The sequence below is a fragment of the Oncorhynchus gorbuscha genome, linkage group LG03, assembly GCF_021184085.1.
Source record: "Oncorhynchus gorbuscha isolate QuinsamMale2020 ecotype Even-year linkage group LG03, OgorEven_v1.0, whole genome shotgun sequence".
Classification (NCBI taxonomy): Eukaryota; Metazoa; Chordata; class Actinopteri; order Salmoniformes; family Salmonidae; genus Oncorhynchus; species Oncorhynchus gorbuscha.
In genome coordinates, this window is record NC_060175.1 from 75179255 (window position 1) to 75235746 (window position 56492).

At 42.7% G+C, this 56492-nt stretch overlaps 2 protein-coding genes across 2 annotated transcripts; both read left to right on the forward strand.

Annotated features, from left to right (window-relative positions):
- Nucleotides 1-29550: 29550 nt before the first annotated feature.
- Nucleotides 29551-37808, forward strand: LOC124031904 (uncharacterized protein KIAA2013 homolog). Its single transcript, XM_046343708.1, has 3 exons — nucleotides 29551-31508; nucleotides 33603-34489; nucleotides 36800-37808. Exons 1-3 carry the CDS (start codon nucleotides 30545-30547, stop codon nucleotides 36830-36832), a joined length of 1884 nt encoding a protein of 627 aa, XP_046199664.1. The 5' UTR covers nucleotides 29551-30544; the 3' UTR covers nucleotides 36833-37808.
- A 435-nt stretch (nucleotides 37809-38243) lies between these two features.
- Nucleotides 38244-50908, forward strand: LOC124031905 (guanylate cyclase D-like). Its single transcript, XM_046343709.1, has 6 exons — nucleotides 38244-40768; nucleotides 41345-41629; nucleotides 42623-43255; nucleotides 48165-48318; nucleotides 48675-48943; nucleotides 49662-50908. The coding sequence occupies exons 3-6, from the start codon at nucleotides 43232-43234 to the stop codon at nucleotides 49683-49685; spliced, it is 471 nt and encodes a 156-aa protein (XP_046199665.1). The 5' UTR covers nucleotides 38244-40768; nucleotides 41345-41629; nucleotides 42623-43231; the 3' UTR covers nucleotides 49686-50908.
- The last annotated feature ends 5584 nt before the right edge of the window (nucleotides 50909-56492 follow it).

A 56492-nucleotide genomic window follows, 5' to 3' on the forward strand; every position in this document is an offset into this window, starting at 1 on the left:
CCGTGGCTGAGATCTTTGTGGGCTATAATCGGCCTTGTCTCAGGATGGTAAGTTGGTGATTGAAGATATCCCTCTAGTGGTGTGGGGGCTGTGCTTCAGCAAAGTGGGTGGGGTTATATCATTTCTGTTTGGCAATGTCTGTGGGTATCATCGGATACACAGTGTGGGGTTTTAGGCTGGGTTTCTGTACAGCACTTTGAGATATCAGCTGATGTACGAAGGGCTATATAAATACATTTTATTTGATTTGATTACTCTGAAGGAACCTTCCCAGCTCCTGGTTGGTCCTCTCCGGCATCCAGATGTGAGGCTGGCCATAGCCCCCAGCTTCTCCAAGAAGGCTCTCCATACTCGAGACGTGAAATGGGGGCCACGGTCGAGACGATGTCTTTCGGAAGGCCATAGTGCCAGAAGTCCTGCTGGAACAGTGCCTCAGCAACCTGGAGAGCAGTAGGGAGACCAGAGAGAGGGATAAAATGGCAGGATTTGTAGAATCTGTCCACAACAACCATAACAGTGGTGAAACCATCAGACAGGTGAAGATCATTGATGAAATCTATAGACAGATGGGACCAAGGCCGCTGAGGCATGGAAAGGGGAAGGTTTTCCTGTTGGAGTGTGGCGGGGAGATTTGGTTTGGGGCACATACGGAGCAGGAGTTGATGCAGCGAACAAAGTCCTGTGCAAAGGTGCCCACCAGCACTTTGCGGAGATGGAATGGAAGGTCAACAGCCGATCCCTTGCCTCCGTGGGGACGTTCGGGTGGAATGATGGGGGCACTCAGGACAGGAACCTGTCCTGAATCGTGGAGACGGGACAGGGCATTGGCTTTGATGTACTTTGAACCTGGGTGATATGACAGGGTGAAGTTGAATCGAGTGAAGAAAAGGGCCCACTTTGCTTGGGGCGGGTTCAGCCGTCTCACAGTCCATATGTACTCTAGGTTCCGATGGTCAGTAAGGATGAGAAATGGGTCCTTGGCGCCCTCCAGCTCTCCACTCCTCTAATGCCAACTTCACCGCCAGGAGCACCAGGTCACCGACATCATAGTTCCTCTCTGCAGGAGAGAGTTTCTTAGAGTAGTATGCACATGGATACAATTTCTGTTGGTTACCTTGGTGTTGGGTCAGGACGGAACCCATGCCCCCTTTTTAAGGCATCCACCTCCACCACAAAGGGCAGCGTAGCATCTGGGTGTTTCAGCAACGGGGCCGATGTAAAATACTCCTTCAGTAGGCGGAAGGTCTCATCTGGTGCAGGACTCCACACCAATTTATGGCACAGGACTTGAATAGAGAGGTAAGAGGAAAGGCAATGGAGCTGAAGTTTTTAATAAAGTGGCAGTAGAGGTTGGCAAACCCCTAAAACCATTGTTGTCCATTTATGGTAGTTAGGACTGGCCATGACCTGACTGCCCTGACTTTCCTCTCATCCATCACCTCCCTGATTACTTGCACTGCTCTCTCTTAGTATTGCGGTTGATTTCCGCTCACAGTCCCGTTAGGAGTGCTCTCATTGGTCATGGTCTTACTGGCCTGGAGGTGATGGCAGATAACTGACACCACTGACTGTCTGCCTGCTAGCTTGCCTGCCTGTCAATCACGACAGCTTACTGTGTGCTGTATAGCTATGCACAACTTCAAAATGCGTATCAGTCAGTGTTTTTATCCCCAAATAATTAATTTGTCCTCAGTTCTATTCAATGACACCAGACACAGCAAGAGCTGAAAGCAGATGTTGAGATGCATCTTGGATTAGTCCCGTTATTCCTGGGAGAATGTTCTTGGAATTCTAAAGAAAAACATCCTGTCCTCCCTATTGGCATGGGTCCTGAGATCCTCAAAAGGTTCTACAGCTGCACCATCGAGAACATCCTGACTGGTTGCATCACTGCCTGGTATTGCAACTCCTCCGCCCCCAACCACAAGGCACTATAGAGGGTAGTGCGTACGGCCCAGTGCATCACTGGGGCCAAGCTTCCTGCCATCCAGGTCCTCTATACCAGGCGGTGTCAGAGGAAGGCCCTAAAAATTGTCAAAGACTCTAGCCACCCTAGTCATAGACTGTTCTCTCTGCTCCATCACGGCAAGCAGTACCGGAGTGCCAAGTCTAGGTCCAAGAGGCTTCTACCCCCCGGAGTGCCAAGTCTACCGACATGTACATATTACCTCAACTAACCGGTGCCCCCGCACATTGACTCCGGCACCCCCCTGTATATAGTCTCGTATATAGTCTCGTTATTGTTATTTTAATGCCGCTCTACAAATACTTGTTACTTTTATTTCTTATTCATATATTTTTTAACTGCATTGTTGATTAGGGGCTCGTAAATAAGCATTTCACTCTAAGCTCACACCTGTTGTATTCGGTGCACGTGACTAATTCAATTTGATTTGATTCAAATAATCAACATATCAAGCCCTTGATTAGTTGAATACATTTTGCTAGTGTTTGGGATTAACAAAAATGTGGACTGCTGAGGGTCGGGTTGGTCTCCAAGGACCGGTTTGGGAAACACTGGAGTAACTTGATCAAAACGGTCATCTAAGGTCAGTGACCACTGCTGAACAGAGTGATGGAACACATTCCCCAAATACACACACATACACCCACCCCCCATTCTGCTGAGGACTTGCAGCTGTGGAAGAAGTGGACGTCTCACGGCCCCCGTGACACCTCATATAAAAGTGTGGCACTTAAAAAGGCAGAGCGCTAGCTAGGCTAGCTGCCTCCTCAGACCCTGGCTTCATACTGGAACCTCTTTCTCACAGTGCTGTACTTTCATAGAGAGAGACCACCAGGGAAAACACGGACCCGCATCGTCTGAGGAAAAGGACCATTATCATCCTGTTAAAACCCATCCAGAGTACTAACAAAGACTGTTACAGGGGAACACTACAGAACATCTCTGGTACACATTTGTTCACTTTGCTTTTACACTGAGTGTTTCAATATGGGGCTGCAATCCATATTTTCTAGAGTTATATATACGGTATTTGTGACCAACCATCTCTTTTCAGTCTTATGTTCCAACATTTGAAATGGCGTTTTTTACATTGGATTTTAGCAAAGACTCAGAGCTTCAAAATGGTGTATCATACATACACTGTAGTTGGAGGAAACATGGGGAAGTAATGCTGGTTTAAATGTTGATAAATGTATAATCACATTTTGGGAAAAAAAGACAGTCAAACATTTTGCTGTGATTTTCTCACTTGCTCTACATTAATCTTTAGGAAACATATATTTCGAAAAGGAATACTTTCACCAAATTGCTAAAAATAGATTCTCTGAAAAGCATTTCACCAAGTTACCCATGTAGGCAAACCATTTACAGTATTACATTTGCCTATTGCTGTATAATAAAGATAACCTTTCACATTGAACAGCTACAGTGCTGTTCTTTGTTTACGCCCATTTAGCATAGTTCACACCCTCTAAAGCCTTAGACCCGCCCATCTCTTAAAATAATTCACATTGGAACACATGCGACTGTGGCCATGTACTAAAGCAGTGAGGTAGTGCTTAAAAAACAATAAACTATTTGAACTTCAAGTATTAAAGGTAATAGCCTACAATGAGGAAAACATTTAAACATACAAACACATGAAGGCTTAGGTAAAAACACTATCTACACGTAGGCCTAAATCAAAAGATCCTTGGAGTAATTTTGGTTCAGGTCATGTTATGAACAAAGGAATCTAGCCTGAGAGCATATTTCTGTCCTGCTCTTTGGCCTTTTCATTGCAAAAGTCCTGATCTTCTAAAAAAATATATATGTTTACCGGGGTTGTATCCAGTCCAGGGGATGCTTTGGCATCTCTGGGAGGAAGGATGTCAGCATTGCACAGCAGCTGAAAATGGCTCTGAGTGAAAGCTCCTTGCCACAACAAACCTTTTCACGTGTGAGTTCCAAATATCTCTGACGGTCACCCCAGCATGAGTTGTTTTATACACCTGCTATCAGAATGCACTCACTGTTCCAAAATGGGATTGTTACGCAAAAGGATAGTTAACCCACGCTGCCTGCTAGTTAACTATAGGCTATGTTTATTTTCTAACCAGTTTTATTTTCTAACAACATTTTGAATTGAGGTGTGTTCCGCCTCATTAATTCACATAGAAGTAGCCCATTTCACCATTGCGAGATCAAGTATGCCGACATTTGCACGGTCTTTCACAAACCTTCTCCCCCTGGCACTTTTTCTGGCTGGCACTCACATTGCCTTCATTGTTGTTTGTGAGTTCCTACCATAATAAGTGCCTTATTTTCTGTATATCGTGTTATCGTTTTTACTGTAGCATATAGTATGTATGTATGTATGTAGCATAATGTAGTTACACTTTTATTCAAATGTTAAGAAATACTGGTGACAAATCATACCTTATGATTATTGCATAGATTTTAATGGACATTTACGTGTGTAAAATACTTTTTGAAGGTTGCACTGATTATGAGCTAATGATAAGCTATTTGCCAGATATGCGTGGTGCCATGTTTGTTGACATTATACATTGCATTCTGGGTGCCACGTAAATGTCTGTCAGACCAAAGATGTTATAACAAAATGAGGCAAAGGAATGGTTCATAAACTTCCGGAGGTAAATGAAGGGAAGTGAATGATCGTAGACTACACACCCCCTTCAACATGCATGCTGCAAACAGACCAAATTCATCTTGTCTCCTCTTCTTATCTTTGGTTTATGTGAAAAAACAAACATGGTGGCGCGCACAATCAATCAATCAAATGTATTTACATAGCCCTTCTTACATCAGCTGATATCTCAAAGTGTTGTACAGAAACCCGGCCTAAAACCCCAAACAGCAAGCAATGCAGGTGTAGAAGCACGGTGGCTAGTAAAAACTCCCTAGAAAGGCCAAAACCTAGGAAGAACCTAGAGAGGAACCAGGCTATGAGGGGTGGCCAGTCCTCTTCTGGCTGTGCTGGCTGGAGAGTATAACAGAACATGGCCAAGATGTTCAAATGTTCATAAATGACCAGCATGGCACAAATTATCCATCATCGGATTACTTTCAATTCTTAGAAAGTGTTTTACTCAATTGTTTTGATCAATGGTGAGCTCACCCGTGATGTGATGAAATGTAAATAGTAGTTGCTATTAGCCAATTCATATTGTCGTTTCTGTCATTCAAGAGTTAGCTAAATATGACCGCTTGTGTTACTTCAATCTTTCTTCAGTTAGCGCTAGGACTAATGTAGCCTACATTTTCTGGTTTGTATGATTGTGTAATGCTGTCGCTACTTCTGTGAATGTTTGAACATTGCATTCATAAATAAATGGGTTTAGGACATAACTTTGTAAGGACTTTGTTTGTGCAAAATGTTTCTGTGAAAAAACAGTGTGGCCATCTCAAACACTGACTGTTGCGTCAGTCGAAAATGGACGTTCTAAATAAGCATTCCAATCACACCGGTTTGAGCCCCTGTAGAATGAACCCCTGTAGAAACCCCTGTAGAATGATCTCACCCATTTGTTGGTACGTGGCAAAGGGTTAAAGCTGTAAAAGAGGAAAGCAGACAAAAATAGACAAGACATAAAAAATGTGCATACCAGCAATAACAGTCATTGACCCCCAAGTTAAAGCAATAGCTAACTAGCTATATAGCGAGCAATGAAAACAACTTTTTTATACAGTTGAGACAATAACTTAGGTATCTTGGCATTTTAACTGTAGATTATCTTGGATTATGATGATTCATGGCAGACTGAAGCACTTTACTTTCAAAATGATCCTTCCCACTCGGCTTCAACCAGTCCAGACTGCTTTAGTCACAGAAGACAGAGCTGTGTCGATGCCAGCAGCTTTATTCAGGACAACACTGGTACTGAAAGCTGTAGCTACACAGAACATCCAATGGATCTTTCAAATATCCGCAGTAGCAGAGAGCAGGATGTGACATTTGACACAGAAGCCTTGAGTGACAGAATGGACTCGCATTCTCTTGAATGTCTCAGCCCTGTCTAAACAGCTTCGTAATTTCAAATTGTATTTGTATTTACAGATTACACACAAGTTTGTTCTTAAGGCACATGAAAGTTCACAAGAAGGCATTTATTTAAAAAATATATTTTAAAAATTACGAAAACACTTCATTTTTAATTTTATTCAAATGCCTCTCCTGTGAAATAATGACAAACGTTATACACCTTGTTTTCTGTAACAGGTCACATGTATTATGTCTTCGACTCCTGACTGCGCAACGAATTTCCCTGTGGGGACAATAATATTTGAATTGAATTGCTTCCAGATTCCATGAAATGCTAGCCTTCTAACATCTCTCACTAATCCTGATTGGTTGAGAGGCCAGAGTACCCAGTTAGCACATAACGTTCTGAGAAACATATGTTTCTTAGAGCTTAGTTGTCCTAAGGTTATTTTGCATACAACCTTCCCATAACGTTTCCTAACGTTTTCTGCAGGTTTCCTCATGGTTCTATTTAAAGTTATGTTCTTAGAACATTAAGAAAATGTTCCATAAAAAAACACAAGAAAACATTAGTAACATTCAAAGAACATTCTAAGAATGTTATTTAAAAACATATACATTCTGTTCTCAGCATCAATACAACTCTCTCAATACTTTATCTTGTTAAGAGGTGTGGTGCATGGACAAGCACCTCAGCCCTTGCCATCTTCCCCCTGCCCATGCCTACAAGGCAGGTTGAGCTGTGCAGCATTGGTCAGATAAAGCAAACTCTGACCAGACTGAGCCCATGTAAAGCGTGTAGGCCTGATGGCATTCCAACCTGGCTACTAAAACGCATGCAGAACATCTAGCCCCTGTCATCACACACACAACTTCTACTGGCAAGGGACTGTTCCTGCTGCCTAGAAGATTGCTAGTGTGTGCCCCATACCTAAAGTGTCAAAACCTTGTACGAGTGACTGGAGGCTGTCTAATTTCATGTTTTGGAAAAATCCAGGAAAGCTTCATAAAATAAAAACTCATGCAAACAGTTTTATCTGAGTGCACAAATCTGTATGCCTAACTACCAAAGTACAGCACTACTACCGCCCTTGTGAAAGCCACACACTCCTGGTTGACAGCTACAGACTCCAAAAAAAACATCAATGGTGCGGGTGTTACTTGCTGATATGTCCAAAGCCTTTGATCGAGTAGATCATGCAAAGCTCCTGCAACATCTTTCTGACATTGATCTGTGTCCAAGGTTACTAGCCTGGCTCCACAGCTACACCACCGGAAGAAGGCAGAGGGTGATGGAAAATGGCACTTTTAGCCCTTGGTCAGAGGTCACCTCTGGTGTGCCACAAGGGGGCGTGGTTTCACCATATCTGTTTCTCTTTCACATGTCCACCCGAAAAGTTGTCTTCGGTGACACTCTGGACACTGGGTATGCAGACGATGTAGGGCTGTCGCGAGCCATACCATTAACCAGCATCAAAGAGGACACTTCCATGGGCTTGGAGGCTAAGTAGCTGGAAGAGTGGGCCACATCCAACAACATGCTTCTGAATGGTAACAAGCCTGTGGAAATTCAGATATGTTTTTCTAGAGACCATCGACAACCTGCACCACTAGGAGGACAGGAAGTACCAGTGGTAACAACAACTAAGTATCTTGGTTTTCATCTTGACTCTAACCTCAGCGGTGACACACATGTCTGTAATACCAACATTTTTCAAGCAGACCACCATAGTCCCTTGGCCAAGAACACTAAGGTAACATGCCTAAATGACTACTGACCCGTAGCACTCATGTCTATAGCCATAAAATTATTTGGCTGGTCATGGCTCACATCAACACCATTATCCCAAAAACCCTAGACCCACTCCAATGTGTGTACCGCACCAACAGATCCACAGATGATGCAATCCCTATTGCACTCCACACCTGGACAAAAGGAACACCTATGTGAGAATGCTGTTCATTGACTACAGCTTAGTGATCAACACCATAGTGTCCTCAAAGCTCATCACTAAGCTAAGGACCCTGGGACTAAACACCTCCCTCTGCAACTGGATTCTGGACTTCCTGAACGGGCCGCCCCCAGGTGGTAAGGGTAGGTAACAACACATTCGCCACGCTGAACCTAAACACGGGGGCCCCTCAGGGGTGCGTTCTCAGTCCCCTTCTGTACTCCCTGTTCACTCATGACTGCACTGCCAGGCATGCTTCCAACAACATCATTAAGTTCTTTGGTGTCCACATCACCAACAAACTAACATGGTCCAAACACAGCAAGACAGTCTGGATGAGGGCACAACAAAACCTATTCCCCTTCAGGAGACTGAAAAGATTTAGCATGGGTTCTTAGATCCTCAAAAGGTTTTATAGCTGCACCATCGAGAGCGTCCCGACAGGTTGCATCGCTGCCTGGTATGGCAACTCGGCAGTTGCAGTTACTTTTTAAAACCTTTTTTTTTAGGTATTATCTTAACTGCATTGTTGGTTAAGTGCTTGTAGGTAAGCAATTCACTGTAAGGTCTACACCTTTTGTATTCTGTGCATCTGACACATCAAATTTGATTTGATTTGATGTGGAGCAGTCAGTGAGGAAGGCCTCAAAACGACTGCACTTTTTGACTGTTCTTGCCAGAAATGGCCCACCCACTGAAGATCTGGTCATAGTCTATAATGCACTGGTCAGGCCTTGTCTGGAATATGGTGGAGTGCTGTTAGTTGGATACAGTAAAAAGCAGCAGGCCCCACTAGACAGGGTGCAGAGGAGGGCCTTGAGGATCATCTCCAGAGGTGGAGCAGTCCAGCCAGAAGCTAGCCAGAAGCTAGCCAGTAAACTGGCGTTAGTATTCAGCTAACCACGGTTGGTGGTCATCAGCTATCCTTTAGCTCGAAAAGCTATCACCAGTTTTGTACAACGCTACTCAGACCAGAACATACCGGACCTATTTTTCTCTCCATATCCCCGGATTTCTACCGCAAGCTCTGGAAATTTACACCTGGATCTTGCAGCTAGCTAGCTGCTATCCGAGTGACTATTGGCTTACATCGGTCCTGGAGCAAACATAAATTATTCCGGAGCTAGCCAACTGAAGAGTTCCATCAGCCACTCCTGGGCTACAATCACCTATCCGGACCCGTTTTACTGCCGATGCGGAGCACCACCGGGCCTTCATAACTGGACTACCGATGTTATCTGCCCGAGGGAGTTATCCAACTGGCCCCTCCATCGCGACGTTACCTGAACGCCCATCTTCGGCCCACTAATCGTTAGCTGTCTTACCAGGCTGCTATCTGAATAGGTCTATCGGACAATTTTCTTGGGTCACTAGAACTATATCTATTTTGTCAATTGGATTGGTCCCCTCTACCACATGGAACCCCACTAATCTACCGACGGAAACTTACGAGGTGGCTAAAAACAGACCTCCATCTTCTACTAGCTTGCTACCCATGGCTCGGCTAGCTGTCTGAATCGCCATGACCCCAACCACTCACTGGACCCTTATGATTACTCGACTAAGCATGCCTCTCCTTAATGTCAATATGCCTTGTCCATTGCTGTTCTGGTCAGTGTTTATTGGCTTATTTCACTGTAGAGCCTCTAGCCCTGCTCATTATACCTTATCCAACCTTTCAGTTCCACCACCCACACATGCGATGACACCACCTGGTTTCAATGATGTTTCTAGAGACAATATCTCTCTCATCATCACTCAATGCCTAGGTTTATCTCCACTGTATTCACATCCAACCATACCTTTGTCTGTACATTATACCTTGAAGCTATTTTATCGCCCCCAGAAACCTCCTTTTACTCTCTGTTCCGGACGTTCTAGACGACCAATTCTCATAGCTTTTAGCCGTACCCTTATCCTACTCCTCCTCTGTTCCTCTGGTGATGTAGAGGTGAATCCAGGCCCTGCAGTGCCTTGCTCCACTCCTATTCCCCAGGTGCTCTCTTTTGATGACTTCTGTAACCGTAATAGCCTTGGTTTCATGCATGTTAATATTAGAAGCCCCCTCCCTAAGTTTGTTTTATTCACTGCTTTAGCACACTCTACCAATCTGGATGTTCTAGCCATGTCTGGATCCTGGCTTAGGAAGACCATCAAAAACTCTGAAATCTCCATTCCTAACTACAACATTTTCAGACAAGATAGAACGGCCAAAGGGGGCGGTGTTGCAATCTACTGCAGAGATAGCCTGCAGTGTTCTGTCCTACATCTACTTTTAAAAATCCACCTCACTAAAAAAAGTCTCTCACCGTTGCCGCCTGCTATAGACCACCCTCTGCCCCCAGCTGTGCTCTGGACACCATATGTGAACTGATTGCCCCCCATCTATCTTCAGAGCTCGTGCTGCTAGGTGACCTAAACTGGAACATGCTTAACACCCCAGCCATCCTACAATTTAAGATTGATGCCCTCAATCTCACACAAATTATCAATGAATTTACCAGGTACCACACTGTAGCCGTAAACATGGGCACCCTCATAGATATCATCCAAACCAACTTGCCCTCCAAATACACCTCTGCTGATTTCAACCAAGATCTCAGCGATCACTGCCTCATTGCCTCCACTCATCACTGTCAAACGCTCCCTGAAACACTTCAGCGAGCAGGCCTTTCTAATCGACCTGGCCCGGGTATCCTGGAAGGATATTGACCTCATCCCGTCAGTAGAGGATGCCTGTTTTTTTAAATGCCTTCCTCACCATCTTAAATAAGCATGCCCCATTCAATAAATGTAGAACCAGGAACAGATATAGCCCTTGGTTCTCTCCAGACCTGACTGCCCTTAACCAACACAAAAACATCCTATGGCGTTCTGCATTAGCATCGAACAGCCCCCGTGATATGCAACTTTTCAGGGAAGCTAGAAACCAATATACACAGGCAGTTAGAAAAACCAAGGCTAGCTTTTTCAAGCAGAAATTTGCTTCCTGCAACACAAACTCAAAAACGTTCTGGGACACTGTAAAGTCCATGGAGAATAAAAACACCTCCTCCCAGCTGCCCACTGCACTGAGGATAGGAAACACTGTCACTACCGATAAATCCACTATAATTGAGAATTTCAACAAGCATTTTTCTACGGATGGCCATGCTTTCCACCTGGCTACCCCTACCCCGGTCAACAGCACTGCACCCCCCACAGCAACTCGCCCAAGCCTTCCCCATTTCTCCTTCTCCCAAATCCAGTCAGCTGATTTTCTGAAAGACATCTGAGATTCCCAAAGATTGGAAAGCAGCTACGGTCATCCCCCTTTGACACTCTTGACTCAAACTGCTATAGACCTATATCTATCCTGCTCTGCCTTTCTAAGGTCATCGAAAGCCAAGTCAACAAACAGATTACCGACCATTTTGAATCCCACCGCACCTTCTCCGCTATGCAATCTGGTTTCAGAGCTGGTCATGGGTGCACCTCAGCCACGCTCAAGGTCCTAAACGATATCTTAACCGCCATCGATAAGAAACAATACTGTGCAGCCATATTCATCGACCTGGCCAAGGCTTTTGACTCTGTCAATCACCACATCCTCATCGGCAGACTCGATAGCCTTGGTTTCTCAAATGATTGCCTCGCCTGGTTCACCAACTACTTCTCTGATAGAGTTCAGTGTGTCAAATCGGAGGGGCTGTTGTCCAGGCCTCTGACAGTCTCTATGGGGGTGCCACAGTGTTCAATTCTTGGGCCGACTCTCTTCTCTGTATACATCAACGATGTCGCTCTTGCTGCTGGTGAATCTCTGATCCACCTCTACGTAGACGACACCATTCTGTATATATCTGGCCCTTCTTTGGACACTGTGTTAACAACCCTCCAGACGAGCTTCAATGGCATACAACTCTCCTTCCGTGGCCTCCAACTGCTCTTAAATACAAGTAAAACTAAATGCATGCTCTTCAACTGATCGGTGCCTGCACCTGCCCGCCCGTCCAACATCACTACTCTGGACGGTTCTGACTGAATATGTGGACAACTACAAATACCTAGGTGTCTGGTTAGACTGTAACCTCTCCTTCCAGATTCGCATCAACCATCTCCAATCCAAAGTTAAATCTAGAATTGGCTTCCTATTTCGCAAACAAAGCGTCCTTCACTCATGCTGCCAAACATACCCTCGTAAAACTGACCATCCTACCGATCCTCGATTTCGGCGATGTCATTTACAAAATAGCCTCCAATACCCTACTCAATAAATTGGATGCAGTCTATCACAGTGCCATCCGTTTTGTCACCAAAGCCCCATATACAGTGCCTTGCGAAAGTATTCGGCCCCCTTGAACTTTGCGACCTTTTGCCACATTTCAGGCTTCAAACATAAAGATATAAAACTGTATTTTTTTGTGAAGAATCAACAACAAGTGGGACACAATCATGAAGTGGAACGACATTTATTGGATTTTTCAAACTTTTTTAACAAATCAAAAACTGAAGAATTGGGCATGCAAAATTATTCAGCCCCCTTAAGTTAATACTTTGTAGCGCCACCTTTTGCTGCGATTACAGCTGTAAGTCGCTTGGGGTATGTCTCTATCAGTTTTGCACATCGAGAGACTGAAATTTTATCCCATTCCTCCTTGCAAAACAGCTCGAGCTCAGTGAGTTTGGATGGAGAGCATTTGTGAACAGCAGTTTTCAGTTTTTTCCACAGATTCTCGATTTTGGTTTCATCTGACCAGAGCACCTTCTTCCACATGTTTGGTGTGTCTCCCAGGTGGCTTGTGGCAAACTTTAAATGACACTTTCTATGGATATCTTTTAAGAAATGGCTTTCTTCTTGCCACTCTTCCAAAAAGGCCAGATTTGTGCAATATACGACTGATTGTTGTCCTATGGACAGAGTCTCCCACCTCAGCTGTAGATCTCTGCAGTTCATCCAGAGTGATCATGGGCCTCTTGGCTGCATCTCTGATCATTCTTCTCCTTGTATGAGCTGAAAGTTTAGAGGGACGGCCAGGTCTTGGTAGATTTGCAGTGGTCTGATACTCCTTCCATTTCAATATTATCGCTTGCACAGTGCTCCTTGGGATGTTTAAAGCTTGGGAAATCTTTTTGTATCCAAATCCGGCTTTAAACTTCTTCACAAGAGTATCTCGGACCTGCCTGGTGTGTTCCTTGTTCTTCATGATGCTCTCTGCGCTTTTAATGGACTTCTGAGACTATCACAGTGCAGGTGTATTTATACGGGGACTTGATTACACACAGGTGGATTGTATTTATCATCATTAGTCATTTAGGTCAACATTGGATCATTCAGAGATCCTCACTGAACTTCTGGAGAGAGTTTGCTGCACTGAAAGTAAAGGGGCTGAATAATTTTGCACGCCCAATTTTTCAGTTTTTGATTTGTTAAAAAAGTTTGAAATATCCAATCAATGTCGTTCCACTTCATGATTGTGTCCCACTTGTTGTTGATTCTTCACAAAAAAAATACAGTTTTATATCTTTATGTTTGAAGCCTGAAATGTGGCAAAAGGTCACAAAGTTCAAGGGGGCCGAATACTTTCGCAAGGCACTGTACTACCCACCACTGCGACCTGTACGCTCTCGTTGGCTGGCCCTCGCTTCATACTCGTCGCCAAACCCACTGGCTCCAGGTCATCTACAAGACCCTGCTCGGTAAAGTCCCCCCTTATCTCAGCTCGCCGGTCACCATAGCAGCACCCACCTGTAGCACGTGCTCCAGCAGGTATATCTCTCTGGTCACCCCCAAAACCAATTCTTCCTTTGGCCACCTCTCCTTCCATTTCTTCTGCCAATGACTGGAACGAACTACAAAAATCTCTGAAACTTGAAGCCCTTATCTCCCTCACTAGCTTTAAGCACCAGCTGTCAGCGCAGCTCACAGATTACTGCACCTGTGCATAGCCCATTTATAATTTAGCCCAAACAACTACCTCTTCCCCTACTGTATTTATTTATTTTTCTCCTTTGCACCCCATGATTTCTATCTCTACTTTGCACATTCTTCCACTGCAAATCTACCATTCCAGTGTTTTACTTGATATATTGTATTTACTTCGCCACCATGGCCTTTTTTTGCCTTTACCTCCCTTATCTCTCCTCATTTGCTCACATTGTATATAGACTTATTTTTCTACTGTATTATTGACTTTATGTTTGTTTTACTCCATGTGTAACTCTGTGTTGTTGTATGTGTTGAACTGCTTTGCTTTATCTTGGCCAGGTTGCAATTGTAAATGAGAACTTGTTCTCAAATTGCCTACCTGGTAAAATAAAGGTGAAATAAAAAAAATAAAAACCACAGCTCCCCTCACTGCAGAGCAGGCTGCAGTACATCTGGTGAAGGACATGCACACTCTTGACCATCCACTGAATGACCTGCTCCCTCCAAAAAGAGGTAACTGCACCACCTCCTTTAAGTATCAGACTGTATAATAACTCTAGCAGTTAAATGGTTCTCCCAAAAATAATATTTTTAAAATCACTTTTTAATACTTAAATTACCATCATGAAAAATGTCCTGTAGTTTTTTCAATTGTTCAATATTCTATTTATGTCACGTATTATGTGTTATGTATTTTAAATTAGTGTTTTGAAATTATTAGTAATGTAAATTCTGTGAGCAAGAATAAATAAACTCAAACTCAAACTCATGTTCAGGTATGTTGGCCACGCCCAATAATTGGCCAAACCTGATCTTAATGAGTGCTCGTTTCCTTTGAAATGGGCTCTGTTTGAATAGACAAACAGTAACAGCTTTGTACGAGTTCAAAAAAATACACAGCATGCTAACTCCATCCTGGTGATGCAGTAGACTAATCCCATGGATGGAGAGCAGAAGATCATAGGTTCAACGCCATGCCACAATACAAAATACATATTTTTATGATTAATGCCTAAACAAATGAATTTCCATGTGTCCTATCGGTGCTTGAGTTTGAAAACAAACTAAGATAGCAGTGTTATTAAAAGTATTTTTAAAACATGTTCTCGGAACATTATTTAAATGCATTCAACTAACTTATAATTTCAGTTCTCAGAAAGTTCATAAAACATTCAAAACAACAGAAATCTCATAATTAAAATTCCTCAAACATAGAAGTATTTTACACCATTTTAAAGATAAACTTGTTTTTAATCCCACCACAGTGTCCGATTTCAAAAAGGCTTTTCGACGAAAGCACAGCAAACGATTATGTTAGGTCTGCACCTAGTCACAGAAAAACACAACCATTTTTTCAGCCAAAGAGGAGTCACAAAAAGCAGAAATAGGGAGAAAATGAATCACTAACCTTTGATGATCTTCATCAGATGACACTCATAGTACTTCATGTTACACAATACATGTATGTTTTGTTCGATAAAGTTTATATTTATATCCAAAAATCTGAGTTTACATTGGCGCGTTATGTTCAGTAGTTCCAAAACATCCGGTGATTTTGCAGAGAGCCACATAAATTTACAGAAATACTCATAATCAGTGCTCAGACAACAAAAACAAGCCATACAGATATCCGCACTCCTCACATGCCGTTTGGTGTACGTTTTTTTTATTGGTGAGATGAAACTGCCAAAACTCTGAAAGGGAAAGGGGGATACCTAGTCAGTTGTACAACTGAAAACATTCAACTGAAATGTGTCTTCCGCATTAACCCAACCCCTCCGTATCAGAGCGATGCAGTGGGCTGTCTTAATTGACATCCACGTCATCGGACAGTGGGTTAACTGTCTTGCTCAGGGGCAGAATGACAGATGTTTACCTTGTCAGCTCGGGGATTTGATCTAGCGACCTTTCGGTTACTGGCCCAACGCTCCGACCTGAAAGGTATTATTGTATGTCAGAATTCCAACACAAATTTGTTCAAGCCTAAAATGTTAGTCCGTAATTGTATCATGGTGTTTGTATGTTCACAGTAGACATTTTGCATTTATGAATCATGTTTCATACGCATGGAATTTTTTTACAATCCTAATGATATGTACGTTCAACCTTTTGGCAGCTACCTGGCTCCATAAAAAAGTCCTGTGACTTTCAATGTGTTGAGTGGATGAAGAAGCAACTATTTTGACCAGTCAGAAAATTTCTAAAGACTTGTTTCAAAACTAATTGGACAATATGGAAAAACGCACTTACTGTACTGTATTCCCATTCTGTACTGTATATTTAGAATAAGTGGTATGGCTTGAAATTTGAGTGAATACACAGGCAACGTGACGAAGTGATAGAAACCAATGTTAATTATTGCAATCGTATTAAAGACTACTGTAACGGATGTCGTCTGGAGATAGAGAGGAGGAACAAGGTACAGTGTGGTAAGTGTTCATGTCTTTTTTAATAAAATGAACTGAACACTGAAATACAAAACAATAAAGTGAACGAACGAAAACCGAAACAGTACCGTGTGGACCAAACACTCACACAGGAAAACAAACACCCACAAATCAAAAGTGAAACCCAGGCTACCTAAGTATGATTCAATCAGGGACAACCATTGACAGCTGCCTGTGATTGAGAACCATACTAGGCCGAACACAAAAACCAACATAGAAAAACAAACAGACTGCCCACCCCAACTCACACCCTGACCATGCTAAAACAAAGACAAAAACAAAGGAACTAAGGTCACAACGTGACAACTACACTTTTGCATGCTTTATTATGGTATTATAGTACTCCTACAATGTAATAGAATCTATAAAGTATTATTCTAGGAGGTTTCACCTTTAACACTATCATTTGACTAGCCAATGCTGCGTCAACAAATAGAATGGCACACAACACGCTCCAAAGCCAGTATCGTTGTCTGTGAGTCACAAGGTTATTCAGGGGTGAAACACATTTATCATTCTAGTATTCATCGACTTTCCATAGACTTAGAGCATTGGCCTATCATGCTAAATCCATTGCAAGAAAGGTGTTGCTTTGGCCATGTAGATTTAGACACTTCTTGAGGAAGCCTTCATCCACTGAGGGACATCACTACTAGGAAAGGTGTCACTTGAAGCCCACTGTTAGTAAACCTAACTGTGATTGGCATAGGGGGGTGAAGAGTGACCCGATGTTTGGATGAGGATTAAAGCCACATGAAACAGCATGGTGGAGAGATTCAATCAGCTACAAGCATTTGTAGGGAGAGTGCATCCGCACTTCGCTCCGCAGGTAGTATAACTTTTTCATTACATTTCATTACATTTCATTATAGTACAACGGTTTGATTTGTCTAATCTTAGCAATTTCTTCTTAGCTAGCTACATAGCCGTCTTTGTATCAAAGATAATTGCGTAATTATCGTATATCGTCGCCCTAACGTAGTCTTCACTGCTATTTGCCCAGCAGCTAGCCAGCTAGCTAACGTCCACCGAATAGCAGCACTGTAGAAACTATTACACTCAACTGAACGACTTGATTAGTGTAGTGTTAGCTAGCTACATAGCTGTCTTTGCTGTCTTCGTATCCGAGATAATTGTGTAGTTTAGAGTGTGTAGTCTTAGAGTGATTATCTTAATTTACCGAGGTTAGCTAGCCAGCTATTTGTCGTCCTTAATGTAGGAGACACTGCTAGCTAGCCAACAGCTAGCCAACGTCTACCGAATAGAACAACCCGGTCGCATTCCGCTTCGCTCCACAGGTAGTATCACATTTTCACTTCATTTCATTACAGTACAACGGTTTGATTTGTTTGATCGTAGCTAGCTACATAGCTAGCTACATAGCCGTCTTTGTATCAAAGATAATTGTGTAGTCTAGAGCGACTTTCTAGGTTAGCTAGCCAGCTATTGTCGTTCTTTTAACGCAACGTAACGTAAACAACACTGCTAGCTAGCCAGCTAGCCCCCGAATAGCAGCACTGTAGAAACTATTACACTCAACGGAACGACTTGACTAGTGTAGTGTCAACAACGCAGCCACTGCCAGCTAGCCTACAAAGTCAACAACGCAGCCACTGCCAGCTAGCCTACTTCAGCAGTACTGTATCATTTTAATCATTTTAGTCAATAAGATTCTTGCTACGTAAGCTTAACTTTCTGAACATTCGAGACGTGTAGTCCACTTGTCATTCCAATCTCCTTTGAATTAGCGTAGCCTCTTCTGTAGCCTGTCAACTATGTGTCTGTCTATCCCTGTTCTCTCCTCTCTGCACAGACCATACAAACGCTCCACACCGCGTGGCCGCGGCCACCCTAATCTGGTGGTCCCAGCGCGCACGACCCACGTGGAGTTCCAGGTCTCCGGTAGCCTCTGGAACTGCCGATCTGCGGCCAACAAGGCAGAGTTCATCTCAGCCTATGCCTCCCTCCAGTCCCTCGACTTCTTGGCACTGACAGAAACATGGATCACCACAGACAACACTGCTACTCCTACTGCTCTCTCTTCGTCCGCCCACGTGTTCTCGCACACCCCGAGAGCTTCTGGTCAGCGGGGTGGTGGCACCGGGATCCTCATCTCTCCCAAGTGGTCATTCTCTCTTTCTCCCCTTACCCATCTGTCTATCGCCTCCTTTGAATTCCATACTGTCACAATTACCAGCCCTTTCAAGCTTAACATCCTTATCATTTATCGCCCTCCAGGTTCCCTCGGAGAGTTCATCAATGAGCTTGATGCCTTGATAAGCTCCTTTCCTGAGGACGGCTCACCTCTCACAGTTCTGGGCGACTTTAACCTCCCCACGTCTACCTTTGACTCATTCCTCTCTGCCTCCTTCTTTCCACTCCTCTCCTCTTTTGACCTCACCCTCTCACCTTCCCCCCCTACTCACAAGGCAGGCAATACGCTCGACCTCATCTTTACTAGATGCTGTTCTTCCACTAACCTCATTGCAACTCCCCTCCAAGTCTCCGACCACTACCTTGTATCCTTTTCCCTCTCGCTCTCATCCAACACTTCCCACACTGCCCCTACTCGGATGGTATCGCGCCGTCCCAACCTTCGCTCTCTCTCCCCCGCTACTCTCTCCTCTTCCATCCTATCATCTCTTCCCTCTGCTCAAACCTTCTCCAACCTATCTCCTGATTCTGCCTCCTCAACCCTCCTCTCCTCCCTTTCTGCATCCTTTGACTCTCTATGTCCCCTATCCTCCAGGCCGGCTCGGTCCTCCCCTCCCGCTCCGTGGCTCGACGACTCATTGCGAGCTCACAGAACAGGGCTCCGGGCAGCCGAGCAGGGACCTGGCATCCTTTCACTCCCTTCTCCCTCCTCTCTACATTTTCCTCCTCTGTCTCTGCTGCTAAAGCCACTTTCTACCACTCTAAATTCCAAGCATCTGCCTCTAACCCTAGGAAGCTCTTTGCCACCTTCTCCTCCCTCCTGAATCCCCCCCCCCCTCCCTCTCTGCAGATGACTTCGTCAACCATTTTGAAAAGAAGGTCGACGACATCCGATCCTCGTTTGCTAAGTCAAATGACACCGCTGGTTCTGCTCACACTGCCCTACCCTGTGCTCTGACCTCTTTCTCCCCTCTCTCTCCAGATGAAATCTCGTGTCTTGTGACGTCCGGCCGCCCAACAACCTGCCCGCTTGACCCTATCCCCTCCTCTCTTCTCCAGACCATTTCCGGAGACCTTCTCCCCTACCTCACCTCGCTCATCAACTCATCCCTGACCGCTGGCTACGTCCCTTCCTCTTCAAGAGAGCGAGAGTTGCACCCCTTCTGAAAAAACCTACACTCGATCCCTCCGATGTCAACAACTACAGACCAGTATCCCTTCTTTCTTTTCTCTCCAAAACTCTTGAACGTGCCGTCCTTGGCCAGCTCTCCCGCTATCTCTCTCAGAATGACCTTCTTGATCCAAATCAGTCAGGTTTCAAGACTAGTCATTCAACTGAGACTGCTCTTCTCTGTATCACGGAGGCGCTCCGCACTGCTAAAGCTAACTCTCTCTCCTCTGCTCTCATCCTTCTAGACCTATCGGCTGCCTTCGATACTGTGAACCATCAGATCCTCCTCTCCACCCTCTCCGAGTTGGGCATCTCCGGCGCGGCCCACGCTTGGATTGCGTCCTACCTGACAGGTCGCTCCTACCAGGTGGCGTGGCGAGAATCTGTCTCCTCACCACGCGCTCTCACCACTGGTGTCCCCCAGGGCTCTGTTCTAGGCCCTCTCCTATTCTCCCTATACACCAAGTCACTTGGCTCTGTCATAACCTCACACGGTCTCTCCTATCATTGCTATGCAGACGACATACAATTAATCTTCTCCTTTCCCCCTTCTGATGACCAGGTGGCGAATCGCATCTCTGCATGTCTGGCAGACATATCAGTGTGGATGACGGATCACCACCTCAAGCTGAACCTCGGCAAGACGGAGCTGCTCTTCCTCCCGGGGAAGGACTGCCCATTCCATGATCTCGCCATCACGGTTGACAACTCCATTGTGTCCTCCTCCCAGAGCGCTAAGAACCTTGGCGTGATCCTGGACAACACCCTGTCGTTCTCAACTAACATCACGGCGGTGGCCCGTTCCTGTAGGTTCATGCTCTACAACATCCGCAGAGTACGACCCTGCCTCACACAGGAAGCGGCGCAGGTCCTAATCCAGGCACTTGTCATCTCCCGTCTGGATTACTGCAACTCGCTGTTGGCTGGGCTCACTGACTGTGCCATTAAACCCCTACAACTCATCCAGAACGCCGCAGCCCGTCTGGTGTTCAACCTTCCCAAGTTCTCTCACGTCACCCCGCTCCTCCACTCTCTCCACTGGCTTCCAGTTGAAGCTCGCATCCGCTACAAGACCATGGTGCTTGCCTACGGAGCTGTGAGGGGAACGGCACCTCAGTACCTCCAGGCTCTGATCAGGCCCTACACCCGAACAAGGGCACTGCGTTCATCCACCTCTGGCCTGCTCGCCTCCCTACCACTGAGGAAGTACAGTTCCCGCTCAGCCCAGTCAAAACTGTTCTCTGCTCTGGCCCCCCAATGGTGGAACAAACTCCCTCACGACGCCAGGACAGCGGAGTCAATCACCACCTTCCGGAGACACCTGAAACCCCACCTCTTTAAGGAATACCTAGGATAGGATAAAGTAATCCTTCTCACCCCCCTACCCCTTAAAAGATTTAGATGCACTATTGTAAAGTGGCTGTTCCACTGGAGGTCATAAGGTGAATGCACCAATTTGTAAGTCGCTCTGGATAAGAGCGTCTGCTAAATGACTTAAATGTAATGTAAATGTAAATGGCCGTTGTATTTAAAAGTGCTAGGGTAGCCTAGTGGTTAGAGCATTGGACTAGTAACCAAAAGGTTGCAAGTTCAAATCCCTGAGCTGACAAGGTACAAAATCTGTCGTTCTGGCCCTGAACAGGCAGTTAACCCACTGTTCCTAGGCCGTCATTGAAAGTAAGAATTTATTCTTAACTGACTTGCATGGTAAAATAAAGGTAAAATAAATAAAATAATAGACACCTTGTCTTTCACCACAGATTTCCACTCATGGGCCCGTCCAGGCAAAGACATCTAGGGAGTTGTTTGTCTGACAGAGTAAGTCTAGGCAAACATCACACCTGAGGGAAGTTACTGAGTGATAGCAACAGCTTCAGGCAGAGCTTGGAAAGCTGTCTCAAGGTGTGTTCCAGAAGTCAGGTCAATTATTCTCAAGAGGTGAGCTATTGGGATCGGAGCATGTTGTTTTCTCCAAGTGTCCTCAGCTGTACAACTCCCCGGTGTGGAAATGATGAACAACATGGAATGTGTGATATGGCTTAATCAATGGTTTGTGTGATGCTCCATTTAAACGGGATAGTGTGTGTGCACGCGTGTGTCTGACAAATAATGAATCTGTTTCAACTTTTATAATCCAGCATGTTAGGAAGTTGTCTGAATAAGAACAATTTTTTTCAGGATTTTCTTTACAGCTGTGAGATCACACTTATATTAAACAGCCTGTCCCTCGTTCACTGGCTCTAAGTCTCATATTTGAAATTCTACTCCCATGGACATCCATGCATGACTAAGTGACAAAGTGAAAAAGTCAAACATTTGGAAATGATCAACTATCACCATCCCAACAGGGATCAATGGCCCAGCTAACAGTGATAAGCGTTCAAATCTACAAAAAAAGACCCACAGTCTGAGCTAGAAAAGCAAGGACATGGAAATGTGGCTGTTAAAGGTTAGAATGATTCATTTTGGCACCCAAATAAATGGAGCTAGAACAACCGGATGTAACGGCGTTCGTCTGTTGAAGGAAGAGAGTCGGACCGAAATGCAGCGTGTTTGTTACTCATGATCTTTAATGAAGAAAACTAAACGATACATGAAATAACTAAATACAAAAACAACAAACGGAACGCGAAACCTATTACAGTCTATCTGGTGAAACTACACAAAGACAGGAACAATCACCCACGAAATACAAAGCGAAACCATGGCTCCCTAAATACGGTTCCCAATCAGAGACAACGATAAGCACCTGACTCTGATTGAGAATCGCCTCAGGCAGCCAAGCCTAACAACACCCCTAATCAGCCGCGATCCCAACTAATACAAACCCCAATACGAAAACAACATATAAACCCATGTCACACCCTGGCCTACCCAAACATATAACAAAAACACAAAATACAATGACCAAGGCGTGACACCGGAGCCATCACCATCAGAACCTCTCCCATTGTTCTAACAATCCCAGTATTCCGGTATCCATTCTCTGAACTCGGTTTAGGGACAGAAAAACTGGAGCACCACTTTGTTGTTCGGTCAGCAGTCCAAACTTCCTGAATCGCCACCATTCCCATTAATAACATTGTTGGCTGTCTGCAGAACTGATGACAAGGGAGTTTACTCATCAAACCTTGATAATTCAAGTTCCAGGGAGTGTCACAATTACAAGAAACTTTGATGACATGGCAGCAAGGTCTTAAGCACAGAGATTGCTGTCATCAAACTACACACACAGTACAGACATGTTGAGTACAGTGGCAGAATTTAACCACTGTTTTAAATGGAGGTGTTTGACTCAGAGAAACCCTGTGGACACCACTATCTAGTGACGTGTGTACTCAGCATACTGGCATCTGGGTCCGTTGAATCCTTCAGGGCAATCACAGAGCTACGACGAGTCCTCTTGACACTGGCCATCGTTAAAGCACTCTCCGGAACTGCAGACAGATGGGCGAGAGAGAAAAGTATTATATAAAAAAACTTTTAAAACTTTTGCCCTCAGAAAAGCCTCAATTCGTTAGGGAATGGACGCCGCAAGGTGTGGAAAGCGTTCCACAGGGATGCTGGCCCATGTTGACAACAATGCTTCCCAAAGTTGTGTCATGTCGGCTGGATGTCCTTTGGGTTGTGGACCATCCTTGATACACACGGGAAACTGTTGAGCATGAAAAACCCAGCAGCGGTTCAGTTCATGACACAAACCAGTGTGCCTGGCACCTACAGTACTACCATACCACTTTCAAAGGCACTTAAATCTTTTGTCTTGCCCATTCATCCTCTGACATGTCTCGATTGTTTCATGGCTTATATTTACTCAAATGTATGTCATGCCAATAGAACAATTTGAATTTGTGAAAGAGAGATTCAGTTCCAACGTCTTTTACAGGGTTGCAGGTGTGACTGCAGGGAACAGTGAAAATCTCAGGCTCATGCAGGATTAAGTGAAAGAAAATAATGAAAATGGTAAAAAAAAACAATAGAAATTGAAATTACATCATAACTGTAGCAGTGTTGAATAAATAAATGTCCATTGGGTTGGAGGCAGAGTAAAGACGGTTGAGGGGGTGGTCTGGAAAACCCAAACACATACCTATAAATAGTAAAACCAGAGAAGCTGATAATTTTGCAGTGGTTTTCCAGAGCTGTATATATATTTTTGCTCTGAGAAAGCTGGACTGCAGTTTATTATTTCAATTACTTTTCTCGTTGTCAGCACTTGATCAAAATGTTACAGGCTTTGGTTTTTCCATTTGTTTTCATTCGACTTGAGTTATTAGGATCCCCATTATCCGACGCCAATGGCAACAGCTCGTCTAACTGGGGTCCGATGTATAACAAAAAAGACATTACAGACAAAATACTTTGCAATTTACATACATTTAAAAACACTAACATGTAGTGTGTGTGCACATCTCAGTTACACATACATGTCAGTACATACACACAACAAATAGGTCACATGGAGGAACATGGAGGAGAGGTGTTGTGCCGTGAGGTGTTGCATTATTTATTTTTTTAAATCAGGTTTTCTGTTCACTTGCGCTATATTAGATGGAAGGGAGTCCCATGCAGTCATAGCTCTGTATAATACTTTACATTTCCTTGAATTTGTTCTGGACCTGGGGACTGTGAAAAGACCCCTGGTGGCGTGTGTGTGTGTGTGTGTGTGTGTGTGTGTGTGTGTGTGTGTGTGTGTGTGTGTGTGTGTGTGTGTGTGTGTGTGTGTGTGTGTGTGTGTGTGTGTGTGTGTGTGTGTGTGTGTGTGTGTGTGTGTGTGTGTGTGTGTGTGTGTGTGTGTGTGTGTGTGTGTGTGTGTGTGTGTGTGTGTGTGTGTGTGTGTGTGTTGACTAGGCAAACAGTTTGGAATTGCCAACACGATTTTCTTATGAAAACAAGAAGTGGCACAGTCAGTCTTTCCTCAACTCAACTCTTAGCCAAGAGAGTGGCATGCACTCTTGCTTGATAAAATGAAAAACAAATACCCTACTATCTAACACCACGCTCACTAAAATAAAACGTTTAATAAAAACCACCCTACTCCACTAGGAAATCTATTTAGTCCTACCTCAGGCCAGCACTTAACACACCCTGTAACTCTTCTGACATCAAGTCACGCACAGCCATACTTAGCCAAATACTTATTTTCCACCATAATTTGCAAATAAATTAATTTAATTTCCTACAATGTGATTTTCTGGATTCTTTTTTTCATTTTGTCTGTCATAGTTGAAGTTGATGAAAAGTACAGGCCTCTCTCATCTTTTTAAGTGGGAGAACTTGCACAATTGGTGGCTGACTAAATACTTTTTTGCCCCACTGTACCTCTCTGCAGCTGCCAACACAACCTCAATTTTCGGGGACTTAGGTTATTTCCCTGCAGTGCAGTTGATAACCATTGCAATGTTGGTTTATCCCTCTGTACTGGCACAGATCTACCAGTCATTCTACTCCTCTCAGGATCCCTCCCTATTGACCCATCTTCCTCTACTTTCTTCACTGTCTCAGCATACCACAACTTCTGCACTACTCTAACCCTGGTAACCTCAACCTGCCTCTCTCACACGGGACATGTCTGACCCCAGCTCCATGGGCACTGCTACAATTAACACATACCACTACTTCCCCAATGTTACACATTCCTTTTTCTCACACCCTTCTACACACTTCTCACACGAAGGAACTTCCCACCTACACACTGCTGCCACATGCCTATAAGCTTGACACCTGTAACAACGTAATGTATTCGGCACAAAAGCTCATACAGGATAACTTATATATCCTAACATCACTTTGTCGGGCAAAGACAACATCAAAACTCAAAAGAACAGACGACTCATGTTTCACCACTCACACCACTCTGTCTGAGTCTCACCAAACGACGAGCATCACAAACACTGGAAATCTTCCCCAGTTGGTCAAATTTCACATTTACCGCTACCCCAGTAATCACTGCTTTCAAATGTGCCATTTTCTTGAGAGCAAAACCATTCACATCTCTTGCCCCCATTCGTTTAACGTGGAGTGCCTGCTCCCTCTGACCAGCAGAAACAAGAACAATTATCACAAGACCACTTCTGGTTACCCTCACCGATTCCACAACACCCAACTCTGTTCTCAACCACCCTGAAACCACAAATGGATCAGCCAAAAGGCAAGGGTCAACTTTTTCCCAAAACTCCACTCCTACTATCACAGACTCATCTTTATCCCGACCCTCGGTGCAAGCCTCGGGCTCTGAGAAATTCACCACACCTACCACCTCCGATTGTTCGCCCTCGTTCACTTCAATTTCTCCTCCTGTCTTCAGTTCACTCTGCTTACACTTTCTAGCATTCTTCTTTAACAAACCATCTCCCTTTCTTCCGCCATTTTTAACCAACTCAAGCTGACCCTCCCTCTCTCTATCTCTCTCTCTAAGACCTCTTCTGCCTTTCTTTTCCCCTTCTCCGTATTCCAAGTATATATCTCCTTATAATAATACTGCATTTCCCGTGACATACATCTTGTTCTTGCCTTCTCAAGGGACACCATTTTACCAGCTCTCACAATTTCCGTACAATCAGCACGTAGCGCTCAACAGTGCATCCCAATTGTAAAGTAGCTGCTTCGTCTTGATGGTCTTCTTTATCAATAGCTGCCGCGACACTTTTCCATTTAAAACAAGCGTGCTCTTCCATCCACCATTTGAGCCAGCCCCGAGCACCACAAAACACAGGGCTTTTATAGGAAATTACAGCCAATCCCCAGCTACCTGTCTGATTAGCTAACTTGCTGCAAGGGCGTCTGATCACACTAGCCCCGCAACCCACTTATCCACCAATCCATCTTGTGACATAACGTTAACATTGCCACAAAGTTCAACGTTCTTAGCAACCAAGACACCATTTTTGAAACATGTACCTGAACCTGTCCCAGGTCATGAACCTAGCTTAAGGTCAAGGGTGAGCGATGGGCCTAGTAACGCCAATTATCTGCTTATGTGAGAATAGCATTACATGCCAGTGTGCTCTTCTCTCTCTCTCACACACTCACTGTGTGTGATGTAATGGAGGGGGGGGGGGCTCAATTCAAATAATGAGGCTGAAAATATCCCCTGGAACTTGCTCAAAAACTCTGAATTGCCTAGTCTATGGTTGCACTCACAAAATGCTTACTCAATGCTAGCCTACACTACCACCTGGTGGATATGGAATGTACCATAGATGGATTCAAAAGTGTTTTCTTTTTTTAATTATGAAACCATGTTCATAATTATCCTCAATCTCTAAACATTGGGAGTTCAGGCTTTATTTGAAAAGTTTAAGGTTACTTTATCAATAGATAATTCCATCAATTTTGACCAGAGTAGGTGGCCAAGACTCAAACAGGTTTATTCACAGCTGTCCCCAGTATGAGACCTTAATGAAGCAATAATACTGACCAAATTGAAGTATCTTGAATTTTGTTTGCGTGTTCAAAAAAGTATTTTCAGTCAATAATATTTAATGGCTTTTTAGAAAGTGCTCACAACTTGTGTCAGGTTGTGTCTTTAGTTGTGTTTGTGTGTTCTACGGTCTTTTAAAGAGAGGGGTGACTGGGACAGGCAATGCCACATCCATAATGATCGGACCATCTTGAAACTATATCTGTAAAGCTAACTTTCATCAAGGTTTTATATGGTCTATAACTGGTGTGTGTGGCCAAAGAGCTCTATTTTCAACAAATGCAAATGCCTGGGGTCTGCTAAACGGCATCGGCGCTTGGTTTGGAACAGGTCCCTATAGTCAGATGACATGAAAATAGAGCTCTTTGGCCACGCACACCAGTGGTGGGTTGTAAAACAAATGGCAATCCATGTTTTGACTTGAGACTTAAAACTCACAGATTTTTGCTAGTATGTTCAGTCTCCCCAAAACGCTTGTCTATTTCATGTAACATCCATATACACTACATGGCTGAAAGTATGTAGACACCTACTCGTCAAACATCTCATTCGAAAATCATGGCCATTGATATGGAGTTGGTACAAACCATCAACCAAAGCCAAAAGTGCTTGAATTTTTGCGCCAGGAGTGGCATAAAGCCACCCAACATCAAATGTGAAAGATTGGTGGAGAGCGGGCCAAGATGCATGAAAGCTGTGATTGAAAATCAGGGTTATTCCTCCAAATATTGATTTCTGAGCTCTTCCCAAGTTGACACATTAGTATTGTGTTGTTTACAAATGAATATTAACTTATTTTCTTTGCATTATCCGAGGTCTGACAACACTGCATATTTTTTTGTTATGTTGTTATGACCAGTTGTCATTTTCTGCAAATAAATGCTCTAAATGACAATATTTTTTATCTAGAATTTAGGAGAAATGTCATCAGTAGTTTATAAAATGAAACAACATTTTCATTTTACCCAATCACATACATATAAATAGTAAAACCAGAAAAGCTGATAATTTTGCAGTGGTCTCTTAATTTTTTTTGCTCTGAGAAAGCTGGACTGTAAGTATGTAGACATTGCCAGGTATGTTTATTTAAATAACTTTTGTCTCGTCTCTCCTGCCTTTGTACTGGAATTTTTTGTGGGGGGTTTCAAGGTCTTTATACAGTAAATATGAATAGCATTTATCAAATGGATGTGTCAACAATGAAAGTGTACAGTTGCTTATGTTCTTCACATTGGATGTACCGGAGTTAAAATATTTATAAATGTAATGCATATGAATGTAAAAGTTAAAAAAGAACAACAAGCATGTTAACCAAAGTCATTTGTTTGCAATGACACTTATTTTTTTGTTATATATATAGACAGAAATGATTCCATTAATAGGCCTACACTCTTTCACTGAACCAAATATACAACCCCAGGGGTTCTTCTTAACTGAACCAACATTTGTTCCATAAAGAACCCCATAAGATGCTATTTATGAATTATTGCTAATTTAAAAAAATATATATACAATTTATAGCTAAGAATACAATATAATAAACATACACTACATGTACAAAGGTATGTGGACACCTGCTCGTTGGACATCTCATTCCAAAATCATTGGTATTAATATTGAGTTGCGGCCCCCTTTGCTGTTATATTCGGTCGGGCACTGCTGTTGAGCAATTAGGCCTGGCTCACAATCGACGTTCCAATTCATCCCGAAGATGTTCGATGTGGTTGAGGTCAGGGCTCAGTGTAGGCCAGTCAAGTTCTTCCACACCAATCTCGACAAACCATTGCTGTATGGGCTTTGTGCACAGGGGCATTGTCATGCTGAATCAGAAAAGGGCCTTCCCCAAACTGTTGTCACAAAGTCGGAAGCACAGCATCGTCTAGAATGCTGTAGTGTTAAGATTTCCCTTCACTGGAACTAAGGGGCCTAGCCCAAACTATGAAAAACAGCCCCAGACCATTATTGCTCCTCCGCCAAACTTTACGCTTGGTATTGTGCATGGTGACCTTAGACTTGTGGTGTGTGGCTACTCGGCCATGGGAACCCATTTCATGAAGCTCCAGACAAACAGTTATTGTGCTGACATTGCTTCCAGAGGCCGTTTGGAACTCAGTAGTGGGTGTTGCAACTGAGGACAGACGATTTTTACACGCTACGTGTTTCAGCACTCAGTGGTCTCCTTCTGTGAGCTTGTGTGGCCTTCCACTTTGTGGTTGAGCAGTTTTTGCTCCTAGAAGTTTCAGCTCTAGCAGAGCAGATATTTGACGAACTGACTTGTTGGAAAGGTGGCATCCTATGATGGTGCCAAATTGAAAGTCACTGAGCTCTTCAGTATGGGTAGTTTTACTGCCAATGTTTGTCTATGGAGATTGTATGGCTGTGTGCTCGATTGTATACACCTGTCAGCAACGGATGTGGCTGAAATAGCAGAATCTACTAATATGAAGGGGTGTGCATCACAGGAGGCTGTTGAGGGGAAGACAGTTTATAATAATGGCCATAATGGAGGGACAGGATAGGGACTCTTTACCGAGCTCACAAACATTTCGGAAAGTTCAGAGTTCTCCTGCTTCAGGCTGCTCAGAGATCCTCTTATTCAGTTCAGAATTATTAACTCCAATCTTCCTCTTTTCACAGACGCTCTCCAACTCCTCCTCAGTCTGTCTCAAAACGTTGTAGTATCATCAGACTACATATCAGAACCCGCTTCATCAGTAGTAGTATAGATTCGATGGATAAACGAGGATAAAATAGCTATTATTGTTAGAACTTTAAAGGCAATAAAAAAAATAACATTTCAGTGTCGTAAAAATGATCATGCGACTGAACCAATTCCGACACTTCCGGTTTCTGTCAACATCATTTACGCTAATTTCAGTAAATCCAAAAGTGTCAACGATAGATTGGTGAGTTGCTTGAACAAAGTAATCCACTTCAACAAGGAATGAAATCTCACAACTGCTAGACACAAGCAACAAATGAGCAACAATTGCACTCAATGGACGTATTGCCACGATGTGAGAAACAAATGCAAAGTGTCGCCTAATTTGCATCGCAAGAATGCTAGTTTGCAACCACCATAGCTAGCTAACGTTAAATAGTAACAGTTAGGTTGTTACAGTCAGTAGCTTGTTATTGTAAGCGTTGTTAGATTTGACAGTAAGCAATGTTTGACAGGGAATGTATGTTGCTCTTGGTTGGGTAGCAACATAGCTAGTCATACAATATTTGAGTACCAGTTTACTAGTTAGCTAACTAGCTAGTAAAGAGCTAGCTACCAGTTTAGCTAATTTCACCAGTGCGTTGCTAGCGAAAGGTTAGCTAGCTAGTTGTCAACAGGAAATACAACACTTCACACATTTAGCGAAATACTTTAAGTGGTAATCTAGCTAGTCTGTTAACGTTGGTTTTGGTCAGATTAGAATGGAGAACCAACTTTGACCGTCCATTTTGTTTGTTGACATTATCTAACGTAAGCTAGTTAGCTCATTAACACGAGTTGCAAACTTGAGTTAAAGTGACTCTTAAGCCTAAATTCAAAATGTGGCTCCAGCAAAGACTAAAGGGCCTACCTGGTGTGCTGTCAAGCAGCTGGGCTAGAAGAATGCTCATTGGACTGCTGGTTTTCCTCATCTTCTACTGGTACCTTAGCTCAGAGGGCGCTTTGAGGTTGTTTAGTGGCTCAGGCCAATCAGGGGGGCCTGCTGGACAATGCCTCCAGACTGAGATCCACAGGTGGAAGTCACTGGTGGACCGGGGGGAGGGGATCTACAGCACTCCCCAGGAGAAAGCGGTCACACCTTTTGTCACAGGTAACGGCCATTTCCTGGTGGACATTGACTCCAACAGACTGTGGGTGGCCTCGTCCTCCCAGCCTGGCTCGGCCCCTGTCCACCAGACTGAGTATTCGCCCATAGTGGGTGTCCACCTCCCTGGGAAGCGGGCCGAGGCGAGTGCAACCATGCTCTGGTTCCGCAAAGGGGCTGTCCTGTCCGTCCACTGTGTCCTCCCGGGGGACAGCTCCGGGTCAGCCCGTGACTGCCTCACCGTCCGAGAGGAGTTCATTGCCCACCGCAGCCGGCCCAACGTCTACCTCCAGAGGATCCACGTCAACAACCCCTCGGAGCGGGCCGCCACCCTGGAGGTTTCCACTGAACCGTCCTTGTTCGGGAGCAAGTTCTCAGCCAGCGTGGAGAAGGTGGAGGACAAAGACGTGGTGCTGTCGTCGGGCCGCGTAGTTCTGCCGGGGAAGAACCAGATATTGCTGGTGGTGGTGGCCACCAAGAAGCTGGGCAGCCGCATCCAGGTGGCGGCCAAGTCGGAGTACGCAGAAAGTGTGCTGTCGGTGGTGTGGACATCGGAGCCCATTGAGTCGACCAAGTTGCAGGAGACCTTCACTAGGCTTAGAGAGGGGGCCAAGAAAGAGCTGGGCGAGCTGCTGAGGGCTAACATAGAAGATCTGGTCCAGGACCACCAACAGGCCTGGATGGACCTCTTCATCTCTGGTAAGTAAAAGTCAATGCTGAGATGCCATGTCTTTTCTCTTTACAGTGCAAATACTGTGGTATTTATTATGTGAGTTTTCTCGTAGACTGTACAGGACAAAACAATTAATGGATGGGTAGTACCTTTTGATTTCAATCACTTTTTGACTGCACACCTTTTGATTTGAATACAAATTTTGTTAAGTAGGCTTTTATATATAAAATTGACTTTTTAATTCTTTAACGTCTATCAAAAAATGCGTTAACGTAATTTAAGTATGTTGTTTTGTAGACCCTATTTACATCATCTAAGGTGTTTGTTGTGCCCACCATCGGTTGAGACTAAGCTTACCCGGCTGCGTCTCGTAATATACAGCAGTGTCGTACAGTGAAATATCAGAAGCCATTCACTTTCATTGGAAGGAAAGCGAGAGAAGCGGACTGGGCGGGGGGGAACCGTTGAGCAATGTGAGCATGGGCGAGGGAGCTGAGTAGGGTGGGACTAAAGTTGGCAATAGACAAACTTTATGCAAATTCTCCACGATATTGTGGCGCAAGTGACCAGTCGAAGCTCACCATGGCTTCCAGACCCTACTGGATTGGCTGACAATGGCTGTTGATACCTAGTACTACCAAGCTTGTTTGCTAGCACCCACATGAGGGTGAAGCTAACGTGGCTAAGCGAGTATCGCTTGTATAGTTCAAACTAGGGTTGCAAAGGGTCTGAAACTTTCTGGTAAATTTCCAGCATCCCGGAGTTACCTCTTCACTGTTGACGTTGAAACTGGTGTTTGCAGGTACTATTTAAGCAGCCAGTTGAAGACTTGTGAGGTGTCTGTTTCTCAAACTAGACAATCTAATGTACTTGTCCTCTTGCTCAGTTGTGCACTGGGGCCTCCCACTTTTTCTGGTTAAAGCCAGTTTGCGTTGTTCTGTGAAGGGAGTAGTACATAGTGTTGTACGAGATCTTCAGTTTCTTGGCAATTTCTCACATGGAATAGCCTTCATTTCTCAGAACAAGAATAGACTGACGAATTTCAGAAAAAAAGTTACTTGTTTCTGGCCATTTTGAGCCTGTAATCAATCGAACCCACAAATGCTGATGCTCCAGATACTCAACTAGTCTAAAAAATGCCAGTTTTATTGCTTCTTTAATCAGGACAACAGTTTTCAGCTGGGTTTTCTAATGCTCAATTAGCCTTTTAAAATGATCAACTTCGATTAGCTAGCACAACGTGCCATTGGAACACAGGAGTGATGGTTGCTGATAATGGGCCTCTGTACGCCTATATTTCATAAAAAATCTGCCGTTTCCAGCTACAATAGTGATTGACAACATTTTTATTTATTTAACCTATTTAACTAGGCAGGTTAGTTAATAACAAATCCTTATTTACAATGATGGCTTACCGGGGAACAGTTGCCTTGTTCAAGGGCAGAACGACAGATTTTTACCTTGACAGCTCGGGGATTCGATCCAGCAACCTTTCGGTTACTGGCCCAACGCTCTAACCACTAAGCTACCTGTTAAACTGTATTTTCTGATCAATTTGATGTTATTTTAATGGACAAAAAAACAAGGCCACTTCAAAGTGACCCCAAACTTTTGAATGACAGTGTACATTTAAAAAAGTGTTTTTAGATCATTTACGTTAATGTTATTTAAACTTATTATTTAAAAAATTTTCCAAGAAATTATCAAATACTTTGGCAACCCTGTTTTGGAAGCTTGTAAATTATATGAAACTCAACCTTTTATATTTTCCAGTAATGAAGACATGGATGCTTTATGGTAGGGTGGGGTATGCAAAATGGGTCAACTTTGAGCACCTCTATCCTAAATGTTGTGGCATTCAGGTCCAAATAATTACTCTGACCACTTCTAACATGGGAAACTATGGTTTTTTTTGTTGTTCAAATCAAAAGGGGTGCGGTCAAAAAGAGATTGAAATCAAATGTAACGACCCAGATGATATTAACACAACCCAGTATTTAAAAAATACAAGCATTCTATCTGATCATGATGAATGACTAACTAATGAATTATGTAGTTCTAGATCAAATGACTATGTAGCCATTTTCTGTTTCCAAATCTACTGTGTGTGTCTCCTGCAGGGGTGGAGATGCGTAAGATCACTGACGCGCATACGCCGTCCAGCGCCACGGTCAACACCACACTCTACTACGTCCTCTCGGCCTCGCCGGCACCCCTGCTAGACCGCCGCCTGGGCCCTGAAGAACGCGCCCGTCTGGAATCCAGCCTCAACTACGCCGACCACTGCTTTAGTGGGCATGCAACCATGCATGCCGATAACCTGTGGCCGGAGCGGGTCAGCAGTGTGGCCCAAGTCCTGCAGCTGGTCACCCTGTGGACCCTCACCCTGCAGAAGAGGGGTTGCAAGGTGCTTGTGGCGGCAGGTGCCCATGGCGTCATGCAGGGTGCCGTACTCAGCTTCGGAGGCCTCTCCTTCAACGAAAACCACCTGCAGTTCCAGGCGGACCCGGAGGTGCTGCACAACAGCTATGCGCTGCGAGGCATCCACTACAACCAGGACCTGATCAACCTGGCTGTGCTTCTGGACGCCGAGGGCAAGCCCTTCCTGCACGTGTCGGTCAAACCCTTCCTGCATGTGTCGGTCAAGCCCCAGGAGAAACCCGTAGCGCTGTACGCCTGCGAGGCGGGCTGCCTCAACGAGCCGGTGGAGCTGACGTCGTCAATGGTAGAGTCCAAGGGCCACGTGTTCCCGGTGATGGTGACGCAGCCCATCACACCACTGCTCTACATATCCACGGACCTGCGCCACCTGCAAGACCTGCGGCACACATTGCACCTCAAAGCCATCCTGGCACACGAGGAGCACATGGCCAAGCAGGACCCGGGCCTGCCTTTCCTCTTTTGGTTTGGCGTGGCTTCTCTCATCACCCTCTTCCACCTCTTCCTCTTCAAACTCATCTACAATGAGTACTGCGGCCCCAGCGCCAAGCCCCTCTTCAGAAGCAAGGTATAATAACACAAACACAACAAACTGCTTTGAACTGATGAACAAAAACTGTCCAAATTGTGCTCTTCTCGCTTAGTTTTTTGTGTGTGGTGGAGAATTCCCTTTCACTTTCATTCCTCTTCGGGTGTCTTTCTCTGTCTCAGCAGGGACATAGTTTGGATGTGTGCTTGGGATGTTTTTTGGAGTGGGTTTGCATAATTGCTGTGCTCAGCCTCGCCCTTTTCTTCTGCTGTCTTCCATACAAACAATAATTTATTTGGTGATTTCTCATTTTGTGTGAAATGAATCAGTTTGTGAAGACATTTGACGACAAATGCTCTAATCGGAAAGTAAGGCACAATTTATTTTGCAATACATAGCCTATTAGAAATACATTCTGACATTCAAATTTTATTTGAAAACTTCTGTCATTGAACGCAGCAGTGTTAGTCCTCATTTAAAGTGGTGGACCATCCCAGTTCTGTTTCTCAACATTTCACTACATGCAGTAATGCAAGTTGTTTTAATCCATCGATTTCCAAACCCTTACATATATTTCCAAATGTAGCCTATAGCATTTCCCGTCTGTGTGAAAGCAAACAAATATTTTTTCCCCCAACCATAAGCCTCTAGTGTAGCTAATGTATTTTGTTTAAGATGAGTTCACCCTCTTTTTAATCCCTATTCTGGTGCCTTGAAGTCTCTTCTCAATCAACAATGGTGTAAATGTGGGTTTCCAATCTTTTCAGTTCTGTTCGCTTCTATTGTAGCCTAGTTACTACCACCTCAATTTGATACACGGCATACTAATTTCGAGAGGTTTAAAGTACACTGAACAAAAATATGAACATGTTTCATGAGCTAAAATTGAAGGTCCCAGAAATATTCAATACTCACAAAAATATCATTTCTCTGTGTTGTGCACAAATTTGTTTACGACCCTGTTAGTGAGCATTTATTCTTTGCCAAGATAATCTATCCACCTGACAGGTGTGGCATATCAAGAAGCTCATTAAACAGCATGATCGTTACATAGGTGCACCTTGTGCTGGGGACAATAAAATGTGCAGTTTTGTCACAACACAATGCCACAGACCTCGAGTTGAGGGAGCATGCAACTGGCATGCGGACTGCAGGAATGTCCAACAGAGCTGTTGCCAGAGAATTGAATGTTAATTTCTCTATCATAAGCCGCCTCCAACGTCGTTTTAGAGAATTTGTCAGTACGTCCAACCGGTCTCACACTGCAGACCAGGTGTAACCACGCCAGCCCAAGACCTCCACGTCCGGTTTCTTCACCTGTGGGATCGTCTGAGCGGGTGCTGAGTAGTATTTCTGCATGTAATAAAGCCCTTTTGTGGGGAAAAACTCATTCTGATTGGCTAGGCCTGGCTCCCCAGTGGTTGGGCATGGCTCCCCAGTGGGTGGGCCCTATGCTCTCCCAGGCCCACCCATGGCTGTGCACTTGCCCAGTCATGTGAAATCCAAAGATTAGGGCCTAATGAATTTATTTCAATTGACTGATTTCCTTATATGAGCTGTAATTCAGGAAAATCTTTCAAATTGTTGCATTTTGCATTTATATTTTTGTTCAGTATAAAGCTAGGCTAAGGAACTGTCTGTGCTATGTCTCAAAATTAGAAAGAGAGACACCAAAACTGGAACACAAACGGCTCCAACGTGGTGGTACGAACTAGTCCGGGAATTATCCAAAAGCTTCTTGATGCCTGTCTCCAATCATGTACAAATACCCATCTATCTACAGCATTGGTTGCAAAATTAGATGTCTCTGTTTTATAATAATGGGCATTACAAAGGAGGAACATTTCTACTGTAAGTGGTTGCCTTTTATTAGTTTTGACTGAGTGCTGCCAGTAAATCCCTTTCACCATGTTACATTGTTTTGATTGGGCTGTTTTTTTGGATGGTGGTTTCTATTGATTCACTCTGACTAAATTAAGAAATGAAATTGAAAGAAGGACTTGGTTCTCGCTGATATTCAGAGAGCTTGCTGTTTCTCATACGTATGTGGGGATCGGTATTTGGCCTATCCCCAACCGATTCCTAGCCGCTAGCTCCTATGCTCTTGTGGTCTTGCAGTAGCTTAACATTGTTTTCTAATGTGCCAGGTGGAATTGCTGCCATATTTCTTACACCTTTCCAATCCTCTCAGATCTCCACATTTGCTCAGGGGGTAGAAGCCCTGGTTTAAATTAGCTCTATTGTCGATTTGGGATTGGGGCGTCAGCCAGTAGGAGCTTGCTTCAGTAAACAGCCTTGCATTTCCTGTTTCCACTTCCTGTTTGTAACCCTCCCCTTTAACCTCACCAGGTGACGAAGCCAAGTGAGGAAATGGAAGCTTAGGAAGCAGCCATGACATCACAGGTGCAGAGTAGCAGCCAGCGATGGCAGCATGAGACAAATTACATTTCCATAAAGTGTGTTACTGTTCATGTCATTGTTGGTCAATGATTTGTATTGAGATGGTCAACAATGTTTATTTGACTTTTGACATGTTGGAGCTGAATTCAGAGAAACATGTTGAAGCTGAATTCAGAGAATGAAGCTCACCTCACCTGATGACCTCTTTCATTGGCAAGGCTAACGAAAGTCTGTCACTGTTTACAATGCTTCCATTTATTTTGGCTGGATGACCCCCTCGGTTTGAACAAATTCTATTTATATGGTTCTAGACATAGCTCTGTTTTGTTTCTACCATATGGAATTCTGAAAAATGTCAGTTATCCCTTCACCTTTTTTCAAGATGGTGGAAACCTAACCCAAGCTACACACATATATATTTTACCCTGCGATCATAACCAAGTGGGAAGGTGGTATTTACCGCATACGACTGGGGAAAATCCACTTGAATGCCCCTCCAACTGGTAATCACTAGAGGAAAACTTGTTTATCATCCCTGAGCTCCTACTTCTCCCACATGATGACCTCTGACGTCACCTACTAAGGAAATGACCTCGATAACAACATTTTCAGCAATTTAATCCAACAAAACATTATTTATAAAAAGCAATCTATTAATATTGTTTTTGAACACCGTAATTTGATCAACTAAAAGTACAGCTATTAACGCTGTGGTTGACTCAGCTTGTTGGCCATTAGCCAATCTGTGTTTGACTCAGCTTGTTGGCCATTAGCCAATCTGTGTTTGACTCAGCTTGTTGGCCATTAGCCAATCTGTGGTTGACTCAGTTTGTTGGCCATTAGCCAATCTGTGGTTGACTCATCTTGTTGGCCATTAGCCAATCTGTGGTTGACTCAGCTTGTTGGCCATTAGCCAATCTGTGTTTGATTCAGCTTGTTGGCCATTAGCCAATCTGTGTTTGACTCAGCTTGTTGGCCATTAGCCAATCTGTGGTTGACTCAGCTTGTTGGCCATTAGCCAATCTGTGGGTTGACTCAGCTTGTTGGCCATTAGCCAATCTGTGGTTTGACTCAGCTTGTTGGCCATTAGCCAATCTGTGTTTGACTCAGCTTGTTGGCCATTAGCCAATCTGTGGTTGACTCAGCTTGTTGGCCATTAGCCAATCTGTGGTTGACTCAGCTTGTTGGCCATTAGCCAATCTGTGGTTGACTCAGCTTGTTGGCCATTAGCCAATCTGTGGTTGACTCAGCTTGTTGGCCATTAGCCAATCTGTGGTTGACTCAGCTTGTTGGCCATTAGCCAATCTGTGGTTGACTCAGCTTGTTGGCCATTAGCCAATCTGTGGTTTGACTCAGCTTGTTGGCCATTAGCCAATCTGTGGTTTGACTCAGCTTGTTGGCCATTAGCCAATCTGTGGTTGACTCAGCTTGTTGGCCATTAGCCAATCTGTGGTTGACTCAGCTTGTTGGCCATTAGCCAATCTGTGGTTGACTCAGCTTGTTGGCCATTAGCCAATCTGTGGTTGACTCAGTTTGTTGGCCATTAGCCAATCTGTGGTTGACTCAGCTTGTTAGCCATTAGCCAATCTGTGGTTGACTCAGCTTGTTGGCCATTAGCCAATCTGTGGTTGACAACGAGTTCAATGCAGGTGAACACATCCAACTGGTATTTACGACTTCACAACTGGTTATTATTGCAGCTTGACAAAATCATCTCCATTAAAAATGGATTGAGATGTAAACATTGACATTTAAATGAGCCATGGTTCTTTTAGTTGGTTTACTTAAATGGGTTTTGTAGCCTGTATGTTTCCAGTTTCCACTGTCACTTCACACTGTTCACTCTGACACATTAAAACTGAAATAGAATTACATTTGGACATGTAGTAGATTTGTCTACTCTTAACATTTAAATGTGTGGTTGCAGCACATTATGTTAATTGATCCACCATGATTTAGTGAAATAATGCACATTAACTTAATGTTGTTTAAATACTCCACAATTACTAGATAAGCTGAGTTTCTACAACTCTGATTTATTGTGAAGTTTGACTTAATTGTTTTCTTCAGTTTTTGTGTTTCCTTTTTGCATTTATTGTTCATCTTTGTTTATATAGCATTTTTAAGGGCTTTTTTCGCATCAGTTATTTTGTTTGTAACTAACTACTGAGTGTGCCTTAACAAGTTTAATTTATTCTGATTACACCTAGAATTTCGTTGGATTTTATTTGAATATTGTATGATAATGTGATTTGGGGGAAAATATGTTGTAAGTTGATTTCAATTTGGATAAAGAATAAATGTATACAAAGAATTTGAATTAAGATGTAAATATGTTAAACAATTTCTGACAGTATACATTAACTTGTTTGTGAATTGAAAGTGAAATCTGTATTTCTAATCAAAGTTATTAGGCTCTATGCACGTGTGAAGGGGTTTTAATTAAATTGATTTCATTACCAAAGGATGGTAAATAGCTCTTAAACTACATGTTGTTTTCCACAGAATTGAATGTCCTTTGCGTTCTCTCACCCCACCAAAAATAAAATGATATCAAAGATGGTCAAAACCCACAAGGCTTAATTAGTAATGCAACATGGGGTTTAAATGCATGACAATACGTATTTCTCTGATTTTCCTTTTATGGAGCCGACGCTGAATTAGGCAAATCAATAACTGCATTCTAGTTATAATTTCCCTTGGTCCCATTATTCGGCATACTGTAATTTCCCCTTATTTCCCTTTTTAAGTATTCAAGAATAGATAAGCAAATATTCAAGGGTGGATGCAGCTGTCATTGAGACCCATATACAGCAAAAGCAATTACACACTTCATTGAAGATGCAATATGCAGAAATCGCTTCTCCATTTCCTGGTTGCTGAAATTCTACTGGTTTTCCTCATTTCAGTTTGTGTGACAAAACAATCAAGTATAGTGTAGAGAATCATTGTACCATTTACACCGCTATTTTCCATAACCCAAAAAGTTTTTTGAGATGTTTGAAGCTGGAGTACAAAACCGAAAGTAGAAGATGCAAAAACTAAACTTACGCACATGAAGGATAGAAATATTGCACATAGAACATGTCTACTTCTTACAGTTGCTTTCATTGCGAATGACAGGTGTATAACTCACATTTCTATGTAAATTTGGTTGGGTTTCCCAAAAAGTTACATATTGCAGATTTACTTCCCCACTTCATGGAAACACAAATGTTCAACTAATTTCGGAGATTTTCCGATAAAGGAAAACACAAATCATTAAATAAGCAAGAAACTCAATAGGAGTCCATAGATTTGCGTGCAGGTAAGATTATGCCCAGCAGTAGCCAACTTGTTACCTCAAAATGTATGTTGGAACGAAATATATTGAGTGTAATAACACAGGATATTTTAACTCTTAATTTGATGGGAAATTGTTGATTAGCCCGTTTTGTAGAATGTCGTCAAAAATGTCGATATGAACATGTATTTCAAAGAGAAGCAAGATAAATTGAGTTAGAATTTAATGTATTACTTTTTTCTGTTGAAAAGCCTTGGGTGAAATGAGGTGAGAGACTTTATTGGCATGTATTCCTCCCTTTGCAGAAATTAAACCACACAATTATCCAACACACGTCACTAGTTGCATCCTATTTATAAGCCTTTGATATCAGGAACAAGCAATATTGCGGGGCCAAATGAGACATGTTTGTAATAATTAACAATGTCTACCTTCTATTCTCTTTAAATTGCATCATAAAAATATAGGACTGCATCATTTTTGGAGTAACGTTACATGAAAAAGGAATGCATCGCATCCCTGAGTCTGTCCTCGGCTTATCTGAAAATAATATTTACCAAAATTCAGAACAGCAGACATAAAAGGAGAGTCGCACCAACGACGCAAGAGGAAGCCGACAGCGAATGCAGGCAATTGTGAGTATTGTTTTGTTAAATGTTAATAGCCTACAAACCTACAAAACCTTGGTTTACTTGTAAAGCCTAGCTAAAATGCTTTTTTCTTTGTAAAAACCATGATAAATATCAACATTATATCCAATAAACAAATGCATTTCGTTTAACTTTTTTCCCACACTAAGTTTAAGCAGAACAATAAAACAAACGTATACCAATGTATTCACACAGCTTTTATCCTCGAAAACAACAGATAAGCCTATCTAGTTCACTTCCCTGGTTAGTCAGCCATGTTTGGTGTTGTCCATGGCGAGCCTGTCCTCATGTTAAGGGTACTTTTATATACTTGCTTATTTTCATGTGGTTTTCTTGTGTTTGTAAACTTTGGGGGATTATGAAAAGTGCTTAATTAAAAAAAAAAAATTATTAAACATAAACATGTATATCCCACTTGTATCTATTAAGGTTGTAAAATTATAATTGCATTATTTAATCATATTTCATATTTACAATAAGTCTATTGCATGTTTTTTATTATGTAATCATAGATCCTTATCTAGGTATATATTTGTTTCATATATTTTTTTGTTGTTGCAGGTGCTCCCTCTCCGTGTCTTGGCAGTAACTGCACTGTTCTGTCGCATATTAACTGCCTGTCTGCTCTAGTTTCTGGCTCTGCTTGGCTCAGTCTCCGTTGACCTCAGCTCTAACTTGGACCTGCTGCCGCCACAAGGGCGGCTTTCGACGAGCTGACTTCACGTAGGACCACGGCTATTCTCCAACTTATAGGAGAACTCCAAAACACAAGAAGTCGATGCACATGGTACAGGAGTAAGGAGACAAGTCAAGACCACTGACCGACATTTTACCTGTGATTATGAGGTGAGGACAACAACAATTATGAGCTGAGGACAACAACAATCCTGTGTTCTCCAAAAAGAAAGGAGGACCAAGGCACGCTTCATATAATTAATTAAAATGCCTTTATTTGTATGGCATGTTCAATAGAAACAAAGTTTTTAAAATCCAATGCGTTTTGGCTGCATGGCCTTCGCCAGGGAGTACAAAGAAATAATACAATGTCCTCTTTTGAACAGCCTTTCCAATTAGCCCTAATTAGAAGAGGGAGTGATTACACAATTGATTGGACACACTTAGTAAGCAATGCTATACACATTAAAAAGTGAAATACTGTAGCTATGTTGTCATAAAAATACAACTCCAAGCTAGAAGTATCAGAACACTTAGAAAGGTAGTTCTAACCTTAAATATGACTGGGAGAAGTGTCGAGAATAAGAAAGCAATATATTCCATAGTACACTAGAACACAGCAAAACATGAACAACAACAGTCTAAATATAGCTGAGGGCAATTGAGCAAAATGTCCACTAGATGACAGCAAATGGATCGATCACGAACCTACAGGAAGGGTGAGAAATCCATATCTGTTTTTCAACCAGGGTATTTAGTGGCCTGGATTTCTCACCCTTCCTGTAGGTTCGTGATAGGTCCATTTGCTGTCATCAGCTCCCCATAATGTGTATAGTATTGCTTACTCGGTGTGTCCAATCAATTTTGTAACCACGCCCTCTTCTAATTAGGGCTAATTGGAAAAGTTGTTCATAAGAGGACATTGTATTATTTCTTTGTACTCCCTGACGAAGGCCATGCACCCGAAATATGTCGGATTTTTAAAACTTTTTTCTATTGAACATGCCCTCCAAATAACGGCATTTTAATTAATTATATGAAGTATCTTGTTCTTCCTTTCGTTTTGATGACCAATTGACCCTTTTTGTCAAAGAGCACCTTCTGTCTACCAAAATGTACTATTGTGTACCTTAGTAGCACTTCCCTTCCTCCTCTTTCTACTAGTTAAGCCTGTGGTCTCCTTGACGATTGTCAGACTCCAGGACATTAGTCTGGTCAAGAAGTTTTCAGACTGGAAAGATGTCCTCTCACTGAGACTGATGGTCACATTCCTGGAACTCAATCACCAGTTCAGTGAACTCTCTTCCATTGGAACCCAAGCTGACTTTCACAAGAAGTGGATCCACTCACTGAGCCGCTTAGCCTTTGCCCAGCTCTCGTCAGAAACACTGCATGACTGTTGGATGGAAAACATTCCCCTAAAGCTCAACCTGACCAACAGGCTCAGTCAACACATACGTCTTCGTCTCTGCCCCTTGGCAGATTTCAGCATCTGACATGGTGGTCAAAGTGGGCGTCCTCACAGGCTCTCAGACTGGCTTCCAGGCCCTGAGGGACACCCATGTGGGTCTTCTGGACGGGGCGGTGCCAGCAGATCACTCTGCCTGCCTGATCTAACCACTGGTGCTGATGTCCTTCAAGCAGATGACAGTGTGGACCCAGAATTTTGCACGTAGCCTGCAAGAGAGGACCGAGGACCTGAAGCGCCAGAGACAACTGACCGAGGACCTCCTGCACCAGATGGTGGCCAAGCAGCTGTGGTAGCAGAAGCACATGGACGCAGAGAGCTACGAGAAGGTGTGTTTGATTGATCTGAGGAGATGTGGGGCTTCAGTTCAATCATGTCGCTCAATTCCATTTTGTGCTGTTCCATCAAGTGAATTCCTGTGTGTTTATTACCCAATTGTCATACTTGAGTAAAAGTAAAGATGGCTTCATATGACTCAAGTGAAAGTCACCAAGTAATAACTACTTGAGTAGAAGTCTGAAAGTATTTGGTTCAGAATATACTGAATTAGCTAAAGTAAATGTAATTAATCATTATACTTAAGTACCAAAGTAGCAATGATTTAAAATTCCTTATTAGTACCATTTTATTTATTTACGGGGGCACAATACAACACTCAGACATAATTAACACATGAAGTATGTTTGTTTAGTGAGTTCGCCAGATCAAAGGCAGTAGGGACGACTGGGGATGTTCTCTTGATAAGTGAGTGAAATTGACTATTTCCTTCCCTGATAAGCATTCAAAATGTAATGAGTACTTTTGGGTGTCAGGGAAAATGTATGGAGTAAAAGGTACATTATTTTCTTTAGGAATGTAGAAGTAAAAGTTGTCAAAAAATAGTAATAGTACTACTTAAGTAGTACTTTAAAGTATTTTTACTTGAGTTCTTTACACCACTGCTATCAAGAATCCATGCTTTCTTAAAGGGTATGGCACCTTCTAACAACAACTTTCAATTTAAAGAAACTCCTTGACATTTCTATAACCAACTTAAATAGCATCAAGATGAGACCCTTTCTCTCCCTCATCACTTTTACAATTTAAACAAATTACTGTGAGAGCCTTGTCATGTTAAGGGTCTCTGTTGGTGAAATCACCAAACCATTGTGCTGAATGAACTCTTACATTTGGTTTATTTGTTCTTATTGTTGTCATGATTACCTGTCATTACGGTGTTCCATATTCATTAGGAGATAAAACAGGTTACACGGGTGAAAATTGCATCCATCTTATTGAGTGGCTTGAACCAGCTGGGCCAAAAGCACTTTGCTCAGGGCTATTGGCTACCAAAGGGGATGTGGTCCGTTTTGACACAGGCTTCTATGGCTGCGTTCACACAGGCAGCGCAATTCTGATCATTTGACCAATCACATCAGATCTTACGCATCAGATCTTTTTTTAGAGCTGATCTGATTGGTCAAAATACCAATTAATGGAAAAATATCAGAATTGGGCTGCTTGTCTAAATGCAGCCTTTGAGTCCCAGGATTGTAACATTCTCAAAATGGAACACTAATCACAATATTATCTGCATACATTTGGCTATCAACATCATGACACACATGAGGAAGGTCATATAAGCTAAAGAGGAAAGGTCATGAGACAGATTCCTGAGGAACCCCCATTATTCCGCTGCTAGACAAAGAGACCATATAAGTATACAATAGAACTGTACAGTACACTTACAAATGACACTTACTCCATTTACCCATGTTTACTTTGGACCACTGTCTGTCTTGTAAACGAGAGTTGAATCACAATGGAGTCAACTATATACATGTACTTCACATGCACAGCATACTTTGCACGCACAATTTACCATATGATGAATTAAGAGAGGCATCTTGTTTTTCCTGTCATTCTATACAGGTCACTATTTTCTTCTCTGATATTGTTGGTCTCACCACTATCTCGGCCTCCTGCAACCCTCTGCGAGTTATGGGGATGCTGAACAATCTGTACATGTGCTCGACAATCGCATCGACTCCTCACAACGTCTACAAGTTAAGACTGGACTGTGTAGCCTACATGGAGATTCGATTGGACTCGTTCTTGCCTACTACTTACTGAAACTAGTGTGGTCCGAAATGATTGACACCATTTGATAAATATAACAAAAAATGATTGCATAAAATAAATAAGATATATTGTATTAAAAAAATATATATATACTAATACAATTGCTCAGAGACTGCATATGTAGCCACTATCATGTATCCCAGTAGTTCGCAAACTATTTGACCCGCGAATCTGCGACCCCGCACGCCCTTCCTGTGTGCATCCGCGAATATGCGCGCACATAGCCATAAATGGTGATGCATTTTCAAAACGCAAGATAAGCTACGTAAATAAACTACTTTTAACACCTGAGTTTGGAGCTGAAAGTCGTTCATGTTATCAGCTAATATCATGTCACTTCTCTGGAGTCCAGAGCAAACAAAATCATACCACATTCTTGTAACATAGTTTGCAGGATCGGATGGAAAGCACGTTCTTGTTTCAGCCTCTTAGAAGAGGCCGACAGGTTTTTGGCTAAAATTTCCTGGTACTGGGTAAAATTCATGTCTTTTATCCCAGGACCAGCGAAAGCAAAATAGCCACAACCATTTTACAGTGGAGTATTGCTACATTCTGAAATATAATTTTACCTATTCGTGTATATTTGATGACAAAACTTGCCCACAAGAAGAATCACTGCTCCACCTTCCTGTTCAAGTGAACACAGCACAAAAATGTATTGTATGCTGCTGTATAAATTAGCTCGTGCTATTCTATGTTGTTGGGTCTGTAACCATGTTACCCAGTGACACTCTTCCCATTCAAATATTTGTTTTCAGCAAAAAAGTTAAGTGATAGAGCCATGTAATTACAGTTGATATTGCAAGAGTTGTTGTGTTTGCCCAATGCGCTGTCTGTGCGTCGGTATATTATCTATAAACGTGGATCCTCGTGATTATTTTCCTTCCTTTTTAGACCACATAGGCTTAATAAAATAATTCAAATGGTAGGCCAACCGCGTCTCTCTCGCTATCTGAATCTATTTGAATTTCTGTCGGTTTCCATTTTCAAAGTGCTGAACGAATAGTCCTACCTCATCACAGCTCGTTTGCTTGCACGTGCTTATACTTTGAGCTAAGTGTTAATGATATAAGAACAAACATTATGAATGATTGAACATAAATGTAATAATCCTTGTGGATGGTTCAAAAGTCCAAACTCATGTTGGTGTTTGTTATTATGTAAGGACAAAAAGGTTCTTATCGATTTACACAAATCCACAAGGAGTCAGTAAAACCCACATTTGTTTAAGCAAGTCGGCCATGTCAGCTATGGCTCTTAAAAGTCAGTAAATGAGGCTGAATGAACTGTTTTGCTGCCAGATGAGGCTCCACTGATAGCCAAGTGTAGCAGTGGTAAGGATTCACTCCATGATGCTGAAAGGAAAGCTCCACTGTCGTGACAGCTTTTTGTAGTCCCTAACAGTTTGTGGACACCGTTATAGTGCAATTCATGTGCTGTGTAGTGGCTTTGCTGGCATACATCTAAACAAAATAGTTGAGTTTACCCCATGAAGATTTACATGCTAAAATCACCACTGAACACCAGTGTTACACTAGTGTATACACCCTTATGTTATACTAGGGAAATTGTGCTAGGGCTGACCTCTGTATAATCAAAACATTTGCTTTTTGAGAAGGTGTTAAAGTTCACAGTTAGCCATTTCTGTAAATGACAGCTGAAAAGTACCGGTGGTACTTGGCCCCATAGTCAAAACAGTTGCTTTGTGAGAAGGTGTTAAAGTTCACAGTTAGCCATTTATGTTATTGGCCCCAAGTGAGAGCAGGTCCACCAAAGCCATGGCCCAGTGAAACACAGGTGCCATCCTGCGTATATGGAAACAGACAAATCTGAGCCTTTTAGGTAAAACACTGGGTTAAATCCTATGTCAATTTACATGTATAAAATTGAAAATTCCTTCGAAGATTTGATATGTTTTGAAGAGTGTATTGTTTCAAACAATGTCTAAAAAATAAGCACAATCCAAAACGTAATTCATAATAATATTTGTAATGTGTGGTGGAATATTCTACTCAAGTGAGAGAGACTGTCATTTCTTCAAACAATCATTTATATTTAATATCGATTCATTATTGTATTTATGAAAAGACTGTTTGGCCGAGAGCCTAACTGATAATGATAAAACAGAGACCTTATATAGGACTTAAAAATGCTAAGTCAGACTGGTTCCAACTCCCCTAAGCCACCTTGGTTATCCACACAGGATGGTGTGATACCCCCAACCCAACTTAGTTTCCCAGATGCCAGGAAGATGAGACAATGAGGTATCGTTCTAGACTCTTCCAGACTATCTCGGGTTCCACACACACACCACATCTTGTCTATAGAATGCCAGCTTTAGGTAGTTATCACCAAGTCATTGTCAGCCCAAGCTATCTAGCAAATCTCATTTCCCTTGACCACACATCCATACTAACTGCAGCAAGCTAGAGTGTAAGCCATAAGCCAAGCTTCAAAAAGACTCCTCTCAGTTAACTCAGAAAGGGAAAGATTTCATAAAACAACCATTTGGTGCATAAATATAACATATTGTAATCCTGCTACCACAAATGTTGAATTTGTTCATAGTTCATTTCTCAGAATCAAGGCAAACTCCATATCTTAGAGCACACTATAAGTAGTATAATGACACCAAGATGTCCGTACGATTCTAAAAAGGGCCTAAAATGGACACTTTCATTATGATTTTCTCAAAAATCGTTTGTGATAAAAATGTAAAAAGCATGTTAAACATCCTTCCTCCCAATGAAGTGTTTATGTAAGAATTGCCAGAACAATCTGTGATGGCGTGGAATCACCCTACACTGTGTACTAACCATACAGCATACTATTTAGAACATAATGTTTAGTTAAAACTGAACAAATATCAACATCCTTACTGAGAAGTGGTCATCTAATGCAGAATTGGGTTTTCCCATTCATTCATTTTGGTACAGCCTGTCCCATTATCTGATTACCAGCTGTTGTCAAACATACAGAGAGAGTCATCTTATCAGACTAATCAGTATGCACGGCCTATACATCACTTTATACAAAATTGCGTGCACGTATTGGGATGTTTTTGATCTATCCAACATGGCCTGATCATGAGTGGACCCATTGTATTTGGTCTCCCAGGTTGAGACGATAGACGATGCCTACATGGTGGTAAGGGGCCTGCCTGAGAGGAACGGGGACAAGCACGCTGACGAGAGCCAAAATGTTGCTGGACTTGGTGCCAGCCGTCAGATAGGTGGCCATACCCCACAGCTTCGCGCAGGAATACACACAGGTGACAAAACACACACATACCCATGTTCAAATCATATCACATAAGGGTTTTGGGTGCTGCAAAGTACCTGATAATCTCACCTAACAGGCAGATGCTGTGAGTTTTGAGATGTACATTTTGTGTATGCAAGCAATACTGAATTAAATTCAAGTTACTTTTATTTCCTGAGAGAGAGAACTTCATGTGTGGTAATATACATTGCATATGTATTGTGTTATGTTTGATATAAGTCTATAACCTGATTGCCTTTTTATAATTTGGGATTATAGTATGGAGTTATTGCCCATGTAAAGATCAGTGAGTCAAATATGGTATAGCAAGCTTGTCTTTCTCTCCATTTGCTTTCCTTGCTCCAGGTCCATGTGTGGCAGGTATTGTCAGCTACAAGATGCCCAGATACGGCCTGTTTGGAGATACTGTCAACACACCTCCAGAATGGAGTCCACCAGCCTGCGTAGGTATACACACACACATACAGTACAGTATGCAGGCACCTGTTCCCAATGCTGTGTGTGTGTCTGTGTCAGCGTCAGCTCAGAGGATCCACGCCAGCTCAGCCACCTACCTGGCCCTGATGAAGGACTGTGTCTACGAGCTCCATCTGAGAGGAGAGACCGAGGTGAAGGTGAGACTGTTTGGGAATAGAGCAAACCTTATAATAGTTTCCTTGGGAAAACAAAATTATTCTAGACTTTTTTTTCATATATATACGTGTGTGTGTGTGTGTGTGTGTGTGTGTGTGTGTGTGTGTGTGTGTGTGTGTGTGTGTGTGTGTGTGTGTGTGTGTGTGTGTGTGTGTGTGTGTGTGTGTATATAGCTTTTTGGAGAAATGTCTAGTTTCAGCCACTAAAATACTATTATTACTCTGAGCAAATCATTGGCTATTCATGTCCTCTATATACTGTCTCCATCGAAGTGGAATGTAGAAGCTCACATCATGACTGTTGAATCACTAAGTTACAGTTTGACAGCATGATCATCACCTCATTTTCATCACCTCATTTATTAAATCTACTGAACATTATAACATCATTAGGATACTTAGGTCAACTGTCCTCACACTGACATAGAGGGGAGACGTACTGTCTAATGAACTGTCAATAGACCCGGTGGATTTTCCCAGAGTGCCGGTGAAGTGTATAATTATTTGGGACCCATCCAAACTCTCTAGCTAATTAACTTACAAGTCAAAAGTCATCAGATTACCTCTAATAAGTGCGTGAGAGATTTCTGTTCAAAGTCATGGGTGGGGAGGGGGAATTGAATTTCCTGTTTTCTAATCCTTACTGTGATTTGTGTTTGAGCTATTATGAAATAAAACAGCATTTCCTCTCTGAGTAAAGGAGGAAATAACACATATTGGCTGATCGGACACAAGAACTACAGTATTCAGAAGGACAGCCTGGTGTGTCACTGGAACCCAAATCTTGCTCGCAAGAAGAAAACACTGGAGGGGAGCGACATTTCTATGGTGAATGTGATTGCATTTATGAAAGAATACAATACGATACAAGTAAAAACTCCCTAGAGTCTATTGACACACCGGTGCGTCAATCTAAGTAACATAATTTTAAAAATCCCAATTAAAATCCGTCAGTTTAAGCTAGAGATATCCGGGCTGCAGCTGTGTTTGTCAGACCATGAGACACCCCGAAAATCTCCCTTCTCACTAAAACGTTGTTTTGGCCTACAAACTAATAAGACCACTCTTTGGAAAGATGAGACTCTCATATGAACAAGATGATGGTCTCCGCTTCTTTCGTCTGAAGGTAACCTGTACCGGTTTGAAAAAATACATGGAAGTATGAAGGTAGTTTTGTACCTACTAAAAACAAAAGGGGTTAAATATGTGTAAAAAAAAAAACTTCTACTTATAGGTCAGACACTTCAAAACCTTATTCCTTATGCTTTACTTTTTTACTGTCTTTTTTTGTTGCCATTTGTGTTTCTATGGGCAATAGTAGTATAGGCGAAATTCAATATTTTATCGTAACATTTGTTATATATTTTTTGATACCAAAAGGGGTCCTAAAATCAAATAGGGAAATGATCCCACCCCCCAACAGCTTAGACTTTTAGGAATTAATATATTGTAACAACCAGTGCAATGCTGCTAACTTGCCAACCACTGCTCCAACAGGGTTAACCCTGACCATCAAATGAAGATAATTGTAGGCTGCTCAAAGTGGAAAAAAGTTCCAGTTGAAGGGTACATCTCAATAGTCTGAATTGGCCTCTTCTCCTTGATCCACACTGAGGACAACAAATATCACTGTCGGCTAATCCCTCAAAAAGAATCTTAGTGGGAGTGGCAAAACTTGTCCTAGATCAGCACTGTTGAATACAGGCACTGTAGATGTGAATAAAATAAGCAATATGGCCAAAATTCCACCCTTCCCGCATGGCAAAGCAAATACTCCATCTTTAACCTAAGATCTGTATCAAGATCTGTATTAACCTAAGATCTGTATTTACTTTGCCACCATGGCCTTTTTTGCCTTTACCTCCCTTCTCACCTCATTTGCTCACATTGTATATAGACTTGTTTATACTGTATTATTGACTGTATGTTTTTTACTCCATGTGTAACTCTGTGTCATTGTATCTGTCGAACTGCTTTGCTTTATCTTGGCCAGGACGCAATTGTAAATGAGAACTTGTTCTCAACTTGCCTACCTGGTTAAATAAAGGTGAAATAAATAAATAAAAAATCTACAGCAGTGCCTAGTTCGGATAGCGGCTAAGGGTGGATTTTGAGTTCAGAAATCATGTTAGTGAAACACTGGCTGTATAAAGGATGGTACTGTGTATGAATAATGTAGCTTGTCAAGTGTAAGTTCTGTCAAGGAGGGTATTATTATAATTGTTTTATTAACTTTTATTTAACCAGGGAAACCAATTGAGAACAGGGTCTAATCTGCAATGGTGCCCTGAGAAAAACAATTCACTACGCTATTACAATTACAACATTTTAAATAAATTAAATTTTACTCAAAAGGGCAGTAGAAACAAATATACACGGAGTATACTGAACATTGGGAGCACCTTCCTCATATTGAGAGGGAGAGAGACTGACCGGCGAGCATTCAGGTAATGTGTATGAATCATGTAGTTTATCAAGTGGTGGAAATTGTTCTGTCAATATGCCACAAGGGGGCACAATTTGATCAAATTTGAGCCCTTTGCTAATGTACAGAGTTTAGGGTGCATTACTAAATGGCTGTAGTTCTGTTTATCCTAAAAGAAAACTTTATCCTTCTCAGGATTCTGAAAATGAACAGCCTGAGTTGAGCAGCACTGAAATGAAACTTATAAAATCATTTGTGAGAGTAAGAGTATAATTTTTGGTTCAAACTGGACTGACATATCTGTTTATATGTGCACATTAAGCCCTCCTCATTTTCCAATAATTTCTGATTACAGATTTGCGTCCATAACTACACTACAAGACCAAAAGCATGTGGACACCCGCTCGTCGAACATCTCATTCCAAAATCATGGGTATTAATATGGAGTTGGCCACCCCCCCCCCTTGCTGCAATAACAGCCTCTACTCTTCTGGGAAGGCTTTCCACTCGATGTTGGAACATTGCTGCAGGGACTTGTTGCCATTCAGCCATAAGAGCATTAGTGAGGTCGGGCACTGATGTTGGGCGATTAGGCCTGGCACACAGTTGGCGTTCCAATTCATTCCAAAGGTGTTCGATTGGGCTGAGGTCAGGGCTCTGTGCAGGCCAGTCAAGTTCTTCCACACCAATCTCGACAAACCATTTCTGTATTTACCTCACTTTGTGCACTGGGGCATTGTCATGTTGAAACAGATAAGGACCTTCCCCAAACTTTTGCCACAAAGTTGGATGCACAGAATATTCTAGAATGTCATTGTTTTCTCTAGCGTTAAGATTTCCCTTAACTGGAACTAAGAGGCCTAGACCGAACCATGAAAAACATCCCCAGACCATTATTCCTCGTCCACCAAACTTTACAGTTGGCACTATGCATTCGGGTAGTGAGTGTTGCAACCGAGGACAGACGATTTTTACGCGATTCGGCACTCGGCGGTCCTGTTCTGTGAGCTTGTGTGGCCTACCACTTCGCGGCTGAGCCGTTGTTGTTCCTATACATTTCCACTTCACAATTTTAGCACTTACAGTTGACCGGGGCAGCTCAAGCAGGGCAGAAATCTGACGAACTGACTTGTTGGAAAGGTGGCATCCTATGATGGTGCCACGTTGAAAGTCAGAGTTCTTCAGTAAGGCCATTCTACAGCCAATGTTTGTCTATGGAGATTGCAATGCGGTGTACTCGATTTTATACATCTTTCAGCCACAAACACACACGCACAGAGGCACAGCAGCACCACCAATCCAGTCTAGGCCAGCCATAAGTGACACGGTGACAGTTGGGTTAACAAAGATGGGGACATAGGTTACATAGGAAAAAGTCTTGTCCCTAGCTAAAATAAGTTTAACCTTTTTCAGATCGGGGATACAACAATCTGAATGCACGTTATCTATGTTTTCACATTAGCACTTAGCCATCCACTATAGTTCCCTAATGAAAAATATACATTTTATCCCAGTGAGACTAACCAGTTGATTCCCATGACCGCTATATGAACACCTGCTGATGAGAGGTGATATTTACAAGAAGCTCTTGTCATATGGCTCAACAATGAATTGCAAGCAATCAGGGCCATTTTGAATGCCAAGCTTGTCATTTACTTAAATTACTGCTAGCAGCAGCCAGAGACTTGACATCTCAATAACTGAGCAAAGTATATGAACAACACAACACCTGATTGGCTGACTGGACCTGGTGACATAAGAATATTGACGAAGTTTATGCTGCGTTCGGAATCAAGTTCGGAATCAAGTGGTAAGTGGGAATTTACCACCATGGAGTTAGATAAAGGACCACCATTTAAAGTAGTAAACTGGGTTGGCCTTCCTATTGGTAAAGGAAGGATCACATGATTCCATCCGGAACATCAGGAGGGATCTGAGCAAACTTTCCGTAACTGTAGGTGGCAGTAAATCCCCAACCTTTGCTTTATACCAATTCAATCAACACATTTTAGCTGGCAGTATGCACTCTTTCAGTCTGTTGTACGAGAAAAAGAAAATGACTACTACAAAATGGAGAGGGCCTCAATGGCGCTGCCCGTGCGCTCACATACGTCATAATGGGACATGTATAAAGATTATATCTCTATCATGCTCTTATGTTTACCAAATATGACTGGAAATAAATATATTTGAATGGCCCTCCAACTGGTAATTACTGGTGGGAAACCCGTCATTGAGCTCTATTTAGGCCATCTCCATTTTGAACGAGTACATTTTCTTCTTCTACTGCCATCTAGAGTTTTACATTAAAACTATAAGAAAATGTCACACAATTCCACGTGAATTCACAATGCAGCTGTGCTGCTGCCAGCAACGGTTTGAGTCTCGGTGCATTGCACCTGTGCTACCATTCAGGGGTTGCAACAAACATAAAGTCCTGAACCGGTTCAATCCCCCCAAAAAGTACTAGTTCTTTCTGTTCCTTTTTAAACTGATTATTTTAGATTTAGTTTGACATTAAATCACTATACTATGCTATGGAGCAGGCAAGCTATAGATCAGTGAAGTGTTTACATGCGCGATGGAAAGACAAGTGTTGGGTACAAGATGCAACAGAAATTTTGCAGGTGGAGCGAGAGCGAGTGGAGGAGGAGGCTTGGCTTGAAGCGCTGGGCGTCTTGTGATCATAGGCATTATCTATTCATTTACCGGTTTTCGGTTCCAACCCCTGCTATTATTACTGTACCTCAAATCCATCTTACAAAGTTTGCATTTCCTTCTAATTTTACTTCTCAACGTACTTCCATACAGGACTTCACTCTGCTGGTGGTTGCCGTTCTATGCCATTTTTAAATGACGTAGTGGTGGAGAGTCAACTCCAAAGTAAATTGATTCCTCTACTCTTTGTATGACGGCTCCCATTTCTATGTGTCAAGATTCGATTCCACTAGGAATCGACTCCTAAGATTCAGTGTCTTTGGAACAGAGGAGACTGATTAGTTGTCGTACTTCCGAGAACACAAACACTTGAATCTTTAGTGAGCTAGCGAGGGACAGAGAGAGAGGGAAGGGGCAGAGTTTAGGCAGGTCGGCCACCAGGCAGAAGGAGTCAGAACCGTGCACTAAGGCTATCTATCAGCAAAGGAATGCTGTATCTCGTAATTTCTAGGCTTGCAATGTCTCGCAACTTCAGTAAAGCAGGGCCTATCATCAATAAATAGGCTAGGATATTGAGATGAGTGAGATGCAACACTTTGCTCTCACACAGTCACACACAGTATCTGTGCATGTCACACACCGTTTGCTTCATGCTGTTCCCAGCATGCTAGCCATCTCACCAAAACAGCACTCATGACAATAAATGTCAACCTGCGTTTATTATGCTGATACTTCATACCACAGGAACGTGTCCCAGCGATCAACTTGAACAAATTAAGCCATTTGATGGAAAAGGCTCTCAAAGAAGTCAAGACGGGCCTTTACCTTTCCATCTCTAATCCTCCCTCCGACACCCCCTCTAAATACTTCCTCCACCTAGTACACACACACACCGCCTCTGTGTCATACCACACTCACTGGCAGTGCCCTGATAATAAAGGTGTCACGAGGGGGACAGCTTGATGACGGCCCTCTCTCTGCCCGCTCTTGTATTACCTTGATACATCACTTTCTGTCTCTCTACCTCTATTTCTCTCTGTTTCTTTCTCTCTGTTTCTACTTCTCTCTCTGTCTCTCTCTTTCTCCTGCCCCCAGGTGCCGACTCACAGAGACCTGGCTGCCATCTACGTCATATGCACACCTCTCTGTGACTGCTATATTATATTATGTGACATTGTTTCACGTACGTCCTCTAAAACGGGTCCAATGTTGTATAAGTTTACAACAGAACCTACTGAGGGAAAGGAGAGTCTTGATTTCTTACTGCCTACCAGTATCAGGTACTGAGTGGTTTTTGCCCAGGACCAGTGAAAAGGTATTACAATTTCAGGAGAGATCACTGTTACTTCTCAATGCTTAGTGTTCCATGCCCTGCATACATGTCTTAATGCTTCTCTGCTTTAAAAAGGTAACTGTTCTTCTAAAAGTGAGAAATATGTCTAAATTATTTTCTCTACTTCAGACCTCTGTTCCAGGCTCCATGTGTGACATTCTGGCAAAAAAGTTGTGAAACGCAATCCACCCCAAAAAGGGCAGTGGTGTTGTGCAGATAGGGCGAGCCGAAACACCACCCTGTGTCTCACTCAAGGTCCCAACACAGGAGCCAGGGCCCGGGAGTGTGTTCAGAAATAATGAAACAGAAAATAATTTGAAAAAGGAAAACAAAAATATGCATATTCATTGGACACTTTAAAGGTAGTACATCCTTATTTAAAAGTGTTTTCCAATTAAATGCACATTTTCCCATCTCGAGGTGAAATAAATAAATTATGTAAGTGTCTTTTAAGTGCCAAATAAAGTAACATGGTTGACAGTAACAGGGTTGATGATTTCATCTTAATTCAGCCATAAATCTCCTTGTGACAGGGAGAAGAATGGCGCTGGAGGAGATGGCTGCCGTTTTATGAGCTCCTAACCAATTGTGCTATCGTGTGCATTTTTTCATGTTATTTGTAACATATTTGGTACAAAATGTTTCTGCTACCGTCTCTTATGAGCTTCTGGATATCAGTACAGCGATTACTCTCTTCGCACTGGACAAAGATTTTTTCTTTAACAAGTCGGACGTGAAGGATTTACTTTAGACACCGGACAAGGTCCAAATCCCTGTGATTTGCATGAGAAAGAGACATATCGGGGTCGTAGGTCGGGGTGCCTTGTAAGGATCCCACAGCGAGTGGGTAATCTGTCTCTACCATCAGTCCTATTAGCCAACATACAATCATTGGATAACAAAATAGACTAAACACGATCACGAATATCCTACCAACGGGTCATTAAAAACTTATCTATTGTTTTAACTAGTCGTGGCTGAACGACTACACGGATAACATTCAGCTGGCGGGGTTTACGCTGCATCGGCAAGATCGAACAGCTGCCTCCGGTAAGACAAGTTGTGGAAGTCTGAATATGTGATCCATTTCAGGAAACTAGGCGTATGTCGCAAGT

Excerpts from the sequence above, each read along its gene's own strand:
- LOC124031905 (XM_046343709.1), top strand. The coding sequence starts at position 43,232 with ATGGACGCAGAGAGCTACGAGAAG. Across the intron at positions 48,319-48,674 it reads TCGCGCAGGAATACACACAG|GTCCATGTGTGGCAGGTATT; the intron begins GTGACAAAACAC and ends TCCTTGCTCCAG. Across the intron at positions 48,944-49,661 it reads GAGGAGAGACCGAGGTGAAG|GAGGAAATAACACATATTGG; the intron begins GTGAGACTGTTT and ends CTCTGAGTAAAG.
- LOC124031904 (XM_046343708.1), top strand. The coding sequence starts at position 30,545 with ATGTGGCTCCAGCAAAGACTAAAGGGCCTACCTGGTGTGCTGTCAAGC. Across the intron at positions 31,509-33,602 it reads GATGGACCTCTTCATCTCTG|GGGTGGAGATGCGTAAGATC; the intron begins GTAAGTAAAAGT and ends TGTCTCCTGCAG. Across the intron at positions 34,490-36,799 it reads AGCCCCTCTTCAGAAGCAAG|GTGACGAAGCCAAGTGAGGA; the intron begins GTATAATAACAC and ends TAACCTCACCAG.